At 37.5% G+C, this 63935-nt stretch overlaps 5 protein-coding genes across 7 annotated transcripts; 1 reads left to right on the forward strand and 4 right to left on the reverse strand.

Annotated features, from left to right (window-relative positions):
• Positions 1–19498: 19498 nt before the first annotated feature.
• Positions 19499–21207, reverse strand: LOC103718458 (chlorophyll a-b binding protein 8, chloroplastic). The gene is made up of 3 exons (XM_008807291.4): positions 20918–21207; positions 20431–20492; positions 19499–20323 (listed from the first exon to the last, which is right to left on the reverse strand). Exons 1-3 carry the CDS (start codon positions 21071–21073, stop codon positions 19708–19710), a joined length of 834 nt encoding a protein of 277 aa, XP_008805513.1. The 5' UTR covers positions 21074–21207; the 3' UTR covers positions 19499–19707.
• A 2085-nt stretch (positions 21208–23292) lies between these two features.
• On the reverse strand, positions 23293–29598 carry LOC103718476. Its single transcript, XM_008807326.3, has 7 exons — positions 29003–29598; positions 26673–26771; positions 26438–26539; positions 26175–26294; positions 25395–25535; positions 24956–25306; positions 23293–23667 (listed from the first exon to the last, which is right to left on the reverse strand). Exons 1-7 carry the CDS (start codon positions 29504–29506, stop codon positions 23374–23376), a joined length of 1611 nt encoding a protein of 536 aa, XP_008805548.1. The 5' UTR covers positions 29507–29598; the 3' UTR covers positions 23293–23373.
• A 2988-nt stretch (positions 29599–32586) lies between these two features.
• On the reverse strand, positions 32587–36584 carry LOC120105655. Its single transcript, XM_039118326.1, has one exon. The coding sequence runs from the start codon at positions 35807–35809 to the stop codon at positions 32870–32872; it is 2940 nt and encodes a 979-aa protein (XP_038974254.1). The 5' UTR covers positions 35810–36584; the 3' UTR covers positions 32587–32869.
• A 5325-nt stretch (positions 36585–41909) lies between these two features.
• Positions 41910–48732, reverse strand: LOC103718459 (uncharacterized CRM domain-containing protein At3g25440, chloroplastic). Of its 3 annotated transcripts, none has more exons than XM_008807296.4 (4): positions 48460–48732; positions 43801–44147; positions 43085–43486; positions 41910–42471 (listed from the first exon to the last, which is right to left on the reverse strand). In XM_008807296.4, exons 2-4 carry the CDS (start codon positions 44125–44127, stop codon positions 42319–42321), a joined length of 882 nt encoding a protein of 293 aa, XP_008805518.1. In that variant the 5' UTR covers positions 44128–44147; positions 48460–48732; the 3' UTR covers positions 41910–42318. The 3 variants fall into 3 exon arrangements, with proteins under 3 accessions (XP_008805518.1, XP_008805516.1, XP_008805514.1); XM_008807294.4 differs by having other exon boundaries at positions 43801–44248; positions 48460–48725; XM_008807292.4 differs by having other exon boundaries at positions 43801–44290; positions 48460–48724.
• A 4995-nt stretch (positions 48733–53727) lies between these two features.
• On the forward strand, positions 53728–56870 carry LOC120105656. The gene is made up of 2 exons (XM_039118327.1): positions 53728–53911; positions 55355–56870. The coding sequence occupies exon 2, from the start codon at positions 55370–55372 to the stop codon at positions 56489–56491; it is 1122 nt and encodes a 373-aa protein (XP_038974255.1). The 5' UTR covers positions 53728–53911; positions 55355–55369; the 3' UTR covers positions 56492–56870.
• The last annotated feature ends 7065 nt before the right edge of the window (positions 56871–63935 follow it).

Genomic DNA, 63935 nt, shown 5'->3' on the forward strand with positions numbered 1-63935 from the left:
AATCCGACCTATGAAGTCTAGGCAATTACCACTTTAAGGTCTGGCAAGCAAGTAGACAATAAAGTCAACTTCCTGAAAATGAAAAAGAAAATAAACTGAATTCGATAAGAACCCTATTCATTAATAGTTTTAGAGAGTGTATGAAGGTCATTTATTATGATTTTCCATAAATAATAGTTTTGTGATTGAATAAAAATGCGCATGCGTGCTTTCCAATATGTGTAGTCTATGCCATTAAACAATGGAGGCCTATTAATTAACTGTCCCTCTCCTAGAAAACTATCTATTTGAGTTGTTATGATCTTTGGCTCTTGATCGTGAGATCAATAATTAATCTTGAGCACCTGCTCTGATACCACTTGTTGCCCAAGGTGACAACCCAAGAGGGGGGTGAATTGGGTTTTCTAAAAATTATGTTCCCTAATTTTTACTTTGAATAGACTGCAGCAGAATAATAGGATGTATTTACTTAAGCTCTAGGCAATTACAAGTAAAGCAGTGGAAGATTAAGCTAGAGCAATTATACTATGGCTTTAGGGTGCAATTGATCTAAAATTAACTTATAGTTGTATGATCAATCTAATCTATGTGTATGGTAAGAATGGAGTGGAAGCTAAGCAAATCACTTATAACTCTATAGAAAACACAAGCTAGAGATATTACACAATCAAGCATGAATGGAAGGCATGAAATACAAGAGATAAGACATCACAAACACAAAGATGTATAGTGGTTCGGTGCACCCAGCACCTATCCACTCCCCAAGACCTCTTGGGAATTTCACTATAATCCCTTAGATTACAGTCGGTTGTTTTACAAGCTCACAACCCAACTTGTTGTTTTGCGAGATCACAACGAACTCGGTCGGTTTTCACAGGCTCACCGACTAGAACAACCGATTGTTTTCACGGGCTCACAATCCAACCCAGTTGGTTTTCCCAAAGGCTCACCAACCACAACCTTACAATGATTGTTTTCCGGGTTCACAATCAACCCAGTTGGTTTTCCCCAAGGCTCACCAACCACAACCTTACAACGTTGGTTTTTCCCTTTGGCTCACCAACAAACCTTATCCCCTTGATTCAATCCCTTGATTGAATCAAGTTACAGATATTAGAACAAGAGTTTAAATCAAATACAAGCTTCTCAAATAAGCAAATATAGCAAATGTAATATAAGTAAAGAAAAGAGAAGAAGCCCTCAAACTAATTTGTAGATGGAGGAACTCGGCTTCTTCTTCACTTGCCCCTCTTCTGATTTTGCACGAAGTGAGGATTCTCCGAGGCAGCACACGGATGGAGAAGAAGCTTTGGGATTCACTTGGATGCTCTTCTTCTCTCTTTTTTACTTTGAATGGCCCTTTTGTGCTTATGGGAGATTTCCCTTGTAATCTCTTTCAAATCTCTTCCCTAAATGTTTTCTCCCACTTCCATAAGTTCTCCCTAGCTCTCTTCTTGTTTTTATAGCTTTAGATGGCGTGGAAACAAGAATATAGCCGTTAGAGACAAAATAGAGCCGTTGGACATAGTCTGCACTTCCTGACAATATTACCGTTGGGATCGGAGTCGACTCGCGCGATCAGGAGTCGACTCGCCTGTTGCAGGAGTCGGCTCGTGCTTTACTGGAGACGACTCGGCCACTGTTCCAAATTTGAATTAAAGTGCATGCCTTGACTGGGAGTCGACTCGACTTAACCCGGAGTCGACTCGCCAACATCTGGAGCTGACTTGGCATCTTCGGAGTCGGCTCATCCCATGAATCCAGAGGACATACTTTCTGATTTTCTTCCTCGAGTCGACTCGGATTCTCTTGGAGTCGACTCGGCTCTCAGAGCCCGAAAACTGATCCTCTGCATTTTGGGTCGCGCTGCCTTGGAGTCGACTCGAACTGTCTGGGAGTCGACTCGAATCTCAGAGGCAGTAACTTGGTTTTCTGTCTGTTGATGGTCGCGAGTCTCGGAGTCGACTCGTGCAATGCGGGAGTCGACTCGAATCTCAGAGTCCCAAAATGCTCTCTGACTTTTTCCCTTGTGTTCCGCTGAGAGTCGACTCTTGCTTTCTTTGGAGTCGACCTACCAACCATCGGAGTCGACTCGCGTTCCACTGGAGTCGACTCGAATCTCAGACCCGAAACTGCTCTCTGACTTTTTTGCCTGTGACTCCTAGGAGTCGACTCATACTTCTCCGGAGTCGACTCGAATTCCACTGGAGTCGACTCGAAGACTGTTCTTTTGAATTTTTCTTTTGATTTTACTCCTCCAATTTGAATCCTTTGAACTTTAAACTTTGGGCCAATAAATTGTAGCTTTCTTCCAACTTGAGAGCTTTGGAGGCCTTCTTGTGTTCTTCCAACTTGCTATGTTCCTTGCAAAATAAATATCTTTCTCCTTGCAACATAAACATTAGTATCTATACTTCAAGGTTTTGTGATCATCAAAATCAATCTATGAATCAATCTTTGGGTCATCAATCTCCCCCTTTTTGATGATGACAAAACTTGGAGTATATGCAATATAAAAGATATTGATTTCTAGAAGTAATACATAGCTAAGTTGCATGAAGTAGAAAACATTATATTTAAAAACATACTTCATGATAATGCTTTAGATTTAATCAGCTTAACACAATCAACATATTTAAATTTTAAGCTGATTTGTATTCAATTCAAAGTAATAAAGCATTCTGAGTATATAGCATATACTTAGATATTTCTCCCCCTTTTTGACATCATCAAAAAGATAGTGAAACATTAATACAAAGATCAGAGCAGAACACATCGAGTGTGAATTCAAGAGGTTTTTTTTAATTTGATACCACAGATAGTTTTCTAATCAAGTGTAGGTGGAATCTTCCTTAGGTTAATTCAAGAAGTACCACAAATGATATTCAAGAAAAAATATGAGTGGAAATCTAACCTCTCTTCACTAAGTATGAAAGCTTGTTCATTTAAGACCTTTTGCCCAATCTATTAAGTTTTTATCAACATGAGAGCAATTTAATTAATTTTCAGAGTAAAAGATCAAAACTTATATATTTGGAAAAAACATATCATCATGTTGGATCATTAATTCTTAATGACTTCAAAGTTCTTTTATGATAATAAGAGCATTGGGGCACAAATACCAAGATATGAGTTTATGCAATTTTTGATACATCTTTGAGCTCTTTTAAAGACTTTCTTTTATTCCTTTAGAAATAAGCACAATTTGATACATAAATAATGAATTGGCACAAAATAGAAGTTCTAAGAGCAAGCCAATTAAAACTCATTAGTGAGGTTCAAAATAGATTTTCTAAGAGATACTCAAGAAAATTTAATACATTGTTCTCCCCTGTTTTATTAAATTAGAGGCTCTTAAGATTTGTAATTTGGTTCATGAGTGATGCATAAGATATATTACCAATAACACGCCTCAAGGTGTATCATAAAGATTTTCAGATTTAAATTTCAGATGATACATATTGGAGAGTATTAGGATCACTTTTCATTAGTATTCTTTCCCTCTCCTATAGATTTATGTAATTAAGTTCCATAAGACCTCTCCTTCTGAAATTTTCTTTCTCCCCCTCAATTGATCATTCCATTTAAGAGTTTAGAATCCTAGATAATGTTCAATAAGATTGTCAATCTCAAAAATATATTTCAGCTATTTTCATAAGACTTAGGTTTGAGACAAGACAACCTTTATAGAACTCATCTCAAGGTATAACTTATAATTAAAGCAAGTATTGTAACATAAGGTGTTCATCAAAATCAATCCATAAAAATCAAGGTATGCATCAAAATAAAGTGTCTTTGGATAGGATACTGAATATCTAAAGCTCCCCCTCAAAAGATGCATTCTTCTTTAATCATTTTAAATTGTTGAATTTCAGATTTTAGTGATAAACGTGAATAACACTGAAATTCTGTAAATCAAGAATGTAGAGTGATCTAGAATTATTCAGAATTTATAGTAATCACTCTTTCTAATCCTTTAAGAACAAGTTATGCTTTCTCCTAATCTTAGAGGAAAATGTATAAAAGTATTAATCAGAAAATGATTCAATTGAAGCTCAATTTCTTTCAAAAGCATTTTACATTTTCTTTCTTTTAGAGTCATTTGAGTGAACTGAAATATTTCTAGTTTTAAGATCATTCACTCTATTGATATTCTGATGGAAATCTTAAGAATGTAGGAGAGAAAAACATATAGATGATCATTGAGGTATATATATTTATAGAACTCAATTTCTTAATCATAGTTTTCACCAATGTATTCATGAAACACAATAAATCTTTTTAATATCAAAATAAAATCATATATTTAGAAATTTTTGTTTGCAATCAAGATCATCGAAAGACACATCATTTGGACCAATATTAGTACACTTTGAAGATAAGAAATGATATGTTTCGGATGCGTATCGGCGCAATCAACCAAAGGCATCAGAAATAATTCTATTTTTCTTACATTAAGATTTTATTTAGAAATCATATTGAGTTTAAGCTTGTATACAAAATCAGATTCTGAATTACATAGGATTTTCAATTGAGGCTTTCAAATCATAATTTGAGATATGTATCTTCCACATTATAGCTCATCTTAAATCATTACGATTGAAAATATATATTTCAAACATATTTGCATATTCAGAATCTTTGTATTAAATGTTGAGTTTTGGTATGAATTTGAACATTATATACCAAATTTAGGCAGTTGAAGGATAGAACAGAATCAATTTATTTTCCCTAAATAGAGATATCTTCTCTTCTCCTTTATTCAACTTTCAGGTTTTAATGATGATTGTTAACAACCAATCTGAAATTTCTTTTCAATAATGCCAAACAAAAATTTTATGTAATATTTCCAAACATTCAATCAAGTTGTCCAAGCATGGAGCATTACAAATATTGAGAACCCATAAATCAAGACATCATACCATATGCAAATATATTGTGTGTTAAGTCATGCATGAAAATATTAAGAACAAGCATGTCAATGATCAAAATCAATTCTTTTCAAAGAAACTCTCCCTATTTAAATGTTATCTTGCACTGATTTCATCCTTAAAGTGTGTTTTCAAGTGATTAAAAATTTGACTTGATTCTTCTTATATACTTTCATTTACTTTGTCTTTCATTTTTAACTTTCCTATGTTGTATACTCTACTTGCTCCCTATCCGGTGGTGTTGGAAGGGGCACGAGGTACTACCACTAGCCTCCCTCTTGTGCCGTCCCTATATACCCTACACCGAATAGTTGGGTCAAATAGTGCCGGGTACTACACTAGCCTCCCCATTGGCACCATCCCTATGATGAGCAATATAGAAAGGTTAAAATATTCACTTCAAATTCTCTCTATTTAAGTGTAATTCATTACGGATTTTTATCCTTCCAAAGAATGCTCACACAAGTCTCACAAATGTGCCATATATTATGCTTGATTTGTTTTTCCTTAAGATTGGAGTATTTGCCTTTACTTAGATTTTACTTCTCTTGAATAATATCCATTTTCTTTTCTTTATCTCTCTCTCTTTTGTTATTCTCAAGTAATTTACATGAAAGAGCAGAATAAAGAAATAACTTATGTATCATATAGATGTATATCATGCAAACAGCATTTTCATTATGCTCAAGAATTCATAGCTTCTCAAGTCATTTTAAATCAACATTTTAAGCATATACTTGTGTATTTCATGGTTATGATATAGTTAAAGAATATTTTAGTTTGAGCAAACCATGAAACAATTTCTAAAAGCATAAATCAATTAATACATATATGGACCATGATATCAAAAGATTAATAATTAAAGATTTCAATCATGCCATAATAAGATTTAAGTTATTGACTTTGCTCAGCTAATTTGCTGAGAGGATATCTAAAATTACCGATACATTCTGCATTCTTCAAGTCAAATACCTACTAGATTTCTTATGTGTAAACTTTGGCTGAAGAAGGTCCTCTCTCTTATTTGCATGTGAATGTATATTGTATCTTACGTGGAGGTGTCCTTCAAGTTGAAATCTCTCATTTTCTTGCTCAAGGATCCTGCAAATCCTTTTCTTTTTTTGAAAGAAAGTCATTAGTTTCTTCAAGATACAAAACATTCATCCAACATATTTTTAACTAGATGACTCAATACAAGATATGACAATAGTTGAATGTTGAGTCACTTTACTCAGAGAGATTGCCTAAATAAGCAAGTACATATCACTTGAACTAAAGAGATAGTTTCATTAACCAAGATGGTTCAAGGACAAGCATGTTGAAGATTCATCAAGATCAAATCAATTTCTTATTTTCAAAAATCAATTTAGCTTAGATTCTATTTGCTTAAGATAATTATCAATAAGGCATGCTAGCTAAGTTTTGATCAAATTGCCTTAACAATTATTTCTATCAAAATTCAGATTATGATTCATTTGTTATTAATAAAATATGATTCATTAGAGTTAGATAGAAGTCTTGCACAAGGGCACATAATGAGCATACAATCTGGTCTACTAGCTGTATGATAATACAGTTATTCTATCATGCTTCAATACAGCTTTAAACAATAGATCTACATTGCTCATCCTTTTCAAATTCTACAAGATGGGGTCATAGACATACCTTCTTCGTGCCAATCTTCTATTAGAGGTTTTCTTGTGGACTAACTTTGGTCAATGAAGATCCCTTTCTTGTTTGGCTTAATTTGGAGTTCGAGAGAAAATGTTAATTCATTCATCATACATATTTCAAACTCACCTTGCATGAGCTTAGTAAAATCTCAATAAATCTCATTAGTAGAACAAGAATGATGTCATCAATGTATACTTTGGCAAGTAAGATATCACAAATTCTTCTTTTTGATGCAAAGATTTATCACTATTACTTTCTATCAAAGGTTGCTTAAGCTTTTTATCATGCTTTTGATGCTTGTTTCAAATCATATATTGCTTTATCATTTGTAATAGTGTTTTCAATATGGTGGTTATTTAACATATTTCTTCTTTAATAAAGTAAGCACATAGGAGTCCATTCTACAACTCATTTGATAGAATATAAAGCTCATAAAGCAAGCAAATGACAATGGTGATCTTTACTTCTAATCATACAAGAATCTCATCAAGATCTATTTCATCTTTTCTTGATTTAGTCTTTTAGTAGTCATCAATTTTTCTTCATTAAGTGCATTCTGAAAAACTCAATTTGGGTTCTATTATTACATGTTTTCAGATTGTTATATGTAAAGATTAACTATATACATATATATTTGATTTTAGTATCTTGATAATAAATCATTAGTCTCATAAAGAATAAAATGACTTGATATTTCTGCAACTAAAGTCTTTTCATTGAATATTCTATATGCATTGCTTGATGAATGATATCCAAGGATAGACATATCTCTATCAGATTTGGCATTATTTTCATAAGAACATATCAAGCATAACATGTACGACTGAAAAATATGAAAGATATGCATAGTTTATTTTCTATTTTTCAGAAGATCAAAGGAGTTTTCATCAAAAATAGATATAATAGAATCATATGTATGACAAGCAGTGATGATAGCTTTTAAAAAATCATTTAAGTAGATGACTATCATACACATTGTCTTTTTCATTTCTTCAAGAATTCTATTAACCTATTTTACTTATGGTGTCCTTAGTGCTGAAATAATTAATTTAATATTATTTTCTGTATAATTTATCAGGATTTTGGTTTTCAACACTGTGCCTGAACTCTTTATCTTCACAGTTTGGAAACCTTTTTCATTTGAAATACTTTTACAAGATTTGCAAATACAGAAAATACTTTAATTTTATTTGTCAAGAACAAATCCAATGTAAGCTTTTGAAAACTTAGTGATGGAAACAACATCTTTAGATTTAGAAATTATTTTGTTTGTTTCCTTAGTTAGCATGCATAGCAAATTTGACCTTTAGAAGATAATCTAAGTAAGTATGGCAAGGTCTTTTGAGATTAAGTACATACTAGCATGAGTTGATTTTGTATGCCAAAGATGGTTTCTTTAATCTTGGTATTCATAGTGCATATATTCAAAAGCATACCAAGTACACATTATCATATCTATGATCAATAAACAATAATGCCATGGATAAAAACTCTCAATCAAGCATATAGAGAATTCATAGAATTATACTTAATAAATTAATCATTTTGCAACTTATCCAATAGTGAGTAAAGTATACTATAAAATGAAGTGATTTGATTATATTTCCAAAAGTATTTTATATCACAAAATGATCAATACATGCAATTCATATTTTAATCGAATACTAAAGTAATTTTAATATGAGAGGATGCAATAATACTTATATCATTATTTCTTTTATTTAACTCATTCTTCTTAATTACATTTTAAATTCAATTCTTAGCACATGTCTAGAGCACCCATTGTTTAGATAACATCTTTTATTAGAACCTGGATAGCTAGACATACTTGCTGAAAGAATAATCATATTTTCAACTTAGGAACCCAAGCTCTTTTGGGTCCTTGTAGGTTAGCTATAATTGTTCCTTTTGTAACCCATATTTCTTAATAGCTATTTTGTCCATGAATTTACAGATTTTAGGATTACAAGGGATGTATTTCTGTATCCTCTTGTTGAATTTAACAAACTTAGATCGAACATGAGTAGTAGAAAACTTTTTTTCTGTTTTTCCCTTTTAGGTTCATCAAATTTGTAATGTATAGATTTAGGAACAACAGAAGAGATTTTACTTAGCTTTTGTTTATCAGTATTATTAAGAATCTGTTTTAGAATAATTAAAAACTGTTTTAACAAACATATTCTTAAAAGATTTTTGGAGATTGTTACCAAGGTTGATATCCTAATGTAGCTTTATCAAATTCAGCTCTTTGATTATTTATCATTAGGTTCAATTTTTCAGAGCTGAGGGTAAATCTTTCAACAACAGGGTCTTATTTGTCAACTTCTTTAGTTAATCTTCTGTTATCTTCTGAAAGTAATTCATTGTTTTCTTAAGTTTATTCATGACTTTTAGTGAGAGATTTGATCTCTTTGATTTAGTTTCTTGATTTTCTTTCATTAAGATTCAGTTTTACTAGTTTAGTTTTCAGTTTTCATCTATTAGAATTTGATTTTCTTTTGAAATTTTCAGATTTTAGTTTCTTAAGATTTTTATTCTTTACAGCTAATTTTCTACATTCACTATACAAATCGTGAAAAGCATTTAATAATTCATCATAAAAGAATTCTTCTTGAAAATCATTTGAGGTAAGAGTAGATTCAGATTTTACCTTGTCTTCTTGTGCCATAAAGCACAAGTCAGTTACCTCTTGTAGTTTCTTGGAGCTAATATCATCATTGTTGCTCCTAACCTTTATTTTTTGGCTTGACTCTTTCTTGGTCAAGGCTTTCTTCCTTTTTATCTCTTTCTTCCTTTCTTCTTGCTTCCTCTTTTTCCTTGTCTTTAGGAAGCTGATTTGCCTCGGAGTCGACTCGGACCTTATTGGAGTCGACTCGGCTAGCTTGGGAGTCGACTCGGAACTACTTGGAGTCGACTCGTTCACAGGGTCTTCAAGACTGTGTCTCTGCCTTTCAGACTGTTCTTCTCTAGGAGTCGACTCGGACAAACTGGGAGTCGACTCGGCTACTGTGGAGGATTCTGCAATCTCATTGTTAGTACGCAATTGAAGCACATGTGAGCTAATCTGAGATTTATCATTAAGTAGTTTCTTAAAGTATCCAGATCTCCTTAGCAGATAAGCATGCAGAAATTCATTAAACTTCGTTTCATGAATAGCACAATATAATATGTTCATAGCATTAGCATTCAATTGCTGCTAAGTCCTTTTCATTAATAGTTTTAGAGAGTGTATGAAGGTCATTTATTATGATTTTCCATAAATAATAGTTTTGTGATTGAATAAAAATGCGCATGCGTGCTTTCCAATATGTGTAGTCTATGCCATTAAACAATGGAGGCCTATTAATTAACTGTCCCTCTCCTAGAAAACTATCTATTTGAGTTGTCATGATCTTTGGCTCTTGATCGTGAGATCAATAATTAATCTGAGCACCTGCTCTGATACCACTTGTTGCCCAAGGTGACAACCCAAGAGGGGGGTGGAATTGGGTTTTCTAAAAATTATGTTCCCTAATTTTACTTTGAATAGACTGCAGCAGAATAATAGGATGTTATTTACTTTAAGCTCTAGCAATTACAAGTAAAGCAGTGGAAGATTAAGCTAGAGCAATTATACTATGGCTTTAGGGTGCAATTGATCTAAAAATAACTGTATAGTTGTATGATCAATCTTAATCTATGTGTATGGTAGAATGGGAGTGGAAGCTAAGCAAATCACTTATAACTCTATAGAAAACAAAGCTAGAGATATTACACAATCAAGCATGAATGGAAGGCATGAAATACAAGAGATAGACATCACAAACACAAAGATGTATAGTGGTTCGGTGCACCCCAGCACCTACATCCACTTCCCCAAGACCTCTTGGGAATTTCACTATAATTCCTTAGATTACAGTCGGTTGTTTTACAAGCTCACAATTCCCAACTTGTTGTTTGCGAGATCACAACGAACTCGGTCGGTTTTCACAGGCTCACCGGACTAGAACCAACGATTGTTTTCACGGGCTCACAATCCAACCCAGTTGGTTTTCCCAAAGGCTCACCAACCACAAACCTTACAATGATGTGTTTCCGGGTTCACAATCAACCCAGTTGGTTTTCCCAAAGGCTCACCAACCACACCTTACAACGTTGGTTTTTCCCTTTGGCTCACCAACAAACCTTATCCCCTTTGATTCAATCCCTTGATTGAATCAAGTTACAAGATATTAGAACAGAGTTTAAATCAAATACAAGCTTCTCAAATAAGCAATATAGCAAATGTAATAAGTAAAGAAAAGAGAAGAAGCCCTCAAACTAATTTGTAGATGGAGGAACTCAGCTTCTTCTTCACTTGGCCCCTCTTCTGATTTTGCACGAAGTAGAGGATCTCGAGGCAGCACACGGATGGAGAGAAGCTTTGGGGATTCACTGGATGCTCTTCTTCTCTCTTTTTTTACTTGAATGGCCCTTTTGTGCTTATGGGAGATTCCCTTGTAATTCTCTTTCAAATCTCTTCCCTAAATGTTTTCTCCCACTTCCATAAGTCTCCCCTAGCTCTCTTCTTGTTTTATAAGCTTTAGATGGCGTGGAAACAAGAATATAGCCGTTAGAGACAAAAATAGAGCCGTTGGACACAGTCTGCACTTCCTGACAATATTACCGTTGGGATCGGAGTCGACTCGCGCGATCAGGAGTCGACTCGCCTGTCTGCAGGAGTCGGCTCGTGCTTTACTGGAGACGACTCGGCCACTGTTTTCAAATTTGAATTAAAGTGCATGCCTTGACTGGGAGTCGACTCGACTTAACCCGGAGTCGGACTCGCCAACATCTGGAGCTGACTTTGGCATCTTCGGAGTCGGCTCATCCCATGAATCCAGAGGACATACTTTCTGATTTTCTTCCTCGAGTCGACTCGGATTCTCTTGGAGTCGACTCGGGCTCTCAGAGCCCGAAAACTGATCCTCTGCATTTTTGGGGTCGCGCTGCCTTGGAGTCGACTCGAACTGTCTGGGAGTCGACTCGAATCTCAGAGGCAGTAACTTGGTTTTCTGTCTGTTGATGGTCGCGGGAGTCTCGGAGTCGGACTCGTGCAATGCGGGAGTCGACTCGAATCTCAGAGTCCCAAAAATGCTCTCTGACTTTTCCTTGGGTTCCGGCTGAGAGTCGACTCTTGCTTCTTTGAGTCGACCTACCAACCATCGGAGTCGACTCGCGTTCCACTGGAGTCGACTCGAATCTCAGACCCGAAAACTGCTCTCTGACTTTTCTGCCTGTGACTCCTAGGAGTCGACTCATACTTCTCCGGAGTCGATCGAATTCCACTGGAGTCGACTCGAAGACTGTTCTTTTGAATTTTCTTTTGATTTTACTCCTCCAATTTGAATCCTTTGAACTTTAACTTTGGGCCAATAAATTGTAGCTTTCTTCCAACTTGAGAGCTTTGGAGGCCTTCTTGTGTTCTTCCAACTTGCTATGTTCCTTGCAAAATAAATATCTTTCTCCTTGCAACATAAACATTAGTATCTATACTTCAAGGTTTTGTGATCATCAAAATCAATCTATGAATCAATCTTTGGGTCATCACCCCGAAATTCAAAGACCCTGGTTGCCCCAACTATTGAAATAAAATAGGAGAGACGATCATCCAAAGAGCTCTATTAGATTTAGGAGCCAGTGTAAACCTACTTCCCTACTATGTGTACCAAAAATTAGGTTTGGGAGAATTAAAGCCTACAAATATTACCATTTCCTTAGCAGATAGGACAGTGAAGTTACCCCAAGGGATTGTAGACGATTGTAATAGCGAAAGTAAATGAGTGTTACTATCCTGCGGACTTCGTTATCCTTGAGACTGAACCTGCAATACATCCAGACAGTCACACATCTATAATTTTAGGTAGACCTTTCTTAGCCACAGCAAATGCTGTGATCAACTGTCGAAATGGGATGCTGAAGTTATCTTTTGGCAACATAAAAGTCGAGCTTAATGTCTTCAACATAAGTAAACAACCACCAGCGACAAAGAAATCAATGAAGTTGACATGATGAAAGTCTGGTTTAGGAGACTTTCTTACAAACTTATAATAAGGACCCTTTAGAAGCTTACCTTGCCCATTCCGAGGAAGGGGTCAAGCATGCGCCTCTTAATTCTGTTCCCCTTATGAGCATAGATCGTCATCAGCCGACTGTTCTTCATCGGACTTGTCCAAAACCATTCTTAGATAATGGTTGGAAAAAAAAAAAGGAGATTTACATTTTGTCTGGCTGAAGACATAAAACTTAGCGCTCTTGGGAGGCAACCCAACATATAAATATCTTCTATAAAAAAAAAAATTACTAACATGCAGGTTTGGGGGATTTTGCCCCAATTTTCAATTTACCCTACCCATATCAGGTAACTTCTCCTCTGTCCTTTTACTGCTTTAATTTTTCTTTAACATTAAGGACAATGTTAGATTTAGGTTTGGGGGTATTTTTAAGCATTTGAAATTTTATAAAAATAAATAAAAAAAAATTTTAAATTTTTTTGGAATTTAAAAAAAATTTACAACACACAAGGTATATAAAATCTAAGAGCCCAATGACTAGTTGGAAGTAGTGCAAAGTGAGTTCTTTTTATTAAGTTCCTTTTAGTGAGTTGTAAGCTAATTAGTGCTTTGAATTGCACAACACATCTGGCCTGCATTTTCTAAGGTATAGGTTCGACATTGTGTTGAGAATATGGTAGCAACCTCGAATCCTGAGAACCATCTTTTTCTGATCCCAAAAAAAAAAAAAAAAAACTATTCGGTGGATTTAGTCAGGTACATCGAAAAGGGCTACCTATTGTCAAAGGTCAGCGGGCTTGTGATGAGGAACCCGAGCATAGGTCCGTAGGGGAGTCTTGATGCCCGACACCTCATGCCAACTGGTGTGAGAATTGTCGACTAATTGCTCGCTACATGGAGGAATCATCACAGGAGTAAAAGTGCACAATATATACACTATCATTTCTCTTTAATGAAAAAAAACAAAAAACAAAAAAAAAATGATGAAAAAAAATGTATATTGACCTTAAGAAAGACAATAGTGTGAAAGCCGTCGTTGTAAAAATTCGAGTAAACTGGAATATTACAGATAAAGCCCATGAAGTATTAAAGTAAACATCCACAGCTCTCGAAATCCTGCAGATAAGATGATTTTGAATGAGCAAATAGGTCTTGTCCGATCAATTCTTGGAAACTACCAATATTAGCAATATTTTGGAGATCCAAAATCTTAGCTTGTGCATGGTCCAAACTTTACTGAGCACTCAAGTATAAATAAGTCTTACAACTCCCTAACGGAAAATTTAATGACTTCAACTTAAATTGCATACTAACTAGAATTTGGGCTACTTAGTAATTAAAACCTTGTGTGCTTTGGAAATTCTTATCAGTTATGTACTTGAAATTAGACTTTCATTTCACAAACCAAATTTTATTTTGGGATCGAAGTTTGTGGGTAACTTCACTGCAAACCCTCACGAGACAATACTCATCCACTAGGGTAACCTAGGGGTTTAACGGCTTGTTGCACGTGCTAAGTACAATCGTAATGCTCTACGAAAGTGAGTATTTATCTTAGTTCATGTATATTATATATATATAATAAATAAAACTTTTGCACTCTCATTTTATCATTGTTGCACTAAATTGCTAGAGACTAGCAATAAGCTGGTTGGGGGGTGTGATGAGAGCACAAAAGTGCAATCATCAGACCATTTTAATTAGTATTATAATTAATCATTAATTAGTATTATAATTAATCATTAATAATAAAATTAACTAATTAACGTTGTATTTGTGTTTGAGTGCAAGTAATCCAAGAGATCCAATAACATTGGGTTTGAGCCCAATGCCCGGCGGCCCGAGCTCAACAAATTCCCCAGCTGCCATACAAGCATGAAATCATGCGTCATCCATCAAGTCAGTCCCGCATCAAGGCCCCGCGATCATTTTCTTCTCGGCCATCCGCCCAGCCAATCATCAACATCCCAAATAAATCCACTCCGTCCGCATCATCAACGAGTCCTCCTAGCAAGCCACGGATCACGCCATCATCACAGCCGTCCGTTTCAAAGAGTCCCTTTAGCCGTGAAGCCAAAGGTTCAATCCCCTCCACGCGCCTCCTTCCTTCCGCAACAGCCCAGCTCCTTCCCAAATCGAGCCATCCGTACCACGCCCAGCTTCATCCCGCGGTCCATGCGATCCCAGGAGACTCCAGCTCCTCCCAGCGAATCCCATTTGCAAGCTGAAATCCCAGCAACGCCAGAAGAAGGAAATAGGAAGCAAATCCCAGCTCTTCCGTGATCCCGTCGATCCCGCTTCCAATCCGGCACCCAAAGAAGGGAAGATCAGCAATCCAACGCGTCTCCTCCCTTCCGTTTTCTTCCTCTTCCGCGTGCAATCCCGACGATCATGCTCCCAGCCATCCGTGCCTTCCTTCCTTGCATCCACGGTCAACTCCTCATAGCATCCTGTGAAGGAAATCCACGGATCTCACGCTCGTCTACCCTCTTCCTCCTCCCAATGATTCCGCGAGTGAGCCCAAGCATCGATCCAGCCGGCCGTGATTCTCCAGCAAATCGCAGCATCACGTCCGCAATCGCCCGTTGATCCCGTGATCGGCTCCTCCCAGCAGCCCCTCATGCCATTTCTTCCACCCGTCTGCGTTCATCACGGAAGACCGCATCCTCCCAGCAGTCCGTGATCAACGTTCCCCGAGATCCCAAGCGCCCATTTTCCATGTGGCTGATCTCTAGTGGGGACCTATAAAAGGGAGGGGAAAAGGAGAAGGAGAAAAAGCTTGGAGAGGTGGGTGGCCGGAGGGTCCACAGAAAAGAGAAGAACAGGGGAGAGGGGTCGGTTTGGGAGAGAAGAGAGAATGCCTTGCTCTGTTTTCAACGAAGTTTGAAAACAGAGCATTGTGATTTTCTTTTTTTTTAGTTTTAGCTTTCTGTTTAAGTTTAGTTTTTTTTATTTATGAGAGCAATGTTTTTCTTTAGTTTGAGTTTATAAGAGCAATGTATTTTTTTTTAGTTTTATTTTAATTGAAAGTTTTAATCGAGAAGTTATGTTTTGAGTTTCAGAGCATGTTGTTCTTATTTTTAGTTTTATTTTAATTGAGAGGTTTTGTTTTGAGTTTTAATTTTTGAGAGTTTATTTAGGTAGAAAGTTGTATTTTATTCTGAAATTTTAATTTCTGTTCTGCAATACATTAAATCTTCTTTCATGCAATCTATATTCCAGTCTGCAATTTTATTAGCACTGTTTTCATCCATTTTATGCCAAAGCTTTTCTTTGATTAGTTCAATATATAAATACTTTTCGAATTTAAATACCTATCTTTTTGTCAATTTCAAGTAGAAAACATTCTCTGGTAGCCCAGAGAATCATTCAAACATCCTCGAAATAATGTTTTTCTTTTATCATTCAAAAATCAATTTCAAATCCGAGTGAACGTTCTAATTTTTATGCAACTCCAATCGCCTCCCTGTGGATCGACCTCTTACAACTACTATTCTTCGAGTAGAACAGGTAAGAGTAAATTAAATTTAAACTTTGTTCGTCGGTTCTAACAACGATCTGTTTAGCATATTTTTAGTTAGACAGGAAAGGACGAACAGGTAGGCTAGATCTAATCTAACAGAGCAAGAATAAAAGGATTGAGGGCTTACCTAGCTGAGGAAGAGATGGGGAGCTTCTTTCGGTAGCTTGTGCCGCTTCCTCCAGCGGCTCAGCGGTGGATCCAAGGAAAAGCATGAAGAAAAGAGGCATTAAGGAGGGAAAGATGCCTCAATGAAGAACTCCTTCGGCTTTTATAACCTGCTTCGGGGAAGAGGAGAGGAAGATCGACCGTATCCGCAGCTGGTAGGCGGTTATAACCGCCTCGCAGGCTATTCCAGATGGGCCGCAGACTATGATCTCAGTCGGCCCATCTGGCCCGGTATTTACAATTATGGTCTAAAAATAAAAAAGTAGAAAAGATAAAAAAGAAAAATAGAGAACGGTATAATAGGGAGAAGCCAACAACTTTTATGGCAAATCATTGTTAAATAATTTTGTAGTAAATTTCTTCCCTCCTTTTTTTTGTGGATGAACTCCAATGTTTTCTGATGTTATTACCCATCTATAGGTTACCATTAAGGCTGCTAATGGGTCGGGTTGACCCCTGATCCGACCTGCGTAGATTCGACTCGATTCGAATTTTAGGACCTGCAGGTCTGGGTCATGTCCTAAAATTGGACCCAAATCATTTTTTGGGTCAGATCTGGATTTACCGAAAGGATCTGATCCGACCCGAATGGACCCGAAGAGAGAGAGGAGTAAAAGCCCTAAGGGGAGTAGGTTCAAGCGTGGAAGGATAGCAACAAGCATAGGTTCACAGAATCCAAAGGAACCTCGGCCCGTCGGGATTCTCTCTTGATCTATTACACTGTTGATACCTCTGGTGTCGCGGTAGCGGGCTTTTTTTTTTTTCCTTCTGTTTTTTGGTTTTTGTTTTTTTTAACTTTTGAAGAGAGAAAGTGAGGGAACACTGAACTGAATATGGATCATGTGCTAGTTTTCTGCAATGGAATTGGATTTTGGAAGAAGGTCTGGGATTTTTTTTGTCCTCGTGAGAGGGGAGCTGGGAGACACCAAGTTCCGTCCAACCAGTCATATAGATAAAAAATAGTGTGATATGAAATTTGGCTTGTAGACCGACTTAGTTAGTAAGTCAGGGTCATCTGTTCTAACTGGAGGTCAATTGCAAGTCATTCAAGTCATGGGTCACCCAGCACCTCATAATTATGATATGACCAAATTAGATTTGCCCAAATTTTTTCCCAAAAGCGCAAAGAAAATGGACCCAATTCGAACCGAACCCGATCCGAACCCGACTCGGACCCGACTTGAACTTCAACCGGATCAGATCTGGGTCCAAAATTAGGATCCGAACAAAAAATTGGATCGGATCGGGATCACTCAGGATCTGACCCGACCCGACCTATTTGCACCCTTAGTTACCATATCATTGTATTTTTTTTAATATTTTATCATTGTTTTTAAGCGTTGGTATGTCCTCTTATACTTCTGGACGGGGGTTATGTCTTTGGAAAAAAAAAGGGTTCATCTTTCTTCGTGTGAATCTACTATTAGATTAGGCAATAACTATTTCAAGATCGATGTAGATGAATGAAGGAAAAGATTGGAGTACTTTGAGAGCTGTGCAATGCGTGGTCCAATGGACAATGCTAGGAAAGAAAAACAAACATTCTTTTATGGGAAAGATACAATCCGGCATCTCTGCTATTTTGAACAACCAATTATAGAATTTTGATTCAGTACCTCAAAAATTTTACCCAGCACTCGATATATTCTGAGAGGGGTATTTTATGAAAAAAAGGAACCGATAAAGAAGTGCAAGAATCAGGCATTGCAAGTATTGATGGCCCAGAAGAAGCAGTACTGTAGCATGCCGAAGTACTCTGGAAAAAAAAAAAGAAGCTCTTTTTTGAACTAAACTCTAGATTTAAATAAAATTGCAAGGACGCCGTTCAACTCGGGTTGTTTACAAGACAAACAAGTAATCAAGGACAAAGCTGAATTTAATTTGAACGGTTAGATTATATTCTTTTATTATTTCATTATTTTTTTATTGGATAAATCTTTTTGGGTATCCAATCAGCCCTCTCAACTTTAATGTCTTCCTTCCAGGCTTTTGCTGCCGCTTGCTGATCGCTTTCTTGATCAAGAATGCCGAGAAAATGCGAACCCGGCAAGGGCATAAAACTATGGAAAGTAGCTGCTGAGCTTTGAAACCTGTTACCATTTGAGGTGGAGACGACCGAGGGTCTTCTCTACTCGTCGAGACAGCAGGACCAATCGTATTAATAATTGGTCGAGAAGGTATTATATAAATTTCTTTACTTTGTGTAGGTATCCAAGATGTATTATTTGGATTCTTTTGTTCCGTATGGATATCCAAGTTCTAGCCAATGCATAGCCGATATGGGGTCCTGATCTATTCAAATATAATCATAAGCATTTTGATTGACTTATGGTCAGCCCTAATAGACCCATGCTTCAGCATCCCTTAGTCCATATAGACCATAGGCTGAATCCGCTCTGATATTATTTGCGACAATTTAGAATTTTATCTAGGAATGCTAGATAAAAGGTATCATTTAGTTTCTTTGGCTCTGTACAAGTACTTAACTGTTGTGGGACTAACTACACATATGAAATAAAACATATAATCCAAAATTCAAACCAGTGTCCCTTATCTAGATTGCAAGCTCTCAACAACTAAACCACAACTTGTAATATTATACTTTACGAGGTAATTTCTTATATAAATTTTCTATTATACGCTTCATGCTATTGTAGGCAATATCCTATAGTATGGCAAGAAACAAATGTACGAGGATAGCTGATATCAAACACTCAGTAAACGACGTCGCAAGATTTGATCCAAGAGTGAAGATGGGAGCCCAATTTGCATGCATGTGCTAGCTAATCACACTCATGCTCTAACCATTGCTTGTGTTCATCTGCAAATTCATAGACATATTGGGGAATGTTGTACGCTAGCTGGTAAGCCTTTGTGAACTTCTCTATAATTTCTTCTTTTTTTTCCTTCAAAAACAGTTTGAGTTCCATTCACATAGCGGTGGCAATCGGATTGGACTGGATAGGATACGGATTAGGTTTGATACAAGATAGATCAAAAATCTGTTAACTCGAACTTGACTTGTTTAGCAAACGGATCCACAATCTACATCTAAACCTTACCATTTTATTAAATAGATAAAGTAAGCCGATCTATAATGGTTTGAATCAAAGATAAACAGACTAAATAGTTAAGCATTGTCATCCTTATATTCATGCACTAATTCCTGTGGGTATTTATTTATATGTTTGCCTCCTTGGTACCTTTCATGGTTCATTGACTGTCATGAAGTTTTAAACATGTCACAGCTAGCATATCAAGTATCATTTGTACAACTTAAAAAGGATTTTTAAAGGCAGCAGCATAGCTAGTACAAGTTTTCGGAGAATGCTACATGAGTGGTTCAAGGAATCACCAGAGCCATGAGAAGGCAACGAACCCTTCAATGGAACTTGAGGCTGGTCAAGAGGTTGTTGTTCACTGGGTCAGCCAAGTGATCCAAGAGGTTCTGGAAGGGTCCAACACCAGTCACAAGGGCCTGAACAAAGTAGCCCACGATGGCCAGCATGGCCAGCCTTCCATTCTTCACCTCCTTGAGCTTCAGATCCTTCATGGACTTCTCATCCTTCCCCAATCCCAGAGGGTTGAACAAAGGTCCCCCAGGGTAAGGAGGGTCCCCTGAGCCCCCCAGATACTTCTCCAAGCCTAGGAAGTACTGCTTCCCCAAGCACCCTGGCCTAACCCAGTCCTGGAATCTCCGGTGCTCGGCGAAGCCCATGAGCGCCAACTCGAACACAAAGAGAGTGTAAGGATCGGCCCAGTAGTTGTAGGTTCCGGCTGGTGGAATGACGCCAGTCTTGAACCAAGGGAGAGCAGTCTCAGGTGGGATCAGACCAAGCTTTCCAAGGATCTCGGGTGCAATTGCTCCTACTGCACCCAGCATGGCATACCTTCCATTGATGACCTCGCCGTAGGCTAGCCATTTCGGCTCCATGAATCCTCCGGGGCCTTCCGGGTCCGATAGGCCCAGTGGGTCGAAGCCATAGTCACCTGGAAGGCTGCAAAGGTGGTTGTGGGAGACATGAGATTAGCTTCCGTAAGTTATGGACTCAGTGCTTGCCAGAAGCTAATTTTCAGTAGCTGGTTGGTATGAATCCTAGATTACCTTCCATCCAAGTAAGAGAGAGATTGTTTTGATGCAAACCAGAGCTGTCTGTCTGCTCCTTGCTGCACCATAAAATTCATGTCAGCAAAGGATAAGAAATGGCAATTGAAAGGAGATATGAAACTGAATGAAGCCTGCAAGTGATCAGTAGAAGCTCTTCTGCTTTCAGATTGCTATTCATGGGCATCAGATCGAGCATGCTGTGCTCGGTCCTGGTTAACCGACTACATTGACTTCATAGTTATTTATCAATGAAAAAAAATATGATATTTTTAATTCAATTCTGATGCAGTCCAATCTAGTGCAAAAACTTTCCATCTATAGAACCATTCAGAAGAAGTTGATGATACCATGTACTCCATGAGGATGTATTTGTGATCCAGCATTTTGGATTGAAGTGTTTCATGAAATTAGTATATATGGAAAATTAAACTTGACAGTCCGAAGGAAGTACACTAGGGCAATGGATGAGTTGAAGTCCACTGACCTTAACAGGTGGTGTTGAACTTGCTCTAACAGCAAATGAAGCCTTTCTTGGAGAGCCAGCAGACCTGGTGGCAGTAGAATATTGAAGGGGCTTTCCTCCAAGGAGTTGTCTTCCAGCTTCCACTGAAGAGAGAAGAGCTTGAGTTGCCATTGCCATTCCTCTTTCCCCTCCCTCTTTCTTCTAGTTTCCGAATGGTTTGGGGATGTTCGATGTGTTTGTTGGAAGAGAAACCAGCTGGAGAGAGCAAAATAGACTTGTCTGAAGTGGTGGCGTGGGGGCATGGGAATCTAAATGGGGCATCTGGTGAACTTTGGAAAGATGAGGCTTGATCAGGATGCCCAATAGAACTGTGACACGTGACATGGTCACCAGATAAGGTGATCTTGTGGTTGTGGGCTCGAGTTGTGTGCGCCAAGTGGAAGGTTCTCACCCATTTGCTGAGATCCTGCTGCAGAGCCTTGGGGTGGACGAGGGGCTAATATTCTCTTGAAGATTTGTGGAGCACAAGAAGGGGCCAGAAGATTCGACATCCAACTATCAGAGTCATTGTTCATTTGCTTCTGAAATAGATAAAAATGGTAGTGGCGAGCTCTACTATAAATACTTCTTGAACCCAATTTCAAACCGTGCTATGAAATGGTGCAAAGATTGGGTTCATGTATAAACATAGCGAGAGTTTGCGACTTAAGGGATTTCAATTTTTCTCCAAAAAAATTCTCCTAAATTTTGCGAGGATTGGTCAGACTAAATAAAAATATGAGATCTATCTCGGGATAACTCGCCACCCGTAATGAAGGTAGTTTGACTTCCAGTGGGAGTACTGCTTCTCCTCCGAACACCAATGAGTATGGGGTCATTTGCTACTCGGCTCCCCGGTCCTAGAACTAGAAATAAATAAACGTACTCCTCAATTGACTCAAAACTCCAATAGGAACTCAAGCTCAAATTGATGTATTGTTCCAACTAGACCGAGGTATGGCATTAGAAGGACCTTGGCAACGTGCAAAATGTCCATCCCGAGAATGATTTGGAAGTCGTCCAGTTGAGCAGCCATTAGATTAGTCATGCCTGACCAAGCATCGACCTTAATCAGCACTTCCTTAGCCAACCCGATGATAGACGAGTCCCTGTGTTTACAGCTTTCAGTACAGCTGTTATAAGCTACAGCCGCTAGACAACTACAGAATTTTGGGGGCGATTAGCTATAGAGCAGATCGTTACCGAGAGTTTGCGACTTAAGGGATTTCAATTTTTCTCCAAAAAAATTCTCCTAGATTTTGCAAGGATTGGTCAGACTAAATAAAAATATGAGATCTATCTTGGGGTAACTAGATATTGTTATATTATGGATTATGATTGTCAACTTGTACATATATAATCTAGATATCGTAATTAAAATATGGTGATAATGGTAATGTATTATCATCAATAATGGTTCATTTAATGGTTAGATTGATTCTGAAACAAAGGCACCGATTCCCTTCCACTAATTTTTCCATTTACTTTAGCAGTTCTCATAATATTTCTGAAGAGATTATTGAATAAAACACCAGGAAAGAGAAATAAAAAGAAATACTCAACATTTTCATTTACCAATACATTTTCTTTTTTTTTTATAAGAAGTGATGAGCTACACATCAGAGGCAGCCCTCTTCCAAATGCTCCTAACTGATGGATACTTGCTATATATACAAAAACTGAAGGGCACTTAATTTCTTTGTATGATATATATGCTGCTTGTACCATGAAACGTTACAGTTTATATGCTCACAATACAAAAGGAGAAACTTAACATGAGCACAATATTTTGCATCTAACAGGCCATCATGTGAGAGAGTTCAGACGAAGGCCATCTGCCATATGGCCCTCATGCTCAGCCCAAGCTAGAATTGACCAGACTTCAATTGTTCAAAAAAGCAGCTCAAACAAGGAAATACCAATCCGTAGAATCTCACCTTATCTACATATATTGACATGAACTTCAAGTACCAAAGAGACCTAGTATCTGTTTACAGCATAGATAATAAAGAAATGGTCATGAATGCTCCTTGAGTTGCATCTTTCAGGCATCGTCCAAGACTAGTATTCCAATGGTAGTAATGTTAAGAATAGAAAAAAGGGGGGAAAAGAAAAACCAGCAGTCTCATGAAACAAGGTTGACTGTCATGACCAAAAAGTACAGGGTATTGTAGTTATATCAGCTTGAAGCAATCTGTGTATGCTTCAAGTAATCAAATCAGTATGGGAGAGTAACAATGGTAACATCTATTATAAATCCCATGGTTGTTAACCATGGAAGAGTTCGAAAAAACAGTAAGATAATCTTTTCCTTTTTCTTCAAAAAAAAGAAGAAGATGATGATGAGACTGATCAAATTCCATGCGACCAACTCAGGAAAATAAGCATTTAATCGCATTTAATCTCTTTATATCATCGTCTGATAGATCTAATCCATACTAAATGAAAGTTCTTCCACATAGTATTAAACTGCCCGAGTCTATTCTCTGTTTCTGCCTAAACCTCTCAAAGAGGTGATCTTCGCCAATTTGAAGTTGTACATAGTCATCCAAGTCAAATAAATATTCTTTTGGTCTGGTAACAAAGCAGCTACTATGAAGGCTTCCTACTCCAGATATGCTGCTGCCTGCAAAGTCTCCAAGAACAACCGAGCAGCTGCTATTAACTTCAGGACTCCAGCTACCAAGACTGCTTCTTAAATAATTAGTGTCATCGCATGCACCATTTGCTTCCTGAAACCCCAAGACATCAAGATGTTGTTTATTTGCATACCATACACAACAGGACTTAGGTCAAATTAGTTCAAAAATAGGTGGAAGACAACACTTTTTGTTAGGTAAGATATTTGCTAGCAAGACTGAAGCAGAAAAAACAACATGAAACTGGAGAGAAACAATATGCAGGATTCTGCAAGTACCACCAGATCAAAACCAGAGGCAAGGAAAGGATGACAAAGTACGGCATGATCCAAAGATATTAAAATCACAAGACTCCGACCTGGAGTCACATGAAGTAAGTTCCAAGTATAACCATCTATATGACATTCGCTTGCCAAGAACCCGGAGCAATCAAATGCGCAGCAAGATGGCATAAGGTAATGCTGGACCATGTGATCTGTGCTGCATTTCCTTATGCGAGTAATTCTGAGAATCCATTTTGCACGCATGCACACACGTATCATTTAATTGTAAAAATCTCATGCATAAATAAGAGAGAATATCCATACAACAAAAGAAGTGAAACACATAGACACACAAAAACAAATGCACACACAAGCACACTAATCATCTAATTGTAAAAATTTCATGCATAAAAAAGAGAGAATATCCATATGCAAATGAAGTGAAATGAAAAGCAGGAGCTTTGCCAACTCAACAAGCTGTCATCCCCCTCCCAACCCCCAGGGCAAGGAAAAGGGACTTGATCATTATTGTTGATATATATTGTTTATAATTTTGAAAATATATGGGAATAAAAAGAAAATTGCACAATTGGCATGCAATGTGCAACCAAACTCATGATAACAGTGCACAAAAAAGGCAGCATTTTGCACTTATAGTGCCATTAATTTTTGCAGATTAAAAGCCACGAATTTGCTGAATATTGTGAACTTGCAGAACAAAGGTCTTTGAACCGTTTGAACTGAACAGATGAACCTATAATTCTGGGAAAGTAGGAGTTCTCCTGATGATGTGTAGAGTAAGTGAGAAACTGCTGTAGACTTATTTGCTAAAAAGATGTTAAGTGAAATGAGCAGGAAATGAAGAAAAAGAAAAAGCTACAACATACTAAATTTGGAAAGAAATTAGATGTTCATGGTGCTTAGTACATCAGGCATTTGTTGCACTTTGTCCAATTTCTATGATATCACTTCCATCATCACAAGAAGAGTTTTCTAAAAGAAAAAGGGGAATAATAAAAGATGATTATCCAAGCAGATCCATTAGCTTGCAACATCACTTTCAAAATTACATAGTGAATAGACAAATGCTTGTAGGGAATGCGCATATTGATAGTTACCTTTAGTTCAGGAGACAGCTTATTTCCTGGAACCACTGAGAAGATCTTGCCTTGGCTTGATGTTGGTGAACCATCATTACTAGTTTCCCAATGCAGCCAAGGAAGTACAACCCCGTCTGTTTCAACAGGCACGGAAGCATCTCCTGTCAAAATTTCATGAGTTTCTGCTAGAGTATTATGCATAATGAAATCTCTGATCTTTGCGCTCCCTCCAATAGTAGAACTTGTTTCGCTTCTTTCTCCATCATAGGATGAAATATCTGTGTCTTCAACGTTTAATAGAAAATCCTCGATATATCTCCCTGCCTCTTCAGTCAAATATTTGGATGTCCTAGTTCTGTCATTGCTCAGCTGGAACATGAATCCATGAAAGGAGGAAAAAGAATGAAAACCTGAAATAATATCAGCACACTAAAAGGAAGCATGACAGCAAGCTTACTCTTCTGGACCATGATGGACTCTTCAGTACAGATGTTTGTTTTGAAACAGGAAGTAACTCTCTAACAGCGCTAGTGAGCTCCTGATCACATTGCTCCTTAACTGATAATTCAGCCAACAAGTCCAAGGTACGTTTCTCTGACTGAAAAGCAAAAACAAGGTGAATATTTATTTGCCTCAAGTATAATGTAATAAAGTAATTGCCATAAAAATAAGGAGGTTCACAAGAAATGGCTACATCCAAAAGGTATATCTCAACAAACCGTTAACATTACAAACACGTGAAAGAAATAATTATTCACAGATAAACAAAAAGATCCGAATTACAGATAATTATTGATGCGAGAAGCTGAATGTCAACCTGCACGACTAAATGAAATATTATTTTCTCAAGCATGGTAAGCAATGAAAGCATGCAACAAGTAATGGAAAAGCCAAAAAAGAAAAAGATTTTATGAAACAGAAAGGCAGTGCAGATACGAAACAAAGTCTTATCCTGGAATGCCCAGTATACATGTAGCTTCATTGCACTCAATTTGTCCCATGAATTTCTTGTATATTTCCCAAAACATTCCCCATTTATTCCCATGCTGGGGGAAATTGAATCTCGTTAACTTTCCAAATTCTTGGGAATGTGATGGCAGAGTGGACAGTGGTCTAGGTGACTAATGAAACCATCGAACAGAACCAAATCATGAATCAAAATATCAACTATAAAGCCAATGAAACTATTTAATTCTCAAAAGAAGCATCCTGAAGGATTTAGTTAGTTCATCCATACCTGCTCCAGTTTGGTTGGGTAATTTCTTCTGATCTCAGCAATAGCTTGAGAATCATTTGAGCCATTTGACAGATTATATTCACCATTAAACATGGTTGAGGGCTCTGTTTTCGCTATCATCTGCAAACATATCATGTAAATTGGTATTAAATGTAAACATCTAAATTTAGCACTTGAGGCACTGGCGAAAACAGCAAAGATTATAGAAATAATGAGATGAATATATAAACTAAGATATTATTCCAAAAAAACCCTAAATTCACCTTTTCAACCTCCATTCTGATTTCATCAACTGCATGCCTTACTTCTTTACGCATGATTTCATACAATCTAGTCTCCTTACCATCCTCAATAAGGTGTTCTTTCTGAGAGAAGTGAAATATAAAGTCACAATGAATAGCTTCCTCAAGTGATAGAACTCTTAACCCCTCTCAAAGTATTCACAAACACATATTTGAGATAATCACTCTAAACTATCTTCCTGGAGCTGTAACAAACCTTTCTCTGGGCATAAACTGCTTCTATGGTCTTCTCAGTTGCACTTCTACGTCTATGACTATTCCGTGCTTCATCATCAGTTAGTGCAGATGAATGGCCCTGTAAAAAAGGACATGTCTTTTCATGTTTGTTTAGAGGTTCAAGATGAATGCACCAAGCCAAAAAAACTAAATTGTAGTATGATAGTAAAATATGAGAGCATTAAGCGGCCAACATTCTCAACAAAAGCTTCCTTCGGTTTTTCTTTTTTTTTTTTAGGTGAAAAGCCTCACTTTGGAATTATGTATGAAATCATACCTTTTCTAGATCTAACATATGCACCATCTCCAAAGAGAAGAACAAGAATGTGATTAAAAGAGACTAGATGCGACTAATAAAATGAACAAGCCTTTTCACTACAAATCTTATATCTGTCCCCTTACAACAGAAAGCGTATGACTGCTTCTACAGTTTTTATAACATCATCAGCATTCCAAAAGATGCATTTTATGAAAGTGCGTATAGAATGATATGCCTCTTTGCAGAATGAAAGCTCAGAATGCAGATCTCTAAAAGTGAAGATGGTCTTAATAAGAATGACTTCCTAGCAGAAGCCATTCAAGCAAACACATTAAACCAAGGACTCAAGTCCCAGTGGAACATTCCATGAGACACCGGGATGGGGTACCATCCCAAGTGTCGGGATAGAACTATCCCACCATTGTTGTAGCGGCCCGATCGGCACGTTTTGGGCCATCCCCTATCCCAAGTGTTGGGATGGGGTGAGGCAGTAAGTAGCACATCCCGTTCCATGGGAAAACCACGGCGGCCCCATTGAACAAGATTTAAAACCTTGCTTTGAACTTCTACTGCTTATTTATGTTTATCCATAATAAGGCCTTAACCTTTTTAACGAATATAACTACATTCTGTTTTGTTAAGTAATATCACACCTGATCAATCAAACAAACAAAGGTTTGATGTTCACCATGAGCAAACTAAACTGCCACCCCTGATGCATTTTTGTTTCTATACTTCTCAAGTAGTGCTTTCCTTTTTGATGTGGCTGTATGTGGTCAAAAAGTCTCTGCATTCAATTATTTCATTTCTAGCTTACCTTGAGGATATGTTAGACCCTCGTAAGCTTTGGTTTTTCCTGCAGGTTTTACTGTCATACAACTTGCCTTTCATAGATGAGGACACTAGTCAATAGGCGTTAAGCATAAAACCAGGTAACATGTAGAGATAGTTTCCAAACCCATCCATTGGGGTAAGCCAAGAATAATCTTGGTGTAACCTCAAGGGAGGGTTGAGATCATGTAAGAGTCAATCATGAGCTTTGTTCAATCCTGTTATGTATGACCAGCTAGGAGTTTTATTCCTTAGCCACCGCCCTGCCTCCCCCAACCCTCCCCACCCCACTTTAATTGCAGGAGGGCCGACTGTTATTGTTGTTCTTCTGCTTTCCTTTTTCAATAATTACTTATCATGATGGGAAGTTTTGATTGCAAGGTGTTTTACATCATATCATCTTCAAAAACAAAGATATTAAGAATCAAAAGCCATATTTAATAACCCAGGACCTCATCTATAAAGGCTAGCTAGAAGGTGCTATTTGGATTTCTTGCCCTGTATAAATATCCAAAATCTACTTAGTGCATAGCTGATGTGGGACTAAACATATACTTGCACGCACATATAACCTTTAAGGGTTGAATTAATTCACTATCAAGCAGTTCAGAGAAGGGAAAAATAATGTTATGGGTCCATCAAACAAGGATCCAATTAGCAATTTCATTTCATCCATGCATCTATCTTCACAGATATAATTTTAGGATTGCTTCTACAAGTCCAAAAGACTTGATTAGATCAGTCGAGGTGTGTGTTGGAGCTTGTAAAAGAGATAAACTTGAGGTGGCCCTGAAGTATAGTATCTGAAGGACAGTTAGTATCCTACAATAGTCTTTTACAGGGTCAAAAGAAGTTATAACAATATGGCAACAAAGTTATAAGTGATTATGACTTAACAATCGTAAGAAGCCTTTGCATTTATTAACAAACATCAACAGAAATTTGACAAACAAGAGTACCTAAAACATAAGTCTTAGTCCAGAACCTGGTACACAACAGTGCAGCATCCTCTCAAAGATCTTAACTTGGAGGGTACCACATGTTAAATTCCACCAAAAAATTCATACCGTAATATGACAGACAAAAAGAGATCAATCTCATAAACATGGCACTACACTAAAACAGCTTCACGTAATGACAGACTTCCGAGTTCATATGAGGTTCAAGATCACCAAAATGATAACTTTAAGAAGTTGAAACCATAAACTGATCGGATGTACCTCGGAGTCGCTGTACCGATGACGTGCAGCTGACACGGAGCGCTTCCTCCTATATCTGCTCTCAGAAACGCCCTTGCTCCCACCACTGTTTTCCAAAATGCCCTTTCTTTCCTCTGCCGTTCGGCTGGGGTGCCTCGACACCGACCTCCCCCGCCGGCGGAATGAGTCCGTCTCTGCCCCGTAGCCAACGCAACCACCCCGTTTGCCGGACCGGACAACCGCCGGCCTCATTTCCTCGTCCTCCTCCCCTTTGGATCCAAAGAACTCGTAGGCGAGATCATCTAGGCTAATCTCAGGGAAGCCCGCCCTATTCACGAACCTAGCCCTCGGCGACAGGAACTCTTCGGATTCAGGCGGCGGAGGCCGTGGGAACCGGCCGGAGTAGCGGCTGAGGCTCCTCGACTGGCGGTGGCCGCCGCCGCGGCGGTTGGAGGAGCCGGCGTCCTCCGCGGCGCCGCCGATCGTGGACCTCTTGGTGCCGGATTTGAAGGCTGCCGAAGCCATTAATGGCGAGAGAGGAGGGAATAAGCAGGGCGGGAGGGTCGGAATCGAGAGGAGAGATTAGAAGAGTCGAAAGAGAAGAAGGGGAAGAGCGAGAAAAGAAGGCGGAAGATCGAAATTTTGAAATCCTAACCTCCTTCTAACGTGGATTTATAGGTACACTGAATTTTTTAGAATACACCTCCACTGTGTTCGCTCTCATTAAAAATGAGTCAACGGTATATTATGACTAAAAAAACAGAGAGTACCAATTTTTATTTCCTTGTTGATATTTCTAATTTTCTTCGTTAAAAACAATGTTTTCTGGATTGTTGATGAATTCTTGAATTTTTCAGCTTTTTTTTCCTTGACCAAATATTTTTGAAAATTCAATTATTTAGAATTACTTCATTAGTGATAAATTACATTAAATTTATCATTTATCTAAGGGCTCGTTTGGTTCGTCGGAAAAGAAAGAAGGAAAAGTGGAGTCAACGGAAAAGTAATGAGATACCTCTTGTTTGGTTAGAGTTTTCAAAGGAGAGAGACGGAAAAGTTATAAACCATGAGAATATGATTTCCACGTTTCATCGAAAAGTCTTTTTCATTAGAAATATGGAAAAGTTACTTTTCCGTGAGTTGGAAATCACTCTATTTTTATTTTTTCTCAAAAAAGTCTTTCAACATAAAAAAAAGCATTAAAAACCTAATTTTTATTAAGGGTATAATAGGAATTACATATAATTTTTTCAGGAAAGTGGATGGTCAACTAAATATAAACACTCTGTAAATCTATCACTTTTTCATTGTTAACCAAACACTCTGTAAATATAAACACTCTGTCAACTAAATATAAACACTCTGTAAATCTGTCACTTTTTCATTGTTAACCAAACATGCCAAAAGTACTTTTCTAGGCATCCTCTTCTCAGAAATTTGTTTTCCAGAAATCATATACCTAGGAGGAAAAATGTTTTCCACGAACCAAACGAGCCTTGAGCGATTCCTAACTAAAATATACTTAGGAGTAACAAATTATGATGGTATAAATTGCTGCTGAACCGGCAAAACCTTATTATCCAAAAAAAACTTATAGGAAAAGCAAAAGAAGAATTGACCTCCTTTTACACCCATCCATCATTGAATCTACATAAATCTTAAAGCACTCCAACTCCATCATTCATCCACTGCACATATCTCAAAGGAGCAGTGGATCATCCAACGGCAGAGTAGACCGGATTGCTGCTCTTCTGTTGCTCCAATAAAAAAAACCATAGATCACCGGTTCCTTTTTCCTTGCAGCTACTCAACATTTTGGAATGCTATATTCCAGCAACTATCAATCTCAAATCCATTCCTGGCCATCAAATCTCTTTGGACACAATAGAAATCCTTAGTGATTCAACCTAGGATGGGACTACTTGGCTGCTACATTTTGCTAGATCATATGGAAAGTGTGAAATAAAAAGCTTTCTATGTCAAATTTTGCTAGATTTTTCAGGCTGGACTTACAGCTTCCAACTAGAAGTGCCAGCTGGCAATTACCGGTCTATGTTCTTTACTTTCTCATACTCCTCTCTAATTATATAATCTCTTCAAGCTCCTCCCTCTTTTAAATATCCCTGCATGCTGTAACTCATCTTCAACTCTCTATCTGCTATCAATACTATTTCCGATTAAATAACGTTACTTTTATTTTGAATCCTTTCTTGATGCATCTCAGTGAAGTTTTCCATTTTTTTTTTCAAAATTCCAGACTTGTCTCCAAGGGTGCTTTCATGCAACAATCTTTCCCCTTCCCTACCTCATCTATAACTATTTGAGTCCTCCATTTCCATTTGAGAGATTCATCTACAAGAAAGCTGGGATCTAGGCTTAAACATACACTTAGGGGTCCTGAGGGAGGCTACAAAAGAGTAAGCAGAGGAGGGATAATGTTGGCAGAGAACATGTTACATTCTAGCTGTGGCAAAGATTGTTAGACAGGGGAGTGCAAATGTTTATCTTATTCTTCCTTCTTTTTTGTAGAAGGATGGATGACCCATCAATTCGTTACATGAGATTTTGAGATGAACATAAGAGGGGAATAGCAAGAAAGATATGGTAGTTAGGGAAGAACATGAAGATCTAAGAAAAATAGAATGATGCAAGGATTTGACAAAGGGGACAAGCATGATGATTGGTCAACTTGACAAGACGAAAGTGCTGCAGAATCTTTCACAACCCCTGGGGAAAGTGACAAAAGCAAATGGTGAATGCATGGCCGCAACCCAGCCAAAATTTAACAGCAAACGAGCCATTCCACAGCAGGCTGTAGCTGCATTTAGACGCCAGTATGTTACTGGTCTATGTGTTTGTTTCTTCTCTGCTTCCTTTTCCGAGGGAATGCTGATTCAGAACGGCCCTTCCCGAGAAAAAAGCTGAATGCATGCGGATCTCCCAAGGTCTGGCGCGCCCCAGCCCTCACTTGATTGGCTTTTCATCTAGTGCAGATTGGATAGGTAATTTAAAAAAATATATATAGGTAATTTTTTTAAAAAATAGCATTAGGGACAATAAGGTTGGATGGAGATTCAATAAAAAAAATTATCGATCAATCCGATCTACTTATTAAATAAATCAAAATTTTTGAATCCCACCAATAGATAATCTACTCCGACCCACCGTCTATGTAACTCATTCATTAAACAGTTCAAACTAGATTAGATAGATTAGATGAATTTTTAACTATTTAAGTAGATCGAATTAAATAGGTTAGAAATAAATTAAGTTTCAAACAGTTAAATAGATTAAATGGATCAGATTATGACCCAACCTAATTACTAAACAGATCAAATGTTAAAGATTTAAATCTGAACCCAACCCATTTAATATATAGATTTAAATGGATTAGCCTATTTACGATCTAAATTTATTTATGTCAAACCGAAATATGCTTAAAGCGGGTTATTCAGAAGTCGGATTGACGGACCGAATCACAAATTACCATTTTTATATCTAGACTGGGTTCCACCTGGTCAGGTTCGTGTTTGTTCAACTCAACAAAATCAAACTAAGATCCAGCTTCTGTCTCCAGGACAGGTCGAAACCAGCTTTGAGGCTATTATTGGCCAAGGACTCGCTTTGCATCCCATGGAAACAATATTTCACATAACCACCAACTTCATGCAAAGTCTATATTTACAGACCCTAAATACACTTGTGCCATTGTTCTATCCGAAAACCTGGTCAACTCTGTTACTAAAATGACCTTCCTCTAAGCTGCTCTTCTATATGAAAAACAGGAACTACATGTACTTATCAAGTATCAGAGTAAGAAAACTCTAAGAACAAAGCTAGGATTTATATCAATCAGCACAATTGAAATGCAAAAAGTTCAATGCTCCTTCATATCTTGCTTCTATATCTAACCAACTTTGCTAGTGTTTCTTGAGCAGCCAGTGTTTGGGCATGATTATGCCCAAGCATCACAGTTCTAATGCTAATGCAAGTCCTGCAGAGTTCCTCCCCACTGTCAAAATGCCCTCCTCTAAGCAACAGCTTAGCTCTGGTCTCCAGCAATGTGGCCTTGAGCAGTGTCACATCTTGCCATGCATACTCATCCACCCTCTGGTTCGAATGCAGCTGCTTCTTCCAGCATAGCGAGCCATGCTGCCAATCTTGTATCTGGGACACAAATGATTTCTCCACCTCCTCGAGCACATTCGTGCATACCTTCAGCAGCTCCAGAGCCGAGTTGCACCTCGAGAAGGTCATGAACGATCGGATCGCCAAGGGAAGAGCTGCTTTCTTGATGAAGAGGACCATGTCCACTGCCTTCAGCTGGACAATGGGGGGTTCTGACTTGAACCCAAAGACAAGGAATGCAGAAGCCCAGAGGTGATCAGAGTTCAGCATGGCATTGCTCGCCTTCCTCACGCCCTCAACCGTGGCCTTGGCCGGCGGCAGCCCACCTCTCCTCTTTGCGAACATTTGCGTGATCGGGTGGAATTGGATCCAGCAACCCGGGTGCCTCAAGGTTCTCTTTGCCAGGCCAAGTTTAACCAGCGCGAGAGCAGATTCCACCTCGTTCTTTCGAGAATGGTGAGCTAAACAGCAGCTGGTGTAGCAGCCCAAGGCCATGGCAAGACCTTTTCCCCATTGATGAAGGCCATTCTCTTTTGCAGGCAGCTTATGAGCTGCAGCAGCCAATAGATTTGAGGAGACGGGGGCAGGAGCAATCCAAGCACCGGCAAGAACCATTCGTGATGCAAGACTTCTTCCTTTATCTCTATCCAAAATGGCAAAGCAGAACACCAAGACCTTCATCAGGTAAGGATTATTCCTGCAGGATCCATCATCAGTAGAACCCGAACAAAAGAAGTTCTCGCCGATGGAGATTCTCTCGATGGCTTCGAAAAGCGCAGATGGAGAGATCGCTAGCTCGGATAGCAGCGATCCAATCACCCACAACCCGAAGCTTAATCTTCCTAATCTCTCATCAAATTTTCTTAGCACTTCCAGTTCCTCAGCAGGGTAGTCCTTCTTCCGTCTTCCTCTGATCAGCAGCATCGAGTCGGCCAAAGAGAGAGGTGGGAGTTGCATGGGCTCGAAGACCATCACCTTCGCGAGCCGGGTCGTCACGATGACATGGGTAGCTCCGGTGTTCCTTGGAATGAAATCATGTAGGTCCTTTCCTTCCCACCATTCCTTCTCCGTCTCAAGATTGTCGATGACCAGCAAGTAAGGCACATCTCTGAACAGCTCCCTCTTCAACCTCTGGAATGCGTCGAACTCTTGCTCATCGAAGCTCCTTATCCTCGCTCTTTCCTTCTCAGCTTCGGCGCTGACATCCAGTCCCAGATTCATCGATAGATTCAGTATATTCTGCCTGAAATACCTTGCCTCTCCGCCAACCCACAATACCATCCTGTATCTCTGAGAGTATCTGTGAGCAAATTCCAGTGCAAGCTCTGTTTTGCCGATTCCCGATATCCCATTTATACATACTACGCTCGCATTACCATGACCCTTGCAGCCCCCGCTTCTTGATTTCTTGTGTTTTGATCTCTGCTTCTGCAGCCGGCTTCCTTTGCTTGTCGTCTCGATCGCCGGATCGATCCAAGCCTCCAAAGTAGGCTCTTTGCACTTTCTCATTTCCAAGCTGATGTATCTCCCATTTGTTCTCACTGTATCACTCTCCTCATCAGCAAATCCATCGGAAAATCCACGGCTAGCCAGCACAGGCTTTGGACACTCCATTTCATGGACATCGCTGCATCCAAAGAAGGCAGCTTCGATCTCTGTCAGCTCCTTCTCCCTCCCAACAAAATGTCTGTTTCGAGGAAACGGTAATTCCTCAAAACCTTCAGTCTCCTTCTCGGCGATGCTATTCCTTCCAAGCTTTGATTGCAAGATGGTGACGGTTTTCGATACACAACTCCTCCAGTTGCTGTCATTTGATTCAAGCTTAAACTCGTTGCTCCTGGTCATCCCCTCAAAGGCCTCCCTGCATTCCTTATCCTCTGACTTCCCATCGAAAAGACGCCCGATCTCCGAAAGCTCGGTATCAAACAAAAGAGGGATGAGATTTTTCTTCTGAGCAAAGAATCTGATCTCCTCTACGCTGAGAGCATTAAGAAAGGTTGACGGAGTCACGACAACAACGCCGAAGGTCGCCGCGCATATGATTCGATCGGCAATCTCATGGCTCTGCGTATCCGAGTACTTCGCTCGATCAGCAACGAAGGAGGCTATTCCTTGGAGCTCAAGCTCAGCCTTGAGCCACTTACAGAAGCGAATGAGATTAAGGTTTTGACCATGGAATCCAATGTAGACATCACAGCTGCGGAGCTTCGTATTGGAGGAAGGGGAGACAGGGCCGCCTTTGGTGATAGAGATTCGGGGGACAGGGAAGGAGAATGAGATTCGGGCCGCATCGGAGAACTTCGGCTTCTGATCACTCGGGTCGATGGGGAAATCATATCTCTCTGATGGGGGAGTGTAGGAAGTGCTTGGGATGTCATCAGAATGAGAACCAGAGTAAGAGGTTGGAGATGGGAGTGTCGCTGATGGAGTGATGTTGCTCTCTGGTGGCGGTTCCAAGGCCCTTGGAGATATATAAGGCGATTGTAATGCCGAAACAAATGCAGAGGAAGGTGGGGAGGGGGAGTTCAAGTGCGGAGAGATTGAAATGGAAGGAGAGATGGGAGCAGACTTCTCGCCATTATCGGCCGAGGATCCTGCTATTTTGATGGTCAATGTCCTTGTGTTTGGTTCTGTGGGATCCTGGAACTCTTCAGCAATGGGAAGGTCCCGAGGAGCTTCAGGTGGAGATGGCTCATCCATGAAGAAAATGAAGCTTCGTGGAGGTTATCAAAATGTTCTGAGTATTCCAACAGGCAACAAGAGTATCTAAAGAATGAAGATTGAAGACAAGAAGAAAAATCACAAGCTACATCTGTTACTTGATAAATTTGAAACATTTGCAAAGAAAATCGCTACCTATGTTCATTGGAATGGAATGTGTGAAAAACCTGAAGAAGCTTCCCTTGGAATGGAAAATTTGATAAAAGCCCACAAACATGAAGGAAAGGAAGAACTTACTTTGTGTATTCATATCTCAAGCATGAGATTCTCATCTCAATGGAATAACTTTGTCTCCAGCTGCTGAAAGTGAGATTAAAGATTCAATAACAGCATTATCTGAAGAGGAGACATTAACCTGAGATTATATCTCCTCTGCCCATGCCTCCTTTTGTTGCAACACATGGAAAGATCTAAGCTTTTGTCCCTACAAAAATGGATGATAAAAGGTGGTGGCCCATAAACACCAATCAAATGAGAAAAAAACGGTGCAGTTCCCAGACTAATGTCCACTGAGGAGAAATAAGAGCAAGGTTAGAAAAAGAGAAGCTAAAACAAGATCATCTGAACCAAGACACAGGAGAACAACACATTCGGAGGAAGGCACAGGAGAAGCATATATTTTCCCAAAAATCAGACTGCTATTGAGGGGAAACCAAAGAGAGGTAGAACCGTAGAAGAGGGTGGCCTTAACCAAAGCCCATGAGTTGTTAATCTCAAGAGAAATGGAATCTGATGCATGGGTTTGGTCAGCTAGATGTTGTGGTATTTATATAATATTATACATTTCAACATTGTGTTTTGAAAGGGAGGCTGCAGATCTTGTGTTTTGAACAGTGATAGTTCCCTGTCTCTGCCTTTGTTTTCTGTGTTGGGTGCTTTATTTTGCGCTGTTCCAAGCTGGGTCCTCACAGGAAATAAAGGGGAGGGCTGGTAAAAGGGCATTGGGAAGGGAACCAGACCTCAGTTCTCGTTGGTTGGGGAGCTTCAAATGGCCAAAAGAAGACAAGCTATAATATTGGTTGGGGGAGCTTCAGCATTGTACTCATCTGCCATTGGGTTTTGTACTGGAATTTGGAGCAAAGACCAGTCCAACTGCAACATCAAAGAAGGTAGGAGTCCTTTAGCAAAAAAAAAAAAAAAAAAAAAAAAAGAAGGTAGGGGTCCAGCATTCAAAAATTCACACTAAAACTCCCCCTCCCTGAGTCTGACCACGTTAAAGGCTTGGCAGGCTGGGGACCGGCTAAAGGCCAGCTATTTTGCATTCCCCTCCCTTGGTCGCAGCATGACTCGTTTTTGACCAAGTGGTGCAGAGACCACTGGGCTCACCAGTCACCAGTGCCATGATGAAATCCAAGTAAAATCCAAGTAAAATCCAAGTATCTGTTATTGTAGCAGGAGAAAGTTAAATGCTTGTTTAGACTGAAAAGCTAGCACTCACTCAATATAATTGAAGTTGGACTGCACATTTTACATTTGCTCAAAAAAAAAGTAAAAAAAAAAAACAGTCATTTTTATTATTATGGAACCAAAATATATCACCCTGTAGGGTGTTCAAGAAAAAAATGATGGTTGATCCACTTTGGTTGTTAAAAATCTAATAAATGTTGAAAATTGGGATGCTAATATAAAACTGACCTCCTAGCCGGATTTGGTTTTGCAACTTTTTGCCAGCCATATTACCAAAACATTTTCTATTTGATATTTTGATGCAAGGGGGCACAGCACATTATTAGGGTTTCCCGGCCTTGTGTTTAGGAAACCAAGTTAAATATCAAAATAATAGAATTTCTTGTTCCCAGAAAAAAAAATTGCAGCCCAATAATCTATTTTATATATATATATATATATATATATATATATATATATATATATGAGGATTGATAACTTACTCTCTGTTATGGTAGGTTATCAATCTACCCATTTTTTCATAGACAAAAAATACTCTTAGTTTTTATAACTCTTAAGGATATTTTATATCTTTTTACAATCCCACATTAACTCACCCTCTTAACCTCCCAATTAATACTCTCTCCCTCTCTCTCTCTCTCTTCGGTGTACACATATATGTACAGGTATACATATATGTACATGTATACATATATCTATATATATACATTTATCTATACATATACATATATGTATATGTATATCTATATGTATACATATATGTATATGTGTGTGTGTATATATATGTATACAAATATGTATATGTATATATATATGTATACATATATATGTATACATATATATATATATACATACATACATATATATATGCATACATATACATATGTGCATACATGTACATATATGTATATGTGTATATGTGTGGGTGTGTGTGTGTATGTGTGTGTGTGTGTGTATTTGTATGTATATATATATATTTATTTGTATATATATATATATATATGTATTTGTATGTATTTGTCTATATATATATATATCTATATATATATATCTATATATATATATATATATATATATATATATATATATATATATATATATATATATATATATATATATATATATATGAGAGAGAGAGAGAGAGGGAGGGAGAGAATATTAATTGGAGGGTTGAGAGGGTGAGTTAATGTGGGATTGTAAAAAGACATAAATACCCTTAGCAGTCATAAAAAGTAAGGGTATTTTTTGTCCAATGAAAAATGAGTAGATTGATAATCTACCATAACAGAGAGTAGGTTATCAATCCCCTATATATATATATTAGTCAATCTTGCACTGCTTGGTGTCTGACCACCTCGGAAAGCCTAGATAGCCCCTCCCTCTTCCCCAGACATCTTTTTTTTTCGTCCCAATAATTTCAAATTCTAAATTTTTTAAATTTTGAAAAGTCAAAGTTACACAAGCCTTCCACATGGCAGCTATAACTTAATACACTTAGGGTACAATTGGTTCGTGTCTAGAACTGGAATAGGAATGAATTGAAATGGCTATATTCTCCGATATATTTTGTTCGCGACCGAAATTGGAATCGGAATTGAAATAAGATTTAAATATCAGGAGGGAGTAGGAATTGAATTTTAGAAAATTTGAATATTTTTATTTTTTTTTAGAATCGGAGGAATGAGACTCCCCCAACTAAATAGTTGGAATGGGAGTTATTTCTATTCTCGTTCCATAGTCCAACTCCTTTCAACCAAACATATCTTTAATGTTTACTTTTTATTTATTTATTTATTTTTAAATGAGGGGACAGGATGTTCTTCTTCGCTGATCCAGCAAAACCATCTCCCACAAATCCAGCACTGGGGTCATCCACCTGCTTTCCGGTCAAAGTGGAATGGAAGATGTCTCCTTTAAATAATGTGTTGCCAACCATTAAGATCCCTTTTCGAGCCATGAAAGGTCCAATCACACTCTCTCATGTAGTCATGTGACATCCTCTAATATAGGGGTCCAAGTTTCTTCCCCTTCAAAGCCTCTAGCTCAACGCAAGGGACCAAAAGCCACCAAGCAATGACCGTCCTTAAACGAAAGGTTGTTTGAATATACTCCTAATATCAGTTCTGACTTCGTAATCTAACCACTACCTTCTAATATTTATGACAAAAATTTCACCTAAACTATTTTATAGGAGGATATATGCAATAAAAGTACTGGTGATTAAAGTAGAAATTAGAATGATTGTTTGCATAATGAAAGAGCAGCAGTGATCAGTATGTCCACACAAAGCTCTAGATTTGTCCGTTGGTTTTGCATAAATTTTTAGATTTTTTATTTTTTGGTACAATGGTTGTTCATGCTGATCTTGTATGAGTACAGCTAGCAAAGTCATAAAAAAAAAATTGGGGCGAAGAGAGGAGGAACAGACACATGACTCTCCTAAAGACCCTTCCGAGTGTTGAGCAGTAAAGAAAGCAACTCAGTCAGCAACCCTATTCGACTTTTGGTAGATATGAGCGGCCTGAAAGGAGCTATAATCTCTCACCAGCCTGCATATGTCACAATACAATGGCTGTCCGTCTCCATTCCTATACTCGTCTTGAATCCACTTGATCGCAATGGTAAAGTCTTCTTCCAGATAAACTTTGCGGTTTGCTTATATGCAAGAGTTTCTTAAGGGCCAATATGGGAGAAATAATAAACAAAATTGAAGGGGACCAGAGAGAGATTGCAAACTATTATATATCATTCAATTATCCAAGCTGATGTTACCAATGACTCTGCAGCAAATGGTGCCCCGAGAAACCGACAGGATGCATATTTTGAGACAAATAGTAAGGTAATATGTGGCACTAAGTACTAAAAGCAGAGGTGAGTGGGAGAAAAAAAAATGAGTCATACTAATTTGAAGAATATAATTGGCATGTAGAGACTTATTTCTTTCACATTGTCACAAACAACATAACCTCACCCATGGTCCTCCTATAGATGATTTTGAAACTTGGCTGCTCACAAAGTCTCAAACCAGTGTGGCAACACTGCAAACCAATAGCATCATGACAAGTGGAATAGAGAGGGGAGTGCTTGATGGTGGGAATATGATGATACCTCTACCCTAACCAACATATTGAGGGTACTTTATTTCTTGCTGCTTGAGGATTGGGTATTGAAGAATAACTTACCCTCTCATTGCTGTCTTTGTCATGGGCCACACTTCAAACACCATGAGTACCAGATGTTCAGGAATCTTCCTTTGGCACTGGTTCTCTAGTGAATAAAGAATTCAGTATCTGTACGCTGAGGGACTTTCAAATCCATAACACTTGTAAAAAGCCTCAGGATAGCCCAAATGATAACATCTTGTAGCATACAACAATAATCTATCAGTCCCATTACATATATAGCATTGGCAGTTAAACTATGTTGTCAACATAAAATTTCATTGTGACAGAACCAAAAGATACCAGAAAGCACTGCAACTCCCTCAGTATCAGTACCCTTCAGATTTGTAAAGTTGAATGAGTTATTGGACCTTACTCTCTATGGTTTTTCTCTTCTCTTCAAGAAGACTTTTATAACTATTTGGCAGTATCTAGCACATTTACCCCATGCGTGGGACCAAAGATGTTGATGATGCTTTGTACTGGAGGCAAGTGTCCATCCCTCCTGACCAGGACATAATGTGCAACTTTCTGCCAATGGAACACCACACAGATGGGGGATTTTAAGATGTCTGGTTTGGTGGATACTGGAAGAGAGCAACAAAGACAAGTTTAAAGGTACCAAACAACTATGAGAAACCCATACACTAAAGAAAGATGCACCTTTTGGGCACTTCTTGATGCTTTTGTAAACCATAGGCCAATGGAACTACAACAAGTGCAAGTGGAGGGAGTGCTCATCTCACCACCAACTTGTTATGTTCTTGCTCTGTCTTTTCTCCTTTTGGAAGTGCAACTTTTGGCATGTAACCATAGCAAGTGAATGTGGCATTTCTTTTTCTCTTTCCTCCTGAAAAGGGAGCACAGAACCCCAGTTTACTAAATAATTTTTTGCTATACATTGAGTTATTGGATTGTAAGTTGTAAGGCTTTCCATAAAGGCTAAATTAATTTCTTGCAGTTTATATGCGATATGGTTGCAGGTCTCTAGGGTTTCAAAGAAGCTCATGCATGGTGAGGTTGGCAATTCTACAAATCAGTGAGCGAGCCGGCCAAAAACCATAATAAAACATCAAGGCTGAATGCAGAGAGAATTGCTTCACTGCAAAGGATATGAAAGGACAACAGCTTCATGGTCATCTTCTTGGCGACCGAGGTACATTTGCAGGCAAAGCTTTAGCATTCTCCGACTCGAATCTACCAGAAATTGATCAGGCAAATGATATTTACCCCATGACATGCCTTCTTGGTGGGACCAAACCGCAACATCATTAAGTTGCAAGATCTCTTTACCAACCAAGGAACATGTGCATACGATTGACACCGTACTTAAAATTAAGAGAAAAAATGGTTTAAAATTTTCAATAGACAACAGCATACATAGAATCTTGGATAATTTATGAATTTTCTCTATTCACAATAGATTCTTGGAACCTATCACAATGATTCTAGGAAAACATCAGAGAAAAAGATGGGATAGAGAGGAATGCCAATACAGATGTAACAAGAAATTCTTGACAAAATAACAATATCATATTTATCTAACATTATCTACAACATTGTTGGAGTTTTAATTAATTTTTAGGTCTCCTAGAACACTGCAACAACTTATCAGGCCGTCAGTTCATATCAAATGAGGAAATTTATATCGGCTTGGACACAGACCAGGATTTTTCCTTTCTCTGTTGGTGGTAGTGGCGATCAGCAATCCTACTACGAGTGAAGTGCCTTCAGCTCACTCATCGAATTGGTGGGAACCTTCTATCAAGTGATCTGTTGGAATTCTTCATCGTACAAAAGTATATGTAAGAAGATAATGGGCTGTAGTCAATGCGGATTGCAGAAAAAGGTCCTTTGTGATCAAACATATAGAAGTCAATTAAGAAACAATTTCTACCAAAAAAGTAAAGAAAAACCCATTTAATTAGTATTCATGGAGTTGCCAGTAGTAGTCTGTTCATGCTTTTTATACAGGGCAACATGCTTCTGGTACTCCTCTAGCTCTTTTTCCAGCTTCTCGATATACTGGCTGGTGTGTTCAAGAGATTGCTCAAATCTATATTTCTCCAGGGCCTGCAAACATTTACAACGGGTCAGTCAGAGAAACTGAGGAGAGGAAAAAAATATATCTTTAGCTGATGGAAACAGTAACAGTTCTCACTAATTCATAAATCATAAGGTTCTAAAATTTTCATTAACACTGTTAAGAATGTAGCTCAGGAGCAAAAATGCACAGATGAACATTAGGAATACATGGTGCCAAAGCAGCGAATGCCTTGGTGATTTGGTGGTTCCTGGGAGGTTAAGAATCTCTTTGGCATGTACATAAGCAAAGTTCAACAATGACATGTTTAAGGGGTGACCTATGTAAGTGGAATTGCAATTCCCAACTTGGTCAGCAGGAGCATGTGGCATGAGCCTTGTACCAGAGTAACAACATTTGGATAAGAGAACTAAGGTTTCTAGAGGTATTGTATGTCCATTGGATTAATCATGCTGAACAAGATCGGCCATGATGGTGCAAAAGGATATTTAAGGGTGGCATAGTGCACAAGGCTCCCACCATTGAGGGCTCCAGGGAGGGTCAGATGTACTCCCACCACTGTGTGAATGGACATTAACAATATGCAAATGAATTGCACTGAAATGGATATATCACATAAGATAACATGGTTAAAATTGTTACCTTCTGCTTAGAAAGTGTGTCAGGAGGTGACATAACTTCTGGTCGCACATAGTTCTTCCCACGATAAAATATTATAATGTTATTAGGTTTTATATCAATCACGGCGCCTTTGCTGAGTCTTGCCAGCTCCTCAGCATATTCATGAACCTGGCCAGGTCTACAAGGCTTGCATACTACTTTGACGGTTTCATGTTTCTTCCAGTGGAGATGCATGTTGAGAACCACACCACCAAATACTCCCCGTCTCCCAACAGGGACATAATTTTTCTTCTTTTCACCAGTACGTTTGAGGTAGAACCGCTCTTCTTCAGTAAGGATTTCAGGATCATGTTCGGGTCCTGGAGCTTTTGGAATCTCATATTTCCTCAGTTTCTCAATCAGCCATTCTTCTTTCCTTTTAGCCTGAACTACAAACATATGCCAGTCAGGAAGGGTTTAAAACATAAACTATACATCAAGAATAAAGGAAATATAAATATCTTCATCAAATTATATTTACAGTGCAGCCGAATTTTAAATAGCACACTCTAAGGAGATATTGAACCCAAAACTACTTTCACAAGCTTGCAGCTGATGAAGGGATCTGGAGAAGATAAATGTTTCTAAATTTTATCTTTTTGAAAGTAATAAATGACTGTGATGAAAATTCACTGATCTTAAAAAACAATTTTTAAGAAATGGATAAAATGAGAGAGAAAACTAATCATGTATCCAACCTTTTCAAGCTTGTATCTAATCCTGACTTCAGGATTGGGAGATTTCAACTTCTTTTTTGCCTTCAAGCGGTACCACTTGAGCTCATTTAGTTTGGCTTTCCTGGACATTTTCTGCCGCTTAGGCATTTTCATTCCCTTTGTCTGAGCTTGTGATTTGGCACTTGGGTCTTTAAGAGAAAACCTAGCCACATCATCTTCTGTATCCAATGTCACTAACGCGTTGCTTCTAAATCTAACAGGTTGCCACCTTTGCAGGCCAAATAATTTATTTGTAACTGATCTTTGAACTGCCAAAGAAGACATTCCAATGGGCATTGAAAATGACATAGTCTTGTATTCTCTCTGATCTGGACATGAACACAGAGAAAAATGAGAAACCAATGTGAGCCTTGGTACAAATAACATTGGCATCAAGCAACATCCATTACTGAAGCCCGTCCAAGAAGTCCTGCAAGCAAAAGTTGCTAGTAATTTGCACATGCCCCCCCTCCTGAAGAATCAGAAAGTAACTTAATTGAATCATTATCATGAAAACCATAATAATTGAGATGTTTGAAGGTTTTAGAGTGGAAAATACAGTTGATTGACAATATTAGAGCAGCTACAAAGTTGGAGATACTCATGAATATAATCTATGCAGGTATATAGTCCCCTGTGCCATCCAACACTTTTGCTTCTAGGATATTATATAATAAAAGCATAAAGAATTTGATAAATTAACCTTATATATCAGGAACGCCAATTCAAAACAATAAGAAAACTAATTCCTAGCATCAAGAAAGTATATAAAGCAGAAATTATTGCGGCAAATAGTCACCAAAATGGTTGTGCAATTTGGACCAGCCAAAGCACAGGTTCAACCACTCTAAAAGCTATCTTTCAAGTAAATCTTACGGGTAAGTTCAGAAATTATATGCCATGGCAGAATTCATTTGCTAGGTATATTTAGTTACACAAATAACCACACTTGATCTATGTCATGGTTTATGCCCACCAAGCAGTTGACATGTAAGAAAGCTGAATGGCTACCATCAACTCTAACTGGCTAGGCACAAGGTATTGAGTTCATCGCTAGATCCAAGGCAAACTTGGCATGCATTACAGCCAAAAAAAAGGTTAATCAGCCACAAATCAATAAAATTATTATGCCAGCGATGCTCCAAAAGCACATCTTTCAACAAAAAATGAATGGATAGCTTCTACAAAAGATATTCAGCAACCATTCAACAAAAGTTTACAGACTAAAATTTCTAAATGATTTAAGGATAAAAAAAGATTAAGAATGATCTGCAAAGAATCTGATAGCTTTACATGAGTGGTCAAGTACAAAGAGAAAATAAAGAAGAGAAACAAACTTGGACCAACAAAAGCTTCACAGGTCTAAAGGATTTAGATAAAGTAATAAGAACACGTGAAATCCACTGCACTTTCTTCTTTTATTGGAGATAATTGGTAGATATTGAATAATAGGTAAGAGAGAGGACTAAATCTTGCACCCATAAAACATGAGACAAGATACTACCACCTTCTATCACATTGAAAGGACCACCGACAAAGATGGAGGCACGATTCAAGAGGCCTAGCATCTCTTTTGACCACCTTTCACAACAGAAGGATCCTTTATGAGCTCCTTGGACTTTTTAGAGACAATACAAAGAACCTTGCCTTTGGTCTGCTTCTACATGTGGTCTATCAAGTTGGTCATAAATCATGAGGAAGATGATGCCGCTGCAATCCCTCACCAATAATCCAATTGTAAAATGTCTTATGATTCTTTATCATACAAAATATGGACAAGAAGTTCCTAAAAAAGGGAATCTACCAGAGATTTGAAACAAAGAAAATGAGAAAAGTCAATACCACCTTCTTCTCAGGGATGTCAACTTATCATGTACCTTATGAGAGGTGCTTGCCAGCTACTGAGAAAGCCTAATTAATAATAAAGATAAAACATTTATTTAGTCACCATCCCCAATCAGAGCATCCCTAAAGAACAATTGTACTTCTTTCGAGATGGGAAGAAGACCCTAACTTTTGATTCACCACAAACAGCCAGCCTAACAGACCTAGAAACTGCAAGGTGGATGAGACAGTTTGATTTATCAGAGATTTATGCTAGGTTTCAAGTTTCTGAATGAGTGAGAATTAAATTGTGCTGAGGGATGATTGAAGCAGCCTCATCATGGCTAGATTCACATAGATGTTAGTTAAAAAATGAATCTTAATACTTCAAACTTCAAAGTGACCCAAAACCAAGTTATAGATGCTAGCAGACATTGGAAATATATGAACTGAAAGATAATAACATCTTCATGTTATCAACTTTAAGAGAGTGGATTTAATTTATCTTCAAATACTATCCCATTCTTTTCAGATCTCCAAAAACACAATGCAAGGAGTCAAGTGCCTAGCACCTTGGCACTTAGAAAAACCACTAAAAATCAGTGCCCTTTCACTCCATAGGAATTCATCTTCGTTAACTCAAGAAAGTGTAATCAGGTTTGCTAAACAACCTCATATTTGCAAAACAAGTGGCTGCTTATCTCATCATCTTTCCAACAGAAATTACACATTTGGATTGAAAGCCCTAATAAATTTAAGAATACATGCTGCAGAATTGATACATCTTAGAATTTTCTCTAGTGTCATCACATAACAAATAATTTCCACCCTAGCAGGAGCCTGACCAAAGGAAACAAAAGCAGCCAGACTTCAAGACATACCATACTCTATAATCTTTGAAGGACAACTTGGTCTAAAGACTAGATAATTGTGGTCCAGACATACTACATATGCATCGTCCATAGCAATCAAAATGTAATATTATTAAGCAAATTGAGAATAGAATTAAAATCTATATCTTTCAATTTTTTTATCAAAATTTAATACTATTATGCAAACTGAGAATAGAATTAAAATCCACAGCTTTCAATTTTTTACATGACACCCCTAACCTCTATGTTACAAACAACAGGTCCATGTTCCTTTCCATTATAATTACCTATAAGCACTCCCTAAAGCACAGTAATCTCTAAAGCTTAGGAAAAGAGTCTAAAACATGGTATTGCCAACCCAAAGATAAATCCACGACCAAAGTCAATTCCTTCCTCAACTCATTTGGACATCCTTTTTTACTCCCGACATTCAAAATATGGTTAAAAGGAATAAAATCATTTAACTCTATTACACATGGATTAATGTATCCTATGGTACCAGTCATACTGGATTTTGTGTACATACCAGGTAAGTAGGAGAATGGTGCATGGGTACATATCTTCACATCATGCGTTCCAGTCCCTCCTACTAAAAACCTCCTTGAACCTTCTTAAAATCAATTGGCATCAAGAATGCATCTTAAATAAGGCATGGATTGAATTAAACCTTTAAGGAGAGTAATGACATGAGGATAGCCCACATTAGCGTCCATGGTCTGCCGTACCGGTCCGTACCGGCCGGTACGGGCCGGTACGTACCGGTCCGGCCTGGGACCGGTACCGGATCAGCGTGGAATCCGGTACCGGTAGTTTATTGTTAAAGAACCGGTAAGCCACCGGTTCGGACCGGTATGCCACCGGTACGGACCGGTATGGGACCGATTTCGTACCGGTTCGGGCCACCACCGGTACGCCGACCGGTACCGGTATGGCGGACCTTGTTAGCGTCAGTTTTACATATGCTTCTTCCTTGAAGGTAATTTCTCGATCACCAAACTTTTCTCAATATCTTCTCATAGTTTCTATACAGATTCTTTTAGCCCTTCATTTTTCTTTACCAACCATCCCAATGAAACCCTATTCGCTCTCTCACTAAGGTATCCTTCAGTTTTTGTTAGAAATGATCGTAATACTTAAATAAAGTATAAAAATCTTTACAATTTACACATAAAAGACATGAAATTCCATTCTTTTCCTACATTTACCACTTGAAAATTTTGTATTTTCCTCTCCGATGTTTCTATCTTATGTTCTAGACCCCTCCTAGATGCCTGATATATACTGTGTGATATAACACTAGCCTTATTGTTCTCTTAAAAGAAATAAGAGAATGCTCATAAGCATGGGATAATCACTCAAACTCTGGAGTCATGCATCCACTTCATCCATCTTGCTCTGTTCTATAAGAGCTCTGTCTATCTATTTGTCATTCCATCCATAAAACCTCATACACATAAATTACAATAAAGAAAACCTTACTAGGAGGCTACTCATAGATGATTTATTTAGTAAATTAGGTGATGATTGCAACCCGCTCTTCCAACAAAATCACTCAAATGAGCAAGAAAAAACATTAAAATTGAGCTTGCCCATAAATAACGCAGTCCAATTCTGCCATGTCCAACTGAACATGGATGAGGCTGTATGATGCAAAACAAAATTGACAAACCTAAATGAGGCTGATTCAATATACACAACTTTTTCTTCCAAATAAGAATTGTATTTAGAATGGAGGGTGGGGGGGAGGGCAGAAGGACCACAAGTAAACCTCAAAGAGTTTGATTAGGCATCAAAAATCTCAATTTTGATGGCCAACATTCTTAAAAAAAACAAATAAAAAAAATCTACAATGGAATTTAACTGCACCCTCAGGAAATCTAACATTAATAACTAAGTATTGTTAAAGAAACCCTAGATAGGATTCCAGGAAAGGGAAAAGAACTACCTTGGGGGACAGGAAAGAGAGGATTCTAAACACCGATAAGAAGAAATCGCTCCACAGATCGACCTAATCTTCTTACTCGAGAGAAAACGAGAAAAAGCGGCCATGGATGGAGAGAGCACCGCCGGCTCAGGCCCGACTTCGACTCGGCCGCGACGGCGACCGGTGAAGGAGGCGGCGCGGTCGATGTGGTGAGGTTTCGGGGCAGTCACTAGGGTCTTGGACGGGTACAGTAACGGTTCCGGTTGGGCTCACTCCGTTGCTGTGTTCGCCGTCGGATCTCAATGTAACGGATCTCTTTTTGTAACAGATTCACCATTGGATCTTGTTGGTTTGCGATTTTTGATGCATTACTGGGAGCAAATTGGAAGTAACTGATAACCCCATATCATAATGCTAGGGAAACAATTTAACTCGCAGAGATAGGTAAAACATATCAATAGATTTATTCTTCCTGAAAAATACCATTAGTTTTGTTATTAAAAGTGCTAAGTGATATTTTAGTTGCAAACAGTATTAGATTGGTTGATATTACAATTTCGATGGTAGACTTCGTGCTACATGGAACATTATGTTATTTGCAAAAAAAAAAAAATTGAAAGCTTCTCCGATCATCCTTGAGAGAGACATCTGGACAGATGTTAGGTGGCTATCAGGCTAACTTTCTTTAGATATCAATACCCATTCTCTAACATAGAGTTGCTTGAGAATAGAGCAACTCTATAATTTTTTTGAGTAACATATATTTATAAAGAGGTTAACAGTGCTGCAGACTGAATGACGACATATGTAGCTGATCATACTAGATCTATTTTGTAGACGATTGTGATAGATATTCTTTTTGAACTTTTAGATATTTTATTTTCTGATTCTCACGAATGTATTTATTTTAGATTGGTATGATAATTCAGTTTACTAAAAACTTAAAAGAAAAGAAAAGTAAAGAAAAGAAAAAATTATAACCACAATATGTACTAGATTTGTTGCAGTGAAATATTTGAGCTTTCTAGTTGATATAAACCATGCATGCATCTGCTGCTTTACTAATTGTTTGTAAAAAATTTTACATCTCCTTGTATTTGGTAGGAGATATAGAATTCATGAATAATATTTTTGAGTTAAAAATTCACATTGTTGATTATGATTAGTAGCATCTAAAATGGCTAGAATTTAAAATTTATTTTTCTAATCAAAGTTTAGATCTTAAAGCTGCACTGATGAGTATATAAAATCAAACTTTGGACAACAATATCTGAAACAATATCCTAGAATATTAATAGCATCTCACTTGGAACAGAAGTCAAAAATCTTGATTCGCATCCCTTTCCATCTGAGAGAGATCCAAAGTCCCTAGTAGTATTATCCCATCATATTTGTTAAAAAAATAATAATTGTTAGGGGGTGTAAAGGGGGGCCATAAACCTTTTTCTTTCGTGAGGCGCCTTTTGGACAAAGCCGTGAGGGGTATCTCCCATCCTGAAAAGGTGGAGGGACTCTCCAAAGCGGACAATATCTCGTGACGGGACGCAACCTCTTTCTCTGCTCTAACAGATAGGATGCCCCGGGTGCGTGGACCTCCCCCCGCACAATTCTTCCCACTCGGAGGGGTAGTGTTAGGGGTGTAAAGGGGGGCCACAAACCTTTAGTCTCATACTGCTTGAGTAGTGAAAAGGGTTGTGCTTATAAAGGGTCTCCATTCCTTTTTTCCTTGCAAGGTGCCTTTTCGACAAAGCCGTGAGGGATATCTCCCATCCTGGAAAGATGGGGGGACTCTCTAAAGCGGACAATACCTCGTGACGGGACGCAACCCATTTTTCTGCTCTAACGATAATATCTTATATTTATATATTATATATTTTTAAAATTTGGTATAAGTTAATGTAGAGATGCACAACTTTTGTTATTGTGAAAACTGGATTCCTAGCCTGCTGGTACCAACCCTCAATCAGCTATGCCATTGGCATGTTTACTGGAAATATTATTTATTGGATTTGGATGCTAAAACAATCCATTTTAAGATAACACGAATTTTTTGCAAGCAAGAAGGATTTTGTAAAATAATTAACAATTATATTTTTCTTTAAATACAAATAATGCTACAAATATGCGCATTCTAGCCATTATTTCAGTCTGTCTACCCATATAAGGATGGCGACGATGGAAGCAAAACTATCAGAAAACTAAAATATAAATACAAACAGTAATTTTTGAAATCCATTCCAAAGTTCTTTGTTGCAAAATTGAAAGCAGAATTCGGAAGAAAAAAAAAAAAAAGTAGAATCCAAATCAAATTTGATATGAAAATCAGAATAATCCAAATCGAATTAGCTCATCATGTTTGCCATACAGATCCTAATTTTTGATGTGATTGCTATGACTGCCTTGCACGAATTGGATGTAAATGGCTTGGCTCTCAACATTTAACAACCAATCGATGGACCCAACTCTTTCTACTGGGGACCCCAAGAATTTTATTTTTATCAAATTGACCCAACGATGCAAACAAGTTTTTTTTTTTTTTTTTTGGTACATCGGCGACACACATATAACAGGTGTGCATGCAATCTATAAAGTCAGAAAAAAGAAGAAAATATATAGGAGATGCAAACAAGTTTTAACTAATAGATTATGAAAAAAAAAAAAGTAGAATCCAAATCAAATTTAATATGAAAAATCAGAATAATCCAAATCCAATTAGCTCATCATGTTTGCCATAGAGATCCTAATTTTTGATGTGATTTGCTACTACCACCTTGCACGAATTGGATGTAAATAGCTTGGCTCTCGACATTTAACAACCACTCAATGGACCCAACTCTTTCCGCTGGGGACCCCAAAGTTTTTATTTTTATCAAATTGACCCAACGACGCAAACAAGTTTTAACTAATGGATTTGGTCTACGCTCTGCATTGAAGTCAAAATGGACCGATTTAAATAAATCCAGGGAGCAGCAGCTAGCGGCGTGGTGTCGGCATTTCCCGAATACGAAGGGCCGTCCAGATCTGAGTCGAGGGTCGGGATCTCATCTTCGACAAGAAGTGCGCCTCTCGTTCCGGGCACGACTTTTGGCATCTCGCGACCGTTTCGGTTGTTCCGCCGGCAGGTTTTGTTTCGACCCTGCTCTTGAAAGAAATATCATTGATGCCACCAGGAGGAGCAACCTTGAGATCAGTGGAACTTGAATTAGAGGAGAAACTATAAATTTCAAAGGCAACTTGCACCTAGAATTCATGATTGGAGCTATAACCATTTCCAAAAACTTTCATCATGTAACAAATATATATAATTTTTTTTTTAGAAGGTTGAAGGTGTGACTCATGTCTCATAGCATTTCTATATATTATTTTGAAGCAAGAGCAACTAATTCTATGAAGAATATAGGTGGGTGTAGTAGAGTTGTTGGTCCTAGATTAATTATGTTTAAGATATCAAGAATTATATAAAAAGAATATTTGTGCTACTATCAAAAAAGAAAAAAATCATCTTTTGTTCTTTCTATGCTAAGGAAGAATAATAAAAATGTTAAAATAATGATATTTAATTGATTACTTATACCTTGAATGTTATAACATATTAATCACTATTAAACGATGGAGAACTAGACATTTTATTTTCAAATAAAGTTTCTAGCCACCATCGGCTACCAAAGCAAAGGATATTTTAGGGCTTTTAATTATATATAATTACGTAGTTTGTATGAGTTATTATACAAATTTTAGGCATATTGTGAACTTATAGAGATAGACCGTGAATAAAAATTCTAGTCCAAAAATGGTCAAATGGAGTGTCTGAACATGGCTATGGTCTACGTAATTATATATAATTAAAATCCCTAAAATATCCTTTGCTTTGGTAACTGATGGTGGCTAGAAACTTTATTTGAAAATAAAATGTTTGTATGAGTTAATATACAAATTCTAGGCATATTGTGAACTTATAGAGATAGATCGTGAATAAAAATTCTAGTCCAAAAATGGTCAAATGGAGTGTCTGAACATGGCTATGGTCTATGCCTTCAATTAGAAATTGAGAGCAGGAGATTGTAAGATTTGTGTTTATTATCATACAAAAATAAAGCATAAAAGGGGAAGTGATGTATGATGCCCAAACTTTTATTAATTATAGTGGTTACGTACAAAAGAAGCAATGAAAAGAGGGTATAATATAGTGGAATCAATTCACATGTATGAATAATGGAGCAAGGAAGCTCATAAGTTATTCATGACTCTTCTTTACCTTCTCGCAGCATAAATATCTACATAGATAGAAAGAATTATGGAGGACCGTGTTTGCCGATGATTTTTTTGCCAAAAAGTTTTTTAGCATTTCGTTCCAACCAAATATGCACATCTCAAAGCTTATTTTGTATTTTAGGAAGGGCAAAATTGTAGTAAACAACCATAGAGTTGCGGCTATGAAGACATGCATAGGTGGAAAAAAAACAAGTCATCTAGAAAACAAATATATATATATATATATATATATATATATATATATATATATATATATATATATATATATATAGTGGCATAACAACCACACCGAAGGAAATCCATACTCTTTCTACAAACAGAACAAAAACAACCATAGAGTTGCGACTATGAAGGCATGCATAAGTGGAAAAAAAACAAATCATCTAGAAAACACAATATATATATATATATATATATATATATATATATATATAGTGGCATAACAACCACACCAAAGAAAATCGATACTCTTTCGACAAACATAACAAAATGGTGGAGAACCCACATATCGGTCTCATGTTGCCCACCAATCATAGAGCAGATGGTCATAGAGGCAAGAGCCAAAACACTTTGACCGTCCATTTTTATATAGGATTATATATATATAACCTTTTTTTTTTGGCACGATAAAAATATGAAACTTTGAACAATTTCTTCTCAGAAAAAAGCTTTGATTATTTTCAATGACATAGTCTTAGCTGACTATTGACCATTTTATCATATCAAACTAATCTAAAAGCAATCGTCAAACAAAATATGCAATGGTCTCGATTGACAAGTCGACACAATCACAACCATTTGGTTTTATTAGCAAACAATAACTCCAAGGTTCCAATTAAAATCTGAATGGCGTAGATCTGTAATTTGCTTATGAACCAAGGGCGGAATAGGTGGCAGCTGGTATCAAACAAAGGGAGAAAGTTCAAACTTGAAATTTTGGTTGGTGACACCACCCAATCCGAAAGGCATTGGCTGAATTGTTTAGAGCGTGATTGACTTGAACTCCGGGCCTCGTAATTGGAATATGGCGCCTTTGGTCTTATAAATCATATTTTGTTAGAAGATGAAGTGAGGAACACCAAAGCAGACATGCCATTGTTTTTATCTGGGGACAGAACAATGGTCTTCAAAGGGTGAGGGGACTTTCAGCAGAAGGGTTTCAAGAGAAACCAAGAGGATTTTGATGAATCTGGTCAATTGAGTAAGTATATCAAATGCTCCTGAACTTGATGTATAAGAGTGGTGGTTATTTTATACTTTTCTGCAACTGTTTTACCTCTTCTTTTTAATTTATGCCTCTAGTCTGTATGCAAATCATCAGATGATTTGGTTCGAATTCTTATCTGAGATGTATAAGATATGGTGATTCAGACAAGGCCTACAAGGGTTTCAATTGCTTTTTGGGCAGATATGAATCATATATAGTATGTGATTAGTAACCTTCAATCTTGCCCCTCTTTTGTTCTCTTTCAATTGTTGTTCAGAAAATTCAGAACAAGTTGATATTTTGATAATTTTCCCTTTTTTTTCTTTTGGCATCTGCTCCCTCTCTCTCTCTCTCTCTCTCTCTCTCACACACACACACACACACACACACACACACGATTATATGGTTCTCATATGCAAAAGTTCATTTTAGATTTGAAATAACTAGAGTATGTCCATATACTAGATCCAAAAATTTTATATTCAACTTTTTTTTTGATGAAGTATATTCAACTGTTAATGTCTGTTTCAATAACCAATGCCTTTGTAACATGATGATCGATTTTTAGAGTATTGCTTATGTTGGCATAATTTTAGGGATTACATAACAACATGTATCAGCCCATATTATGTTTATTTATTAGTGTGATCCTATATCGGTCAGTATTATTTTTCTTTGTTATCATAATCTTATTAGAGCGATTTTAGAGATTACAAAACAACTTGCAAGTATTATTTTTCTTTATTAATATGATCTTATATTAGCCTATATTATTTTTTCTGTATGGAGTCTGTACATGAGTATATATAATCCATGAGATGTACCGAATATGACAGAACGGAGAAATAAAATCACTTGTCTCTTTCTTTTTCTCTTATTTTTTTCTTCTTCTACAAATATTTTAACAGCTTCTTAGCAAAAAAAGGTCATCAAAAAATTGAAAAGAATTAATGAACTCTTGTATCCCTGATGTATTTACTGAATGATGGAAATGCTATGATAAAAAAAGAAAGAGGAGTTAGCATCCTCCCACACGGCCAAACGCCTGTGTTGAGATATGTGAAGTCTCACAACCACCAATTTGTGGTTTTGAACAATTTATGCCTGATATATGTACTTTAAAGTCTCCTTAAGCTACAAGGTGTTAAATTTTAGATATAAGCACACGTTTCTGTTGTTTCCACAACACCATCAACTCAAAACATGGGCAGAAATTAGAGTCCTCACTCATCCAACATGCCACAAAAAAACTGAGCAAAATTGCTGCTACTTTTATTTTTATAGTTTCACTTGTGTTCCAATCAGTGGCCCAGACTGTGATTCGACGATTGATCAGATGAATCACTTCTTACCCTGCTGAAGAGATGCTGTTCATTTAGCTACTAAAACATCTGCAGAATGATGGAAGTTTCATGAGCTGTTCTTCTCTGCATGCAGATTGGTGGATAGAAAATGGGTTGTGCTTCTTCCAAGATACTAACCAGGTCGGGAAGCTTCCAACAGGAGGTGAAGCAAAGCAAACAGAGGAAAACTAATGGGTTAGAGGAATTGCTCGTCTCAAAGGATGGAGGAGACAAATTTCTTGCTCTTCTCTGCACTGCAAACACAGTGGCTAGGAGGATCAAGTCATCATCACTGAGAGAGGCAACAATTGAGCCCGCAAATTCCAAAACCATGGACCTTGAAGAGTCTGATAATACTGCAAATCCAGAAAATGAGCTCACAAACATAGAAACGATTAATGCATGGGAGTTGTTGGCTGGCTTGGAAGAAGGTAAAGAAGAAGGAGAGCAGAAGCAGAGGGAGCATCACCATAATGTGGAAAGTTCTAACATTGATAAGGATGGAGATTACAAGTTCATTGTAGGCAATGACTCGATACCGTCAACAAGCTTCAGTTTGATCGAAGATAACAGCAATGGTGCGGTCACACAAACTAGAAGCATCCTCACAGTGGAGGACTATGATGCAATGGTGGCAGGAAATTACTCGTTGGAGGAAGGAAAGTACATGACTGAAACTTGTAGGAGCACAGATGTTCTACTTCCTACAGGTTCAGAGAGCTTGATAAGGGAATGTTCGACAAACTCTGTGATGATGGAGGACAATGGTGTTGAACAAGAGGAGAAGCATGAAGAATTGGAGGTGAAAAGCATTGGAACAGAAGCTGGTGTCCAGGAAAATGTAGATGTAAAACCTGACCAAATGAGTGAAAAGGGTGCCAAGAGAAAAGCAATGGCAAAGGAGCTCACAGCTCTCAAAGTTCCAGGTTTCGAATTCTCGAGGACTGGAAGTCTAAGAGAGTGGCTTAAACTAGGAGGCCAAGTGTTCTCCCCGGGTTCTTATGTCACACCAAAGTTTGGCAATTTTGTCTCACAAGATCCCGGATATGGAGAAACAGGGTGTGTCCATAATGTCTTTGATCCAGATTTGATAGAACAGTTTGAACAGGCCATGAAGCAACTAACAATGGAAGAGGAGTTCGTCCTTAAACAGATTATAGAGAGCTTGGAGGATGGCCATGAGGGAGACATTTCGAGGGTGGAAGTGTCTGAAGAACACATACAAGTATAAAATATAAGTTTAGATTGATGATCGGAGTGAATCACAGAAATATGAATGCCATAAATGTTGTAATATTTTTGTAATTAATACAGATCTTTCATCTCCAAAAAATTTTAGGATATTTAAGGTAAAGTTCTGCATCGATTTATACTTCATAAAATAGTTTGCAATTTCTTATGGATGAAGTATAATAAAATCAGTGATGCAACAGTTGATGCCAAAACAAAAATGTTGCCTCAACAAAGAAACCTATGTCCACAGGGCTCAAGAAGTGTAAGCAAAGCAAGTCTCAAATGCAACATCTGATTGACAAAAGGAAGAAAGCTGAAGTGGTGGGCTGGTTGTTTAATGTGCTCTAATACTGAATTGCCACCCTATATTGTGATGTTTAGATATGTTCATGTTCATCTTTTTCTGATCTGAAAAACTATAACCAAGTTCTAATGCTTGTTTTTCTTCCTCTTCTTATTCTTATTAGTAATTATTATTGTTATTTTATGAATTCTGCACATGAAACAATTTGAAAACAGAACAGATTTGGTGAATGAACCAGGAAGACTTATCCGCATATTCATGCATCTAAATTTGCAAATCTACACAAGATACGGAGTCCTGGGATGCAATCCTCTTGGTCCAATGTTGGATGAAACTAGCACTGACCAAATCATCAGAATTACAACAAGATTTCCTCATCCTGGGTTCAAATTATTACTGATGCAATGCAGCTGTCGAAACCAGAACTTTTTAATTTAAACATTCAGTTAGATATAAGAGCAAGATCAATAAAATAGAAGAAAAAGCTGAAATGCTAATCGTTGCTTCACAGAAAATCGAGTCGCTCGTGCTGAAGAGGGACTACAGGCTCTACTTTATAGCAGTGACACCTGTAAGAAAATGCTGTAAGTGCGTGCTAAACAAAAACATCTGGAAGAAAGCAATGGCAAAAATCCATGCATGGAAAATAGAACCATGTTGATCCAAAGAAAAAAAGAGAGGAAAGAACTGAGTGCTAACGTTTCAGGTTTCCTCAGTTGGTTCAGTGGATTCTTATTCTGTGTAGATACTTCCGTTCATATTGGGATAGAATTTAAGTCCTTGCTGAATGAGAAAATTGAGCCAGTGATCTTTCCATGTCATGTTCAATGTATGCCAAGATACACAACACTTTCTTAGGCCAGGTGCAATTTATAGTAGAGGTTGTGAAGGCATAAATAGAGAGGCAGCCACACTGAGTTCATCTGCATCTGAAAGGAGGACGAAATTATGAGGATGATCTTGGCAGCGGAGGCGGCACCATCAGTGGTTGATGGTTGTGCTGCAAAATATTCTGTTATTGAGGCTGAGAGTTCGATCCCAGAACGTCCTGATGCACCTCCTCTGTTTGGAGGCAACGAGGTAGGTCTTGATTTTTTTTAAAACAAATTTTAGAAATGAGGGAGGAACTTTCCTCAGATTTTAATGATTATTTGAAAAAAAAAAAGGAGTTTGTACACAAAGGTTGAATAAAGTTTGAACAGAGCAAGTTTATTCCATTCTTTCGGGATTTTTGTTCATTTTTCTTTTCTTTTTTTAAGAAAAAGAGGGTCACCATAATTACACGGATCTAAGTTTTTGGAGATGCACCGTCCAAGATTCAAACCCTGAACGTCTAAGCAAAGGGTTGTAACTTACAATCGGGGTGAGCTCCAATTAACTTTGTTTCAAGATTTTAATCTTTATTCTTGCTTAAAAACCTTTTTTTTTTTTACATTTTATCCCCTTTTTTTAGCTTTTTGTTCTTCTTCTCCTATTTCTATCTATTAGAAAAATTTAATTTTTTCTGGGCCTAAGCTTGGCCCAGAGTTTTTGACCCACGCGCGCTCGCGCATCTTAGGCTGCGCCTGGCGCTCGGCCCATGCACGCGCTCGCGCGTCCGGGCTGACTGCGGACGCGTCCCCAAAATACCCCTTGCTGCCTTTCTTGGGCCAATGCTATAAATACCCTTCTTTTTTCCTCCTATTGGTGTACGAAAAAATAAGGAGAAAAATTCTAACAAAATTATGAGGAAATGTTCTTCCTCCTCTTAGCCACTTTCTGATTTTTATTTTTACGCCTTTATTCAGTGAAGTTCTATTTTCTTTTTATTTTTTTCTTTGCTGGATTTGCAAGTTTGATTGGGTTCGTGTTGGCTTCTTTCGAGACGTACTGAAGAAAAAGCTTAGGGTCGTCGTATCTCTGAGGAGAATTACTGGAAGATCCGTACGTGGGGGCAAATACTTCTTTGGGACAACGTCTACGAGCTTCGACCTGCCTTCATTCAGACTATCTTCTTTACCTTTATTTCAAATTTAATATTAGTAGAACTGTAGCATTTATAATTTATGATTTAAATTTATTACATGTTCTAAAGAATAGATTTTTTTGTGCTAAAATAGATTTTTTTTGATTCCAAATAATATATATATTGCTAACATTTCAAAGAAATATTTGTTTTTTTGTTAGTAATATATAATTCATTAAATTCTCTATTACAATTGTGATATATTAGATCTTAATTATAATTGTTATTTTGCTACCACAAAATTAGTAATAAATTATTTTAATAAGATAATAAATTATTTTAATATATAATTCATTGAATTCTCTATTGCATTTATGACATGTTAGATCTCAATCAATAATTGCTTTGCTAGCACAAAATTGGTAATCAATTATTCTAATAAGATAATAAATTATTCTAATATATAATTCATTGAATTTTTTTTATTGCATGTGACATATTAGATCTCAATTACAATAATTGTTTTGTTAGCACAAAATTAGTAATCAATTATTCTAATAAGGTAATAAGTTATTCTAATATATAATTCATTGAATTCTCTCTTACATTTGTGACATATTAGATCTTAATTACAATAATTATTTTGCTAGCACAAACTTAGTAATCAATTATTCTAATAAGGTAATAATTTGTTTAACCTCCAAGAGGTTTATCATACCTCATTTGGACTCCTCAAAGAGTAATTTCCAGATCCCATTCAAACGGAAATTCGAAAATTGGTTAATCTATAATAACTAATTTAAGTTTGCACTTAGGCTTTTATAAAAGTTGAATTTGTATGATGTCTAGTGATTACATCCACTAACTAATAGTATCAAAGAAAAACTTGTCAAAAAGGTATATGTGCCTAAGAAAGACTGGTATTCAAGTGAGCCTAGTACTTCACCACCGATCTGGAGCTGATCTGGCTATTATTTTTTGGATATATTAACTAGACATCCAAAGTTCAATATAAATATTGGTGCAATCCTTTGACATAAACTTTTTGCCTTCATTTAGGTTACTGCCTCTTTTCTGTATTCTATAACCTTGAACCTATAGTCTCTAACATTAGTAAGTAACTTAGCACCAAATCTGAAAAATTTGATGACCATAACTTTAGGAGGTGACAGAACCAAATGCGGTTCTGGCTCACCACATTAATATTGATCTCAGCCATAGGTGAGAGCACTACTAAAGTTGATAACGGGTCTAACCCAACTGCTTCACGACCTGCTACTCGCTGCTCCTCCCAGACTGAACCTTCTATCTCCACCAGCACACCCTTCAGGATACCTGATGAGATTGACTATCATTGCATCCATAGAATCCTAGGTGCCCTTTCTAAGAGGCTGTATGATATTTATTACACAACCAAGAGTGCCAAAGAATTATGGGACACCCTAGAAAGCAAATATGGTCCTGATGATGCTGGGGTAAAGAGGTTCAAGACCTTCGACTTCAATAACTTTAGGATGGTGGACTCAAAGCTTATGAATGACTAACTCCATGATTTTGAAATCCTGATCCACCAGCTTAGGGCTAATGGAACCAATTTGGATGAATCATTCCAGGTAGCCTGTATGATAGATAAACTACCTAATTCTTGATCTGACTTTGCTAAGACTCTGAGCCATACCCAAGGAGGTTTCACGCTAACCCAAGTTTTGAACTCTATTAGAATTGAAGAGCAACATAGGTTTAGGAGTAAAATCTCTACTGGACACAAAAATAATGCTTATAATGTAGAGGCCCCACCTAAGAAAAATTAGATCCGACCCTTCCGTCATAACCAAAATAAGTATTTCAAAAAGAAATCCTGCAACCCTAGAAACCCTAACCACCACTACAATGGAAAACCTATCCAATCCCAGGAGCAGAAGAAGAAGAAAGAGGAAGGCAGTGGTCGTTTCTATTTTGTGTGTGGTCGAACTAACCATTTGTCTCCCCAGTTCTTTTATAAGAAAACTGCACCTCTTCAATCCAAGAAGAAAGGTCCGAACACAACTAGTGCTCAAGTCAATATGGTGACTTCCGACGCTGGCTCCTCTGAGACTATTTTCAGGTTTGTTTCTTCACTCCTGAAGTTAACATGACTTTACAAGCACTTGATTGGGGGATTGATATCGGAGCTGGTATTCATATTTGTTCGAATCGCTCCTGGTTTTCTTCTTACCAGGTCTCAAGTGAAGGAGCTGTGATCATGGCAAACAGCTCGGAGGCACGTGTGCTAGGAGTGGGACATGTGAACTTAAAACTTACGTTTGGAAAAGTCCTGTCCCTGCACGGCATCCAACATGTTCCAGTTGTTAGGAAAAACCTTATTAGTAGTTTCTTGCTTGTCCAGCAAGGCTTTCATCTTATTTTCGAGTCCAATAAAGTTGTTATTTCTCATGGTGTGATGTTTATTGGAAAAAGATTCCTCAGTGAAGGATTGTTTAAGTTGAATGTTATAGTTCCTTCAATGAATTAAAATCATTTGATTATGAATATAGAACCTCCTTCTATTTGGTATGGTAGATTAGGTCATGTAAATTATAATTCAATTAAGCAACTTATGAATATAAGTTTAATACCAAAAGTTGATCTTAAGAAGCATGAGAAATGTGAAATTTTATGTCGAAGCCAAACTCTCTAGGAAGCCTTTTAAATTTGTTAATAGGGATTCAGATCTATTAGAGTTGATCCATAATAATGTTTGTGACTTTGGTAGAACTTCTAAAGGAGATAACAAATACTTGTGACCTTCATAGATGATCTATCTAAGTTCTGTTACATCTACCTAATTAAAACCAAGGATGAAATGCTCAACAAATTTAGAATTTTTAATATCGAAGCTGAGAACCAACAAGAGAAGAAAATTAAAACTCTTACATCAGATCGGGGAGGTGAATATACATCTAATGATATAACTCAATTTTGTGGAGATCATGGATTCATTCATGAAGTGACTGCTCCCTATTCTCCTCAATCAAATAGAGTAGCAGAAAGAAAGAATAGGACTTTAATGGATATGGTTAACTCCATGCTCATAAGCTCAGGAGTACTAGAGAATTTGTGGGAGAAAGCTCTAGTTTCAGCCTATTATATCCTCAATAGGATTTCCTCTAAAAATAATGATCTTACCCTTTATGAAGTTTAGAAACATAGAAAACCTAATCTTAGCTATTTGAAAGTGTGGGGGTGCTTGGCAAAAGTGAACATACCTGATTTTAAAAGAAAAAAAAAGGACCTAAAACAGTGGACGTCATATTCATAGGATATGCAACCAATAGTAATGCCAATAGATTTCTGGTGATTAATTCAGAAGAAAATGATATTAGTAACAACACTGTCATAGAAGTCAGAGATACAATATATTTTGAAAATACCTTTCTACTTAGGACTAGAGTAGATAGTGGTATAGCTAGTAGCTCTAGTAGAATAACTTTAAGAGAAATAAAAGTAGGAGCAGAATTTAGGAGTAAGAGATCCAGGGTAGAGAAAAATTTTTGGAAATAACTTCTATACTTTTCTTATAGAGGACTCTCTAACTACTTTTGAGGACGCAATGAAATTCTTTGATTCACCTTTTTGGAAAGAAGCTTTGGACAATGAGATATAGTCAATTATCCAAAATCATACTTAGAAACTGACTGATCTTTATTTTGGCTGTAAAACTATAGGGTGCAAATAAATCTTTAAGAAAAAACTTTGACCTGATGGCTCTGTAGATAAATTTAAGACTAGATTAGTTGCCAAGGGTTTTACTCAGAGGCTTTGATGTCTATGCACCTATAGCTAGGAATACTACTATTAGGGTTCTGATAGCATTAGCCTCCATCCATAGATTAGTGATTCATTAGATGGATGTGAAAACAACTTTTCTAAATGGAGACTTAAATGAAGAAATTTATATGGACCAGCCAGAGAAATTTATAATCCCAGGCCAAGAAAAGAAAGTTCGTATATTAATCAGATCTCTCTATGGTCTTAAACAAGCATCCAAGCAATGACACTTGAAATTTGATGAAATAATACTGATATGTAGATTTGAAATCAATAGTACAGACGAATATGTATACCATAAGAGAGGTGGAAATAAATTTGTGATCTTGTGCCTCTATGCAGATGATATACTGATCTTTGGGATAGATCTTCAAATAATTGATGAAGTAAAGCAATTATTATGTCATAAGTTTGATATGAAAGATTTGGGATAAGCTGACTTAATTTTAAATACCAAAATAATTAGAAATACAAATAGAATTGAGTTATTCCAAAGTCATTATGTTGACAAGATTCTCAATAAATTTAATTATATCGATTATCAACCTGTCTCTATTCCCTTTGATCCCTCTACACACCTTAAGAAGAACTTAGGAATTCCTATCCTTCAAAGCCTATATGCTCAAATCATAGGCTTACTAGAATTCCTAGCAAATTACACCAGGCCAGACCTAGCATATGTTGTAAATAGACTTAGTAGATATACTATTAATCGAAATAGAGATCATTAGACAGTATTAGAGAGGATCCTTAGGTATCTTAAGGGTACCAAGTCCTATAGTTTGCACTTTAGTGGGTTTCCTGTTGTTCTAGAAGGCTATAGTTATGCTAACTGGATCAGCGATACCTTAAATATTAAATATACCATAGGATATATCTTTTTCCTAGGAGGTGCTGCTGTATCTTGGAAATCCACCAAACAAACCTTGATATCTAGGAGTACTATGGAGTCTGAACTAATAGCTTTAGACACCACTAGCACTAAGACTGAGTGGCTCAGAGATCTACTTATAGACCTTCCAGTAGATAAGTCACTTTTACCACCTGTCTCCTTACATTATGACTGTAAATCTGTAATAGATAAGTGCTACCAAGAAAATGGCAATGTAAAAATGAACAAGCACTTAAAAGTGCATTATAAATCATTAAGATATCAATTAAAAAATAATGTAATAGCTTTGAATTTCATAAAATTCAAAAATAATTTGGCTGATCAGCTTACAAAAGGTTTGTCTAGAACAATAGTTCTAGAGTCGTCGAGGAGGATAGGGCTTAACCCGTAAAGATAGATCACCATGATGGGAACCCAACCTTAAAAGGTTCAATGGGTAGAAACAAACTATAATGTGACTAAGAGGAACACTGTTTTATATTTTCCTCATTCCT

Source organism: Phoenix dactylifera, unplaced genomic scaffold (genome assembly GCF_009389715.1).
Source record: "Phoenix dactylifera cultivar Barhee BC4 unplaced genomic scaffold, palm_55x_up_171113_PBpolish2nd_filt_p 000334F, whole genome shotgun sequence".
Taxonomy (NCBI): domain Eukaryota; kingdom Viridiplantae; phylum Streptophyta; class Magnoliopsida; order Arecales; family Arecaceae; genus Phoenix; species Phoenix dactylifera.

What these genes read in the sequence shown, in the direction of transcription:
- LOC103718458 (XM_008807291.4), bottom strand. Translation starts at nt 21,073, where the DNA reads ATGGCAATGGCAACTCAAGCTCTTCTCTCTTCAGTGGAAGCTGGAAGA. An exon ending in GTTCAACACCACCTGTTAAG is followed by an intron (nt 20,493 to 20,917) that starts GTCAGTGGACTT and finishes TTTATGGTGCAG; the next exon opens with CAAGGAGCAGACAGACAGCT. An exon ending in CTCTCTTACTTGGATGGAAG is followed by an intron (nt 20,324 to 20,430) that starts GTAATCTAGGAT and finishes CCACCTTTGCAG; the next exon opens with CCTTCCAGGTGACTATGGCT.
- LOC103718476 (XM_008807326.3), bottom strand. Translation starts at nt 29,506, where the DNA reads ATGGCTTCGGCAGCCTTCAAATCCGGCACCAAGAGGTCCACGATCGGC. An exon ending in TCAGAATGGAGGTTGAAAAG is followed by an intron (nt 26,295 to 26,437) that starts GTGAATTTAGGG and finishes ATATGTTTGCAG; the next exon opens with ATGATAGCGAAAACAGAGCC. An exon ending in GTCCATCATGGTCCAGAAGA is followed by an intron (nt 25,307 to 25,394) that starts GTAAGCTTGCTG and finishes TTCATGTTCCAG; the next exon opens with CTGAGCAATGACAGAACTAG.
- LOC120105655 (XM_039118326.1), bottom strand. Translation starts at nt 35,809, where the DNA reads ATGGATGAGCCATCTCCACCTGAAGCTCCTCGGGACCTTCCCATTGCT.
- LOC103718459 (XM_008807292.4), bottom strand. Translation starts at nt 48,563, where the DNA reads ATGGCCGCTTTTTCTCGTTTTCTCTCGAGTAAGAAGATTAGGTCGATC. An exon ending in TTAGATACAAGCTTGAAAAG is followed by an intron (nt 43,487 to 43,800) that starts GTTGGATACATG and finishes TTTGTAGTTCAG; the next exon opens with GCTAAAAGGAAAGAAGAATG. An exon ending in ACACACTTTCTAAGCAGAAG is followed by an intron (nt 42,472 to 43,084) that starts GTAACAATTTTA and finishes AAATGTTTGCAG; the next exon opens with GCCCTGGAGAAATATAGATT.
- LOC120105656 (XM_039118327.1), top strand. Translation starts at nt 55,370, where the DNA reads ATGGGTTGTGCTTCTTCCAAGATACTAACCAGGTCGGGAAGCTTCCAA.